The sequence below is a fragment of the Thalassophryne amazonica genome, chromosome 7, assembly GCF_902500255.1.
Source record: "Thalassophryne amazonica chromosome 7, fThaAma1.1, whole genome shotgun sequence".
Lineage (NCBI taxonomy): Eukaryota > Metazoa > Chordata > Actinopteri > Batrachoidiformes > Batrachoididae > Thalassophryne > Thalassophryne amazonica.
Genome location: NC_047109.1, coordinates 58,310,812 through 58,382,900, shown reverse-complemented (window position 1 = coordinate 58,382,900; position 72,089 = coordinate 58,310,812). Strand labels below are relative to the sequence as shown.

Below are 72,089 nucleotides of genomic sequence, written 5' to 3'. Positions count from 1 at the left end.
AACTTTGCACTATGATTTCTGTTCCAGTTTGTATGTCTTGTGTGCTGAGCTGCAGGTCTGCGCTCTGAGTGCTGTCATAGTTTGTTTTCTCTGACCGCGAGCTGCGTTCGTTTCTGCGTCCAGTCACGTTGAGTACCATTGCTTTGCCCCGACTTGCATTGAAACTACTTCCTTTCTGCGTCAGGCACAGGACGCAGAAAAAATTAAACATGTTTAATTTTTGGTGTCCGACTGGCTTCGTCCTTTCCGTCCCTCACGATGTTGTGGCGTTGAGCTCCATCGCCTCGGCACGAGGTTGCATCCACGTGGCGTCGTGATGACACCTCACGACGCAACTCAAAAAGGGCTTAATGATCTTGTCGATCCACACTGTGATTGTTTTGGTGTTTGGATTGATGCGTTGTTGGTCCACTGTGAATGTGTGTGTGTGTGTGTGTGTGTGTGTGTGTCAGGATCAGTGTGTTGTGCTGCACACACTCACAGTGGTCACAGAAAGTCCTTCTGCAGCACGGCACGATCACTGCCTCTCGCAGAAACTCACAGCAGAGGGGACAGCAGAGGAGCTGAGGTATTGGCTCCTCCTCCTTCTGTGAGGTGGAAGGGACCTGTGGAAGGAATGGAGGCCTCTCCCTTTGCTTCCATTGGTACGCCTCACTGCAGACACACACATAAACAATATGTTTTATCCCACACTCGTCATCAGAGCCACTTTCACAGCATCAGATGATGGTTTTACTGAAGGTGACTACGAGCGAACACGTGACATTTGATGTGACGACCTCGCCGATTTCTTTCTGAGTGTTTGTGCAGAATCAGAGCAGAACTACTGACTGCTGACAAACATCTGGGTCAAAGATTGTCTCTGGTCTCCAGAAAGCAGATAAAGGAGCAGATTAAAGCCCCTTTAAGACATTCTGCTGCTGCTGCTTTACAGTTTAAATCTGTCTGTCCTCAGTGTTAACAGATTAATTTAGCTCCAAAAATGAACAAATGCTCACGTGAAGGATTTAACTCTTGAAGGATTTAACTGTTTGGAATTGTTTCTGCATGAATAATTCCTTAATTAAAAAAACAGTCAGTGATTGTTTTTATGTTGTTTGACAAATTCTTTCAACTCCAGGAAGTTTTCCATCATATAGAAGAAGCAGTGATTGCACACACAAACACACACATCCTGACTCTTTTGTTGTCACTCACGCATGCATGGTGGGAATGGAGAATTCCCCCGTGGCGGTCATCATGGCTCCTTCCATGGTGGGATCGTCCACTTTCACCAAGAAGGAGTGAGGGATCTCTGAGCTCCACTTGATCCTCTTCAGAGGCTGGAAACTTTCATCCTGCTCCAAAAGAACATAAAGAGGGCCTGACTTCAATGCTCAGCATGAACATATGAAACATCAATGTGTTTACTGGATGAATCAATGCACAGCAGCACTTTGGAGGCACTTATTGGAATGATGACATGATGAAAATTATTGTGGGATATTGTTGGAACTTTGGAATTTTTGTCTGATAAACAACTTGCACATTTTAAGGATGAATTTGTGTGAAGGGCACCGACTCTGTTCTTACCTGTTTGGTGGGACAGTCCCTGATGTGGTGCCCGCCTCGCCCACAATGATAACAGATGTAGGAGTCTGGTAAGGACGATCGACCTGCTGGTAACTGTGGAGGTGAAGAAAAGAGCAAAGGTCAAAGATGACAAACTTTAGTCCACCAGTGTGGTGATGAGATAAAAACATGAATATACAGGATGTGTGAAAGTGAAAAAGCAGGGACAGAGTTCTGACACACAGCTGTGGATGAAGGACAAGATGTGAAATCTTGAGAGAAGTGACTCACTGTGTGGAACTGTAGCAGGAATACGACACGAGCACTTTGATTTTTTCATCCTCTGTCATGTCATCAGTGAATTTCTGAAAGAGAACACATGAATGTTCACTTCATTACAAACAAATATGCAACCTCTAATTCTAACAAATAAGCAGTGTTGCAGGAAAAAATGTGCAGTGGGACTGGGTTTGGTTCCTTACTGGTTCAAATGGTGCGAGTTGCTGGATTTTCTCAGCGTCTCTTCTCCACCTGAAACACACACACACACAAAAAATTATGACTGAGATGCTTCATGGTTATTTTACACTCTGAAATACACAATTCAAGAAATCTTTCCATGTTTTAAAGAGTTGATGATGAACATCAAGAAAAGCAACATAATCAAATGTAGAATATCCAAATGTTAATATCTGGCCCCGCCTCTTTTTGTGTGGACACGGTTATCATGGTGTCTGGAGTTAAACTTTGAAGAAAAAAGACCTGCCACTGACTGAGGCCATTCTAACAATAAATATGTATGTACGTAGCTTGGTCAAAAACAAACATGTTTAAAAAACTTTGCAATATTAAGAAATTCTTTAGGGATGATATTAATCAGTGGATCAGTTTGATGTAAAAAATGAACATTATTGTAATTATAACATAATGAGCTCCCCCAACTATCATCAACATAAAAGTTTATTCTGTGAAATGATTTTCCACAAACACTGACTTAACAGCAACTTTATTAGATACACAGGTATTTTATATCCTCACATATAGATAGATAGATAGATAGATAGATAGATAGATAGATAGATAGATAGATAGATAGATAGATAGATAGATAGATAGATAGATAGATAGATAGATAGATAGATAGATAGATAGATAGATAGATAGATAGATAGATAGATAGATAGATAGATAGATAGATAGATAGATAGATAGATAGATAGATAGATAGATAGAATTTTAAAAAATTGTAATCAATTACAAATGCGATTAACCATGTATGATTTTTTTTTGTAACTGTCACCCCTCAAATTGCAAGGTGCACACAGTGTGCAAATATTAGGATATCAGATTTTACATAAAAGAACAAAAAAAATTTACAATTATTGATTTTATTTATTTTTAAAACCAATTACGGAAATGTTTTAATGTACAAAAATAAACTGTGCAGTCTCTGAACTTTGTAAAAAATGGTGATTCAGGAACACACTGAGCATGACTTATTGTGGTACAACAAAGAGTAGTTTCAAAAATGTTTATCACTTTGTTTATTGCCATGGGGGTTTGATCAAGTGGTTTGTGCACTTGGTTTCAGTGCGAAAGGTTCCTGGTTCAAAGCCTGCCCCTGCCACATTTCTCCATGTAATGTGGAGTTGTGTCAGGAAGAGCATCTGGTGTTAAACTTGTGCCAATTTATGCAGATCCACCTCCAATTTGCAGTGGCGACCCCGAGTGAAAACAAGGGAGCAGCTGAAGGAATTTATTTGATTTAAAGTGCTATTGTCTCTGTGATGAAGCAACTTTCACTCTGCACATCAGTTTTGTTTTTTTGTTTGTTTTTGTTTGTTTGTTTGTTTTTTGGGTGGGGACTTTTGTCACAAAACCCAGATGTGAACCCAGATCAGGTTCCTAAACCGGTTTTAAAGGCAGATTGAAATCAAACCAGGATTTTTTTTTTCAAATACGTTAATGTATTGTAAAAAAAAAAAAAAATAGCTATATTAAAACTTTTAAACAGTTTGTCACAGAAGGTTAGCATGTTGTTTGACAATAAACTGCTTTAAAATCGTTTATTAGTTCAGCAATGCCACTATTTGGACCAAATTAAACCTTTTTTTGTGTGTGTGTGTTTCCTGAATTTTAAAGATTATAATTACTGATGATATCTTAAAGAAAAGTTATCTTAAAAAATGTACTTACCAGATCGGTTTTCAGTGTTAAAGCTGTCTATTTCTCAGAGAAAAACAATTTCAGACTGACTTCCGGATCAACTTCACCTCAACTAACGGCTCCTGCAGCTCAGCTCGTTAGTCCAAACACAAGCGTCGCTGTTGCTATGATACCATATGACCACTGAAAAAAGTGAAACACGGTGCACTTCATTCAAAGGACTTATTTACATTGGTCTAATGGAAAATTGTGGTTTCCAGTTTAAATCTGCTGGAATCACTTTACAAAATCCTAAATATACATTGTGAAAAACTAAAAAAATTAGCTGTAACAAATTACATCTATTTTAGTTGATCCAAAGTAGCATTTTTTTCAGTGTTGGAGCGCCGCTCGATTTTTTCATAGGGTTGGGGGGGATTAGAGTGCCTTAATTGAGAGAGTGGCGTCAACTCACAACATGGCGCCATTTTGGTTCCAACTGCGCTGAACTACTGAATGAACCCTTAATGTTTTCAACATTTTTTAAATCATTTAACCACATACAGCAACACATCCAGGTACAGGTGCTATAAAATAAATATAAAAATAGTTAAGCCATCAAATTAACATAAATTTTCAATTTATGATGAGTTATTTAATTAATTTAAAGCCTGATTTATGTATCTGCATTTCTGTAACCGTGTTATGCAATGACGTGTGTGACAGTTTTAAAGTTCTCCGTCTCTGGATTATGCATTATTGTGGACTAATTTAACCCTCAACAAGCTTTTCTTTCTACAATGTTCACCTCCAAAACAAAGGTGAGCTGCACATTTTAATCATTACCGACTTTGTGCTGTAAATGTGATGCAGACTTTTCTGATCATTTTCTCAGCGTGTGTGCTGCAAAAACTGTTATGATGGCAGACGAAGAATTAAAAGCAGAAAAGTGTCAAATCACAGCCTTTTGTGTTTGATTTAACAGGTGCACGTCAGGCTGCGGGTCCGAGTCTGAAAAAACTAAATAGTGGACTTTTAATTACAGAAATGATTCCTCTCCCCCTTTCCACAAATCTGTGAGTGTCAGAGCTGAACTTTAATTTGTATCTCTGCAAGTCCAGACTGCTCGGAGTATTTAATGGAAATACATTGCGGACGGGACATTTTATCCGATGTGAGCGAAAAATCTTCTGTACAAAATCCGTTATATACAGTGTTTATTACATGGAAAACAATACAAAAACTTTGGGACTTTTTTTTTTGTCCGTTGACTGCAAATATCTGGTTTATACGACGACGATTTGGTTGAGTTTTACTGTACATGGGCCTGAACAATAAATTTACCTACCTCGCAAAATTTTTTTGATGATGTCAGCTTCCATCCCACACAGCTGACTTTATTTTCCCAAATTTTTCTTCTGTTTGGATCTATCTATCTATCTATCTATCTATCTATCTATCTATCTATCTATCTATCTATCTATCTATATATATATATATATATATATATATATATATAAACAAACCTAAAGTCAGATACATTCATGTTTACGAATGTAATTTAATTGGTAAAGACTGAACACTTTATAACCATACTTTGCAAAATAAAGTCAGAAAGTCCTCAGATATATCCACTATAATCTGAACTCTCCATTTCTGACAGGACACTAAATTACTGCTCAAAATTTTAAATTACTTGGATGTAAGAAAACTGCTGAAATAACTTCATCAGTGATTTTTCATGACTAATCAGAATGCAGAATGTTCATGTCTGTGAATCACTTTGAGAAATAAAATTTTTGGCAATGAAATAAAATCAACAGAGGGCAATGTGTGTGAACAGTGTGTATCACATGAATATATATATATATATATATATATATATATATATATATATATATATATATATATATATATATATATATATATATATATATATATATATATATATATGCACTATTGCTTTTTTACCTTGCATATCCTTCACACGCACACGCACGCACACACACACAGACACACACACACACAATAAACTCGTCACAGTCTGCACAAACCCTCTGCAACCCACATTTTTACCTTTATGGTCACTATAATAACAGTGTAATAGAGGCCAGCAGGTGTCGCTGTGCATATGTAGTTAGTAAACCTCACTCCCAACAGCTCAAAAGGATTCTCTCTGGTCACAAGACCAGAGCCCTGGTTTTAGCCTTCTGGTTAGAGAGTCCGACTCCCATGCCGGCGATCATGAGTTTGCCTCCCGAGAGGAGCGAATGGGCGGAATCATAACAACACAACGCAGAGTGCAGCCGCCACTTCATATGGAGTTTTACTGAACTTATTGTGATGTTGTGCTGCTTATCATCCAGTCTGTGAAGAAGACATTCAAATAAGAAGACATTCAAATAAGAATTTCATTGCACTGAGACATCAGTTCAGTGCTTGCACAGACTGGGTGTTGGGTTGGGTCAGTCCAGTCTCACGCCTTTTTTTATGCTCCCCCCATGAAATGTCACATTTTCTTAACAAAGTGCCGTGAGATTGATTTGACCATGCTGACTGATTCATTCATGATTTGTGTGTGTGTGTGTGTGTGTGTGTGTCCGTCACAAAATGAGTCACATTTTCGTGACGTGTTTTTTTTTTTTTTATTAGACTATATCTAATCATATGTAACCATAACCATAACATGAGTCTCTCCCTTCCCCTAACCCTAACCATAACTCCCCCAAGATCTCCCCCCTCCCCCCATAATACCCCTCATTTCATGCCCCTGTCACAAAACAAATTTGTGCCCCGGTCACGAAAAGCATTCCATTTTTGTGACAGTATCACGAACCATAGATTATTTTACTTTTCATAATGCTATCACAAGCTGCAGTGAGACTGGGTTGTGTTTTTCAGGGTTCTGTAAAAATAACATAAAAGTCATATTTTGTTGAACTAATTCATATACTCAGAACACAATATTTCAACTTTATATGACCTTTGATTTAAAATCAAACTTTTCACTTGTGTCTTTGTTAATTATGAAGAACCCAAGTCACTGGTTTCCACAAACCAACCAACCAACCCCATCTCACAGCAGTTTGTGATGGCATTACGAAAAGTAAATCAATCCTTGGATCGTGATACCGTCACGAAAGCGCATTTTCGTGACGGTAAGACAAATTCATTAAACCTTTCACATAAAGGGTTGGGTCGCACTCACTAACGTTATTTTGCGTGCTGTATGTGTTGGCCTCCAGCTATAACTGAAGAACTTTCATAAAAATGGCCCATTAACTATTTAGGAAGTATACAGCCACTTTTATACACAACAACTTGTTTCTGTATCATTCAAAATATTCCATTATGATTTGTGTAATTCGTGGAGCATTTTATTCCTGAGATTTAACCCTCATGTTTTGCCGTTTTCATTTCTTTTATTGGTCGGAGTGAACGGGTCCCTGATTAACGGCACCACGTGCAGCAACAAACCGAGTGTGAGTGGCACGTGTCCGGTTCACTGGTGGGACACTATTTGCACGTGTGAGTGAAGCAATAAACATCCACCAAAAACAGCGTGAAGCAGAAAAAAAGAAAGAACCACGGCGCGTGTCCCAGGTCCAGCTTGGAGAAGCAAAACCTCCCGGCTGTTCCACAAAACCTCTAACAACAGAAACCGTCTCTATCAACCCACACTGGAAATCATAACATTTATTATATGGAAGGAAACTTTTTAAGCGAAGGGCACTGTGTCTTTTTTAATAGAAAAGTTGTCTTAATTTGTACAGAAGCGTATTGAGATAAAAAAAAAAAAAAATAGACCGATGATCTCGTAATTTCGAGACGCTGCCATAATTTTTGATTTTTGATACATTTTAATTTTTGAAACAAGCAAATAAAAAATAAATATAATAATAATAATGTAAAATGCGCATCATGCTTGACAATTTTTTTAAACGTTATTACAGAAATAATCCCTTGGTCAATAATTCACATTAAAATACGAGCTATTTCATTCTGAACTTGACATAAACCTAATAAAATGAACCAGGAGACACATTAACGCGCAGAAATATAACGCGATTTTTTCCGTGATAATCAAGGTGTTGTAATTAAAGAAAGGGAGGGAGGGGGAGAGAGAGAGAGAGAGAGAGAGAGAGAGAGAGAGAGAGAGAGAGAGAGAGAGAGAGAGAGAGAGAGAGAGAGAGAGAGAGAGAACACAGAATTTTGTCGGGTGTTAAATTAACGCAGATCCTAATGGCGCAATCAGATTTTCAAATTCTCCTTTTCCCACAAAAATGAGGTTAAACAATAGATAAATAAACAGTAAACAACATAAAAATGCACATCATGCGTCAGTAATTCACTTTAATATACGAGCTATGTCATTCTGAAGTTGATATTAACCTAAAAAAAATTAAACAAAATGGGAGACACATTAACGTGCAAAACATAAAGTTTTTCTGTGATAATCAAGGTGTTGTAATTAAAGAAGAGAGAGATGAGAAAATTTTGTCGGATCTTAAATTAATGCTGATCCTAATGACGCCATCAGAATTTCAAAATCTCCTTTTCCCACAAAAATGAGGCAATAAATAATGAACAACAAGAAAAGCAATAATAATAATAATAATAATAATAATAATGTATTTCACAGCACAACAAATTATATTGCTGTTATTTAAGGTGTACAAAAAATTGTCAAATGTGAAACATTTTCCTCTTTATTTTTAATTATATTCCGTGTGTGTGTGTGTGTGTGTGTGTGTGTAAAGCAAATATGAAACTAAAAATCAGGCTCACCTCCACAAGGTCAAGTATCAGAAATATGTTTTTATCAGTTTGTTAGCACAGTCATCATGTCACGACTCCTTAGGGGCCGGTTACACAAACATTAGAGACAAAGGTTTTAGGCATCACAGAAATGTGAGAGTAAAAAACAAACACAATAAAATTTGAAATGTCATAGCATTTCTATTCAAACAACAAATTTCAATTTCCTTAAAGATTATAACAACACAAACCTCATATTCAAGGAAAAAACAAAAACTTTATGTCTTTGTAGGTGCACTGCTCAGCACATGTACAATAATCACTCAATGACTCACTGACTGTAAAAATCCTATTAAATACAAAATATTACTTTTGCTTATTGCAATATTATATGGCATATATTATTTTATGATAATGCACCTTCATATCATCTTCATAAAAATATCAGTTATTCAACAGCAATAACGGCTGAAGAAAAGGACAAAATACCTGCTGAAAATCTGCACATCAAAGGATACTGTGGTGAATTAAGACATTTATTTGCCTGTAAACTGACAGCTGGAATCATGTAGGCTCAGAATGAATCATGAAAACCACAACCCAGTCTCATGGATTGATGGTTTTCAGATAATCTGGTTTAAATTATATAATATACAATCAGAGAAAGACCAAACTAACTGCTTATATGAGCTCCAGCATTCTGAATTAGCTTGAGAAGGATCCTACATTTTAATTATAAATTCCAAAACAGCAAATTTTTCAGAACTGAAGCACTGAAAAATTACAGTGTCCATGTATAAATGGTCTTTTTTGTTGTTGCTGTTTTTACTGTTTGTATTCAAAAATGCGTGTTTTTAAACATGATTTTACTTGATGCAGTTTGTATCTAAATGGGTTTAAAAAAACACCATAAGAATTTTTATTTTTTTTTTCCCTTCTTTTTTTGGTTTGAAAAAAAAAAAGCATAGATCACCATAAAGGGAGACACCTAGAATAAATTAGTGTGCAAAATAGACAAAAGATAAAATCAAGATATTAATCAAGAGGAAATGATGGCTTACAGAGCCAGGCACGTTATTTAGGTGTTCTGCCTTGGATCCTGAGGTCCTGAATCTGGAATAGATGGACACTCGATCATTATTCTCAGTATGAAACTGTTGAATCAGGTTGCAGAATTAAGAGAAATGGACGGCAGCATGTGTGAAGGAGGAGTAATTGTTGAGTGTGGTGATACTCACCCCTGCAGTGGCTCTTCATCACGTCTCAGCTACATCACCTGACAGAGGTTTAAAGGAGTCTGTCAGCCAGAATAACATCAGCTCACTCTTAGATATTAGACAGAATTAGTGAGTCAACAGCATGAGCTTTTTACATAATTTACAGGGTTACATGCTCAAAACCAACACATCAGTGTCCATATCCTGACAAATGTTCTTTGATAAACCTGAGGAACACCTAAACTGTCACCGGCCCATCTTAGAACCATGTCACAGTTATTAAAAGTTAATTTTTCAAATGCAGCGATCAGGGCCATGGCCTCCACAAAGTCTGGCTGACTGAGGGGCTCTGGGACTGATTCTGCTTGGTCGCTCTTCTTTCTACGCTGGTTTCAAGATGATCTTGTCTCTGGGGACTTTGTGGAAGTTTGGGGACTCCCTGTGGCACTGGAAGCTGGACAGGATAAGGCACATTGTTCACACTGAGGGTACGTGCATGCAGTCTACGCTGGGTCTTTAGCCTCAGTAGCTGCAGAATGGACTGGGAGGACTTCACATGCAGCAGAGCGGTGGAGGAGTGGGCTTCAGCGCTCCACTGGATGACACCAGGATCCGGATCAGGACGGGCAAAGCGAGCAGCAAAAGTAGCATTCAGTGCTGCTCGCAGCCACAGACCTTTCCCGTCAGGTCCCAGGAACTGGGCAGCTCTCTGCAGGCAGGTGGAGAAGCCGTCTTGGAAGGGCGGTTTGTGGCCCCCACCTGCAGCCCTGGTTTGGTCTCTTCTGGCTGTGTCCTGCAGGAAGAGGACTGTGTGCTCCAGTATCTCAGCTTTCTCCACTCTGTGCTGAGTCCCGCCCTGCAGGAAAGCAGCACTTTAAAATCACGAACTTTCAGTAAATTCACCAGAGCAAAGCAGACTCTTCTTTGACTACATTTGGTCCCATTTCAACTTGATGTTATAATGTCACAGCCCCTTGATAACCACTCAGCTGGTTCTACACAAATGGTTGCTGGGGGCATTAGAATCTTAATTTACTGATGAGCCAAAACTGCTACATCAAGGACAAAATCACAACACATCTGATAATGTGAAAAGCTCTCATTTTTTTCTGGATGACTGTGAGGAATTGTGCAAGTTAGCATGAAAGAAAGGAGATACTCATACAACATTGTAGTAAGCGTTACTGTTCTCCATTATGTCCATTATGAGTGCTGTTGGCCCATATTTGGCTGTGTCACATATTTTTTACACTGTTATTAATTTAAACCCTTCTACATATATTTATGATCTGTAAATCCTACACAATGATTGAGTAGACCAATCAGGTGGTAAAGGTAGCGAATTTAGTCACCCCACTGCAAACTCACCCCAGGTGAAGTCACCCCACATTTTTCAGTGAAGTCACCCCACTCCAGCTATCCATGTTTTAAAATTAGGGACCTGCCAATGTGATATGGGCAGTGTCCTCTGCTTCACCCATCAATGGGCTTTTTACCTGACAGTTACATTCCCCTATAACATCATCTCATTTACAAAACTTGAGTAAGAGGAGTGTATTATGCCTCTGGTGTGTATAAATAATTTATCACATGAACATATCAGAATTCAAATATTGTGTTACTAGAGCGGGGTGACTTCACCTGGACTGGGGTGACTTCCCCTGCAGTGGGTTTGCAGTGGGGTGACCTCACTATTAACCATTGGTAAAAGCGGTACATTCCAGTACAGAAGACCAGTATAACCCAGGTGTAGCTGTAGCAATAGCAAGCCATCCCGGGTCCAAATTAAGTTAATATTCTAATGGAAAACTAATGATTGATTATTCAAAACATAAAATGGCCATTTTGGGAAAACAGTGTAGAACCAGCTTGAATGTTGTCAGAGCTTTATAAAGTTAAATAAGCTCAGTTCCAGAGTGAAATAAACTCTTTCTTAATGTAAAGGATTTCTTAGTGTTGAACAGGTTGCTTTAGCACCATGACAGAGTTTACTGAACCATGGTTGAAATTAAAGGGGGTACTGGGGAGCTCTGATGAGCCTAATTAAGAGGAACTAAAAAGGAACTAAAGGAATTAAAAACAAGAGTTTTGTGGAAAAAAAAATTATGTATCTTTCTTGCATACAATTCTAAATATTACATTATATGCCCCATATTGAGGCATGGAAAAAACTGACCATAATATTTTTTTAACGTTAGGCAAAAGTTTTATCTACTTATCGTCTAGTGTGTGGCACAAGTTAAGGGATACTGAAGTAGGTTAAAGGTATAGTGCCATTGTCTTTTTTAAGGTTTAAGTCATAAAAATAATTTTCTTTGGCACCATTATAATTTTATTCCTTCGCATCTGGGAACAATTTAGAATTTCAATCCCTGAGGGGGAGAAAGTCAAGGGATCGGATGCTATGGCTAACATTTGATAGATTTGGAAGTGATTTACAAAAAAATCTTATGGATGTTAACATAAGATGGGTTACAGGTAATTTCAAAACCTCACACATGCACACACGTGCCTTCACCTGTATCTGCATGACAGCCATGAAGGAAAAGCCAATTTTGACTATGGAATTTCCCCATATATAAATGTCATCTTTATTAAAATGAGCTGTAATTTTGCAACATATTACAAAAATAAACCTACATTATAATTCTTGGATTTCAGTAGAAACTAAATTGTCTCAGTTTTGTGAAATTTGAAAGGCCCCATAGCTTTAATGTCAGTAGTTAACTATCTTAATTAATCTTGATTTATTTATTTTACCTTCAGGTGGCTATATTAGTAAAGCCCCCCCACACACACACACACACACGAGTGATATACTTCATACTTTGTATCTAATTGTATTAAAGTGTATTTGGAATGGGATCAAATGTCAACACAGACAAATTTTACTCTGCATAATTTACTGTGCAAGTGTTTTACCAACAATATCATTTTTCACATTTATACCCAACATCTGTGACAGTTCATGTTTTGTGCCTCATAACAAAAATGCTTTTTTCTACAGCATGTCAAAAGTTATTTATTTATTTATTTTTTACCAGTATTTGAGCTTCCTGAATCAACATGTTCCTCAGACGTTCCAGACTGCGGTTCATTCTCTCCCTTCGGCGTTTCTCCACCTGAGACTTTATCAGCTACAACAGAAACACATTAATCTTATTTTTTACTTTGAGTTCTGCCTAAAACATTTTCATGTTAACATTAATGAGTTTGCAGCAGCTGTGATGTCCATTTTGCATGTTGCCTACAGGCCTGAGCTGTAAAAAAAAAAAAAAAGTCATTGTGCAAAAAAATGAAGGAAAATCGATCTGTACCTGGAGCTCCATGTTTTATTTTACCTTTCTGTCACTGGTTGCATCTTCTGTTTCCCTCAACATTTTCATGCTCAGTGTCGTCTGAACGTGTCCAGTGTGAGGTCACACAGATCAGCTGCTGCCTTCTGCCAAAATGAGGCTTTTCCTCAGACTTCATCTCTTATACCTTTTTGTCACTTTAGACTCCTCCTACTACTGCAAAATCCACCCCCAAACTCAACACACACACACACACACACACACACATTTTTTTTTTTTTTTTTTTTTATTACAGGCATGCCCCCAGCTGTTCACAGGAAACAAAATGTGTTGCAACCCACTGGTGGTCAGACATTCAGCAGCACTTTCCACTCTCTGCAGAACATTTCTTATTTGGTTCAGTTTTTAATCCTCTTATTGCACATTTTATTTTATTTTACTTGCACATTTCATTTGCACATTACTGTGAATTATTCAGTGTTTAGTGTATACTTATACACGCCATACAGAGAAAGTGCAGCTCTAAGCCAAGTCAGATTCCTTGTATTTTGTGGATACTTCATGAATAAAAGCTATTCTGATTCTGTAACAGTGTATTCTGTAAAGTGACACATTAAACTTATAAAAACACACCTTAACGTGACCCATTTTGTGTGGTTCATGTCCAGGTAAATTTGGTTGAGGTTTCATTGTAAACAACCACAAGGTACACAGTTCTCTGACTGTTGCTTCTCTGTTCAACTTCCCAGTTTGGATTGAGAACAGTGTGAGTACAAGTCCAAGATGCTCAGAACAGATCTGACAAAGAGGATCACAGATTAAGTTATTGGCAGGTGGACACATTTCCAAGGCCTGGAAGAAGCCCCAGACTTTCACCTTCATCTGAGAGGACGTTTCTTCAGATAGTCAGAAGCAAGCCAGGAACCACCGAGGTACAGACCTGAAGTGGAAGCTGCAACAACATCAAGTCAGTTTAAGGAAGACCACATATATATCTGTGTGAGGCCAACCCAAAAGAGTCTGACTTACTGCCAAGGACCCGAACACAGCTCTTGCTTTGTGAGTACAGAAACTGGATGGCCTTGAGAACTCTCCCATACTCCTGCAGCACCTCCCACAGAATCTCCCGGGGTACCCGATCATACGCCTTCTCCAAGTCCACAACACATGTAGACTGGATGGGCGAAGGTGTCTGTTTTGGTACAGGAGGTTCTTTCTTGCAGCCTCTCAGTCCTGCATGGTGATGTTAAAATGAGCTGTAATTTTGCAACATTTTGCAAACATAAACCTACATTATAATGCTTGGATTTCAGTAGAAACAAAATTTTCTCACTTTTGTGAAATTTGAAAGGTCCTGTAGCTTTAAAGGAGTAAACCCAAGTTACAACCCATGTTCCTGTGCATATGCCTGACACAGCTCATGACAGCATCCCAGAAATCCACACTGTCACTCGTGTTTTTTCTCAGATATGCACAATTTATTGGTCTATGCATTTTTAAGGGACCTAAAAATGGAAAGTGGTTGCAGCAATTTGATGCTTCTAAAGTATTTTTGGCTACAAACTTAAATTTTAAGCATATTTTAAAGAATCTGCTGGCTGAAACCTGCTCATGCTTTGGCTAAAATGAAGTAATTAGGGTTTTTTTTTTATAACTGAGAATGTTATTGTCTATTACTAATCATAGTCTGTTGTATATACTGTAAAATGTGTTGTTTGATCCACATTTGTGATTTACCTCTGTGTTTTCCCTATAGGTCGTTATTGTAAATAAGATTTTTATTTTTTTTCTTAATAACTTAAATAAAGATTAAATCAAATATGTGTTTGTGAAGCTGGAGCTACGCTGAGACAGAGTTGGGATATTATGTCCCCTTTAAGAACACCGAAGACAAGGCAGTCTAAACTGCTTTTAGAAGGGCTTCGTATACTTCCTGTAGTAAAACTTGTCTGTTACCCAAATGGTGGTGGGTTCAATGTTTGGGTGTGTTGGGCCAAATGCTGAACCTAAAGCTCCTAATCCAAGTGGTATGACTGATAAACTGAAAAAACTAACTCTTGCGGCTCCAACAAGTTTGCGTTTTGATATGTCGGCTGAACATCACCTTCTTGACTGTCCACAATGTGTCCATCTGCTTCATATTTTCCTTTCTGGCTGTTGTCTCCTTCACCCACAAATTGAGTTAAAAAAAAAAAAAAAAAAGTGTTTTCAGTCAACCATTTTAATCCTCCCTTGTAGCTCGGGGCTTCACATCACTCGATGAAATTGATGATCAGGTGAGAATTACGCATTTGTCGCTTCAACTCATACCCGGGGAGTCGGTGGGAACCGGCTCTCTGACTCGTTCACGTGGGAAAAAGAGAGTAAAGCTGCATTTGTGTGTTTTTTTTTTATTATTATTATCTGTTAGAAGTGGTACATCGTTAGAAGCAGAGTGTGGAGGACTGCAGCCTCTCAGATTCCCACAATGACGCGCGCAGTGGACACTAAAAGGCAAATTACGCACGAGGTTGGTGCGGGCACCTCCTCATTGTAAAACCCGATTCCTTTTGTGAGTTCTTCTGCCTCAAGACTTGATAAACTAACTACTTTAAATTCGCGATCAGGTGTTAAATAGTTGTAAAATCAGACTGCCTTGACGACATAATGCTTAAAAAAAATCTAACACAATCTGATGGATTGTGTTTGACCTTTTTCGTCACGTGCACATGTGAAAACGCATTTGTGTGGTTGTGATGGGATTCTTGTTTCGTGTTACAAGAAATACCTACAGGGCGCATTTTATTCTTAACACAAGGACAAGAAAAAAGCAAAACATAAAAAGCCCCTTTTATAACAACCGTTAAACAAATATTTAAAAGAGCACCCGTTCAAAAACCCGCAAACCAACATCAGAGCTGTGTTACATTAATTTTGCTTTAAATCACGATGTCCTTCAAAGAGTGACTCCAAATTTTCACACATCTGTTGTCAGTGTCCGCGTCTAAAAAGGCGCCTGTTGGCCTTTGGACCAGTTCAAAATAAATCAATAATAATAAGTTGCCACCTGTAGATCTTTCCTGTCACTCCACCCTTCCCACGCCGGCTTGCAGTATCAAAGAGGTTTTTTAATGTCTATGTGACGTGTTAAAAAGCGCACCGCGGCGCCAGCACGAGACGGTCATCCACACGGCGCGTGCAGGTCTATTGTGATGCACTGACGTGTTAATGCAAAATGTTCGGCTTTGTTGTCTGGTGACGAACACATGCGCACGCGTTAAGTGCGAAAAGTGTGCACAGTCCCCATTGAACGCGCGCAGACTGCCGGTTCTGAAAGGAGAGACAAGTGAAAATGTAAATAAGGTCCATTTTAAATCTTGATAGCGCCACCTTCAAATACACCATGGTGAAGTTTAAAATTCGATATTCACATATTCAGCGAAGGGCAAATCTAGGGACCGTAGAAAAAAGTACACTACTACAAAAATCAGCTAGTATTTTTCTTTAATATGTTTTGGTAACTTGTATTTTATTCTGTACCCAATAAATAAGCATGTGCTAGTATGTTTAAAATGGAAAAACAAAGTTGAAAAACCCCACCATTTGATTAAAAACAAATTACTATTGGAATGTAGAAACATTAAGTAATATCTAAGTTACAGCCCTAGTACAACATTAAGTTTAGTTATGTTAATGCAAGAGATGATGCATCAAGATTCCACATTTTTTAGTTGACACGTAATTGTTCGATGGTCCCTAAATCAGCGACTGCTTCTGTTCGAAATTGTTGTTTTCGTGCATCTTCGGATAATTTTTCCCTGTGCACTTCGAAACAAAAGCGAACGTAAGAGCTGTAAAACCTAAGTTTACTTCTTTCATGTCATGTACGAGGTGTCTGGGTTTCACTGACTGCATTAATGGCGATTTATTTAACTGTATCCTCACCGAATGTCTGAATATCGAATATCAAACTAATCTAATACATGAAAAGTGCAGCCGAGCAGAGACTGGTCATCCACCTTTAGTTCACATCCCTGAAAGAAGCACAAAATCATTGTACTTCTGTCTTGAAACACATTAACTATGTAACTATAACATACAAGGGTTGATGGAAAAGTTCTGAGCCCGATCCAGAAAGAGTAGGGTGTGGTTCTCCATCTTTTCCATTTTGAGAAATCAACATTTCTCCTAAGAATGTGTCAAACTTTTCACTCACCGGGCGCAATGTTGCAGACACAATACTGCAGTGAGGTGAAAGTGGGTTTGTCAGAAATGGACAAAGTTGGTGGGTGTGCTGTGATTCAGTATCTCAGGATATAGGGAATGTCTGACATTATGGGAGGAAGCCCCGTCTTATGCTACAGTTAAATGCTGGTCGATTCAAAAGGAGCAGAACAACCATCGAAGATGGAGCAAGATCAAGGTGCAGTTTATCACCTCATTTTCTAGGAGCGAGTTCATTCAGTTCTTATGGAAGAACTGGGAATGATGAAATTTTCAGCACGATGGGTCCCAAGGCTCCTAACGACCGATCAGAAATTCACAAGGTTGCAGATGTCCAGGGTGAATCTTCAGCTTTTTTATGCAGATACAGAAAATTTCATGCTACGATTCGTGACCATGGTTGAAACCTCAGTCCATCACTTGGAACCGGAGTCCAAACAACTGTCGAAACAATGGAAATATGTTGTTATGGCTGAAAGCCCAGATGAGAGATAAACTCCAAATATGGAGGCTGTACAGATGAGAAAAACAGGATTTATTGTTCAACAGAAAATGTGCAACAATCAGGATTAAAGTGCAAGAGGTCGGAAGAAATGCAGACAACGGTCTGAATGAGAAAAACCGTGTGCCACAGTCCGCAAAACCCAGGATCCTTCCGATCAGAGGAGTGGAGAAAGCCTCAGGAACCAGGACCAGGAAGTGGAGCGTGGATGATGGAGGTACCGGTGCCAGATGGCCACCTGCGGAGCTGTAGACGGTGTGGAGTCACTGAGAGACGCAGGACAGAGAGGTGACTGAACCTGCAGCTGCTGACAGTAACAGGCTGCTGCAAAAACAAGGTCAAAAGCCAAAATCAAAAACTGTCCAAAGGCAATGTGTAAGTTCCTCAGAGAAATCACAGAAATAGTTGCGTAGGAATGCAGAATGAACGATGCTATCAGGAAATAGCAAAAACTCTATACGGAGATAGAGGGGCCAGGTAGGAACGTTGAGTTTCGGGTGATGAAGCGGTGAAGAAACAGGGCTTTTATGCTGGTGAGCAGATGAGGAGCAGGTGTGTCCAATCAGCTCCACGGTGCACCACCTGGAGACAGAGGAAAGGAGAGAGAGGCAGGCAGGATCCAAGGAGACACACAACACATGTGGGTTCTCCCCAGCCCTCACGTTTTGTTTTGTTTTGTGTTTTTTTTCGTGCTCCCGTGATGAAATGAGTCAAATTTTCATGACGGAGCTTTTATTTAACTCACTATTCCTAACCCTACTCCCGCCCCCAACCCTAACCTTAACCATAACCTAATCTTACTCCTTCCCCCCACCCTAACCATAACCACTCCGACCCCCCCACCGCTTCACTTTTATTTTCGTGCAGCCATCACAGAATGAATGAGAATGAATTGGTGCTGCTGTGACGAAAATGAGGTGCTTTTCGTCACAATATCATGAACCAATAGATTAATGTATATTTTGTGCTGCTGAAGCACGACTTGCTGTGAGACCAGGTTGTTCTCCCCCACCAAAGAAAGCCAAAGCTGTCTTGTCTGCTGGAAAGGACATGGCCTTGGTCTTCTATGATGTTGAGGGCATCATAATAGTGGAATAGAAGGGACGGGCCATTAGAGGGGCCTATTATGCTTCCCTTTCACGATAACTGGGGGTGAAAATAAAGTAGAAGTGGCATGGAATGCTCTGATGAGGTGTTCTGTTTCACCAGGACAATGCTCCGGTCCACACATTTCTCACAATCCCCTGTGTGAACAAAATCCAATACAGTGGAAATGCAATGCCCCTATTGAACAACAAGCCTGTCAAAAAATTTGGTTGACAGAGCATCCAGGCATAAATTCCCCTCCTGTAGCTTGAGGGAATACCAGAGCAGGCAATGCACCTAAGGCAAAATGATCAACCTGGGCAACCCCATGGGCACAGATTTGGGTCACCATGTCCGGGTGTAATCATTATTCCGCCAGCCAGAAAAGATACTGTTTGTTTTTTTTTATTTGCCGGTGTTAGTATATGGCCATAGCAGGTTGTCAGTCCACTGATTATGGTCTGCTTCAAGTTTCTTCCTGGAATCAAAAACATTTAGGGTGTTTTTCATTACCACTGTTGCCAGTGGGCTTGTTCATGGAGTGGGTAAGGTCTGACCTTTACTTCAGAATGCCTGGAAATGACATGTTCTTATTTGGTGCTGTATAAACAAATTGAATTAAATTCATCCCACACCTATTTGCAATCCTAAATTATTTCAATACCAACCCTCATTAAAGTGTCCAAATTACAACCCCAATTCCAATGAAGTTGGGACGTTGTGTGAAATGTAAATAAAAACAGAATGCAATGATTTGCAAATCCTCTTCAACCTATATTCAGCTGAATACACCAGAAAGACAAAATATTTAATGTTCAAACTGATTTTTTGTTTTGTTTTGGTTTTGAGTAAATATTTGCACATTTTGAAATGGATGCCTGCAACACGTTTCAAAAAAGTTGGGACAAGGCAGCAAAACACTGGGAATGTTGGTGAATGCTCAAAGAACACCCAATTGGAAACAGGTGAGTGTCATGATTGGTTAAAAAGGAGCATCCTCAAAAGGCTCAGCTGTTCACAAGCAAAGATGCGGCAAGGATCAACACTTCATGAACAACTATGTGAAAAAATAGTCCAACAGTTGAAGAACAATGTTTCTCAACATTCAATTGCAAGCAATTTCGAGATTCCATCATCTACAGTCCATAATATATTCAGAAGATTCAGAGAATCTGGAGAACTCTCTACATGTATGCGGCAAGGCCGAAAACCAACATTGAATGCCCGTGACCTTCGATCCCTCAGGCGGCACTACATTAAAACCGACATCATTGTGTAAAGGATCTTACCGCATGGGTTCAGGAACACTTCAGAAAACCATTGTCAGTTAACACAGTTCATCGCTACATCTACAAGTGCAAGTTAAATCCTACCATGCAAAGCGAAAGCCATACATCAACAACACCCAGAAACGCCACCGCCTTCTCTGGGCCCGAGCTCATTTGAAATGGACAGACGCAAAGTGGAAAAGTGTGCTGTGGTCTGATGAGTCCATGTTTCAAATTGTTTTTGGAAATCATGGACGTCGTGTCCTCCGGACAAAAGGAGGAAAATACCATCTGAATTGCTACCAGCGCAAAGTTCAAAAGCCAGCATCTGTGATGGTATGGGGGGTGTGTTAGTGCCCATGACATGGGCAACTTACACATCTGTGATGGCACCATCAATGCTTAAAGGTACATCCAGGTTTTGGAGCAACACATGCTGCCATCCAAGCAACATCTTTTTCAGGGACGTCCCTGCTTATTTCAGCAAGACAATGCCAAGCCACATTCTGTACATGTTACAACAGCGTGGCTTCGTGGTAAAAGAGTGCGGGTACTAGACTGGCCTGCCTGCAGTCAAGACCTGTTGCCCATTGAAAATGTGTGGTGCATTATGAAGTCCAAAATAGGACAACGGAGACTGTTAAACAGCTGAAGTCGTACATCAAGCAAGAATGGGAAAGAATTCCACCTACAAAGCTTCAACAATTAGTGTCCTCATTTCCCAAATGCTTACTGAGTGTTGTTAGAAGAAAAGGTGATGTAACACAGTGGTAAACATACCACTGCCCCAGTTTTTTTTTTTTTTTGAAACGTGTTGCAGGCATCCATTTAAAAATGAGCAAATATTTGCACAAAAACAATAAAGTTTATCAGTTTGATCATTAAATATCTTGTCTTTGTCATGTATTCAATTGAATATAGGTTGAAGAGGATTTGCAAATCATTGTATTCTGTTTTTATTTACATTTTACACAACGTCCCAACTTCATTGGAATTGGGGTTGCATCTAACTGTTTTTCCAAGCTGACTGAGAACAATTTTGGACTTCTATTTAAAGTTTGTGTTGGACTGTTGATGTCAAAGCACCAGTGATGCACACCAAAATGTAAGTCCCTTTTCTGTTATTTATCAATTAATAAAATATTGAATGACAAGGATCTATTGTAGCCATTATATAAAACAAATAATGAATGTTTTTCCATTCTTTCAATGGAACAAATATTTAATTTAATGAAAAGCTGAAATGTACCATTCAACTCAGCTTTGCCTTGCTGAATGGAACATTCCATCTTTCACCTCATGAAATATTCGTACCATTGAACTCATAAACATTCATTATTTGTATAATGTAAGCAATTTATGATATGGCATGACCCACCACATACACTCTTAAACATTGCAGCTGTGTTTAGTTATGCCTACTTGCTACCTCTCTTGAACATAAAGAGTTGTAAAGTTGAGTTCAACATCCAAAACTTGTAAGAGCTCTTGGACATAACTAAATGCAGCTGCAATGTCTTGGAGTGTAGTCCATATTCTGACAATCACTTTCAAGAAGTTTGTTTTGATTTTCAAATGTAGATTTGATTTTAAGCAGTATGTGAGGACAGTGAGGCAGGTCTCTCTCCTTAAAGATACACACTGTCTACATCAGATGGTTTTCAGGTTCCAGTGTTATAGCCTAAACCTACCCATGTTACCTTTTCATATCGGGTATCGCATCATAGAGCAAGTGATAAGAGCAGTCCTGGACAAGTTTGAGACTCTTCCCTTCAGAATGGAGTTGACACTAGGAGAGCATAGGACTGGAATTTGCTGCTGATCTCTTCCGATACACCAGGCGTATCCTGAGCCTGAGAAGTAAAGAATTGGTGTTATTGGTATAGACCTGATCATTATGATCAGAAAAAGAACAATGTGCTCAGACATCTTTCTGTGATGGCAGAGAAGGTGGACAAGATGGATCCAGGTGTGAAAACCATCTATGATAGGTAAGCTCCTTCAGCCCCTCCACTGTTTTCACTCACAGCAGCAGGTCCAAGGTGGATCTGCATGTTGATTTAGTGTAGGTTTTACACCGGATGCCCTTCCTGCAACTCCACATTCCATGGCAAATGGGCAGGACTGCCCTTTAACCAGGAAACTTTCACACTGGAAACAAGGACACTTAACTACAATGAAGGAGCTCAAGAATTTTGAAGTTATTGAGTATTTTTGGAAATACAACTATTAGTAAGTAAGTCCCTTCGGCTGCTCCCTTGTTTGCACTTGGGGTCGCCACAGCAAATCCAAGGTGGATCTGCATGTTGAATTGGCACAGGTTTTACGCTGGATGCCCTTCCTGACGCAACTCCACATTACATGGAGAAATGTGGCATGAACCCGGAACCTTCTGAACTGGAACCAAGCACATTAACCACTTGGCCACCACCCCTGCTGGAAATACAACTATTAGTGTCTGTCAAATTCTATTCTTTTGGGGAAAAAACGTATTTAAAATGTGGGAGGCATAAACATTTGTAAAGTCAGGTCTGTTTTATAACTGGTATTATTTTAGTGCTATTTAGTAGAATTTACTTAGATGGAAATTCATGTTGCAGCATATAATGACTGGACATTAAGAAAGTAAATGTAATTTGTTTTCAATTTAAAATATTAACAGCAGCTGTGTTAACCACAAAAATAGATTGAGATGAAATGAATAAGAGAAAATAAAAAACAAGGGGGGAGGGGAGGTGATGGCCTAGTGGTTAAGGTGTTGGGCTTGAGTCCAGAAGATCATTGGTTCAAATCCCCACCTGACTGGAAAATCACTAAGGGCCCTTGGGCAAGGCCTTTAATCCCCTATTGCTCCAGGTGTGTAGTGAGCACCCTGTATGGCAGCACCCTGACATCGGGGTGAATGTGAGGCATAATTGTAAAGCGCTTTGAGGGTCTGATGCAGATGGAAAAGCGCTACATAAATGCAGTCCATTTGTGTGTTTTGTGAACACACTGTCGATTTTCTTGTTAAAATCCTCACTTTTTCTGTCTGAATGTGCAGACTGCAGACAGACACTGTGTTTTCCGCTGTGGGAGCAAATCGTGTCTCTGTGAACCCTTTCATCTCCACGCACGCGTGCAACAGCACGCGACCACTTCACACCTGATTTCCACGCCAGATAAAAGCCCTCAGACTCTTGAAGGTTTTTTGTTAAACACTTTCTCGCTCTCACTCGATTATTCCTGATGAAAACCTTGTCCTGCTGCGGGTGGATCATTTCCTCAGACAGTTTCACACTTTCGTTGTTAAACTATTTGCATTTACGCCTCCGTGCTGCTCACAATAAAACTGCGCGTGCCGTTTAGAATGCCGTCTCGTGCTGACGCGCCTTTATTCGAAAGCCCTTTGATGTTGCCGCCAACCGTGGGAAAAGCAGGAAGGACGTTTTTTGATTTGGAAAGCACTTATTTTAAAGTTTACTTCAAGGGCTACCAAGATTGCATGAATTCAAAATATATCACTTACAGAGAAGTACATTTTTAAAGTAGGGTCATCAAGGAGTTTGATTTGATTTAATTCGTTATGGCGTTATATAAAACAGATACAAGTGCAAGCACTTGTTTCCATTGTGATCCTGGAGAAAAGGGATACACAATCAAAACATGAGTACAAAATGGAATAAACAAAGACAAACAGAAACAACAATAAAGGTAAAAAAAAATGCAATTTTAAACTGTTTAAAAAATAATGCTGAACAAGAAAAGACTATTGAGAGCCATAACAATTAACCAGTGACTTCAAATGTGGTTTGTACCTGTCATTCTGTGTATGAGAAGGTATTCTGTGCCATACTGGTATATGAAGACAGAAGATAGAAGATGTAGAAGATATGACAAGGCAAATTACTTGAAAACAAATTAAAAACGTATCAAAAACATTGTAACTTTATAAGATAAAACATGTCTAAATTGCACTGGTGTTAGACACTTAAACTTATGTTTTTGATACAGCATCTGGAAAGTATTCACAGTCTTCACTTTTTCCACATTTATGTTGCAGGCCTATTCCAAAATGGATAAAATTCATTTTTTTCCCCCAAAAGTTCTACACACAATACCTCATAGTGACAATGGTGAAAAGTTTTGATTTTATTTCAGCAAATTTTAATAATATAATGATAATAAAAACAACTAAGAAATCACACATACATAAGCATTCATAGCCTTTGCCATGGAACTCAAATTAAGCTCAGTTGCATCCTAACTGATCATCCTTGAGATGTTTCTACAGCTTAACTGGAGTCCACCTGGGGTGCATTCAGTTGACTGGACACAGGGGCGTCGGACTGGGGGGGGGGGGGGGGGGTGGGTAAGGGTACTATGTACAGGGGCCCAGAGCATGGGAGGGGGCCCACAAAAAACTGGCATTAAATACATTTTTGTGTTGCATTTTATTAATGTCCATACAATTCATGTTATAAAAGAATATAATTAGAATGAATGTATAAATGTTGCGAAACATAATTCTGCTCTAACAATAATATTGAAAGATCTCTGAGGACCCTTCCACCCCTGCACAGTTGTACAATGGTTTAGTCCAGACGCACAGGCGCCCCCCCCCCCCCCCCCCCCCACACACACACACACACATCCCAAAAGGAATCTGACAGCATGAGGAGGGGTTTTTAGGCTGAAATAAGACATGTCTTTACTAAAAAAAAAAAAAAAAAAAAAAAAAACAAAGTCCAGATTTCAAAAAAGAAGAGACAAAAGAAAACTAAATTAGGGAAAACAGCTGCTAACCAAATTCTTTGAGAAGAAGTGAGCTCGAAAACTACCTTAACGTGCACGCAAAAAACTTGCTAATATCAGCACTGAGGACATATAAACACAGTTTAACAGGGAAAGACACGATAAACCCACGCCAGGTTTGGTGGCAAAATAACTAAACAAGCAGCTGCAGCTCTGCTCATCTCCCCCCACAGGGGACACAGTCCACGGGGGGCACGGAGCAGTGACGACACACAGGACAGGAGCAGGACAGGAGCAGGACAGGAGCAGGACAGGAGCAGGACAGCTTACTTCTGCTGCAAGAAAATCAAATGTCTTGACCCAGTCTCCCCTGACTTTCCACTGCTTGTTTGCGCATTTATGGCAAATTAATTACCCAAATGCTAAAAATAACTGCGTGCATTTAGCGCTGTCCCTTTCATTATATATGTGCAGATTTGGAAAAGTCTGTTTTATTACAATGACAGAAAAAACATGCATTCGGCTGCCTGTCTTCTGTGGGATATAATATGACCACAGTCCAGTTGCACACACACTCCTGCCTACAAAAACACATGCACACACACAAATAAGTTAAACTTTTTACAATAAAAAAATGTATGATCAGAATGTAATATTAACATTTTGAACACCATGGCCTTTAGTTTCAGACAAAGCAGGAGGTGCTGGTCCAGGTTCTAGTCCCTCATCTTGTCAAATCAAATTAAATGTATTAATTTATATAGCGCCAATGAGATCACCTCAAGGTGCTTCACACAGCATAATAAAAACAGAGAAAATCTAATTAAAATTTAAAAACACAATAAAAGACAAAACCATAAAAGAACACAAGCAACGAGGATGTTAGTGAAGGTGAGCTTATGGAGCCACTTTACAAGCAAATGATTTAACTAAAATGTAAGTAAATTTTAGTAACCTTTACAACATTTTTTTTTTTCCTGTTTTGTCTTATTGCTTTTTAGGATTACCTAATAAATGGTGTGTTCGCCAGCATTCCTCTGTGGAGAGAAGAGAACCTTCCAGAAGTAAAACCATCTCTGCAACAATCCATAAATCAGGCCTGTATGGTAGAGTGGCCAGACAGAAGCCACTCCTTAGTAAAACACACATGGCAGCCCACCTAGTGTTTGCCAAAATTGTTAGAAGGAAAGGAGATTAACACAGTGGTAAACATACCGCTGTCCCAGATTTTTTGAAACATGTTGCAGGCATCCATTTCAAAATGGGCAAATATTTGCACAAAAACAATAAAGTTTATCAGTTTGAACATTAAATATCTTGTCTTTGTGGTGTATTCAATTGATATAGGTTGAAGAGGATTTGCAGATCATTGTATTGTTTTTATTTTATGTTTATATATATATATATATATATATATATATATATATATATATATATATATATATATATATATATATATATATATATATATATATATATATTTCACTTGACGATGTTAAACCAGAATTATTTTCTGCTATCCTGTCCAAAGTGAGTCACAGACTGTCATCCACTTTGATATGTGGAGATAAAGCACTGGTATCAATTTGTCTCAAGAGCCTGAATCAGACTTACATTTTCATCTACAGCTTGACATTGTGGCCTACCTTTGTGTGAAATTTCATTGAAATCAATAAACCACTTCAGGTGGAGTTGTACACATGAATTCAATATTACATATCAATTAAAGTCGACATCCAATTAGCTACCCATGAAGACGTCAGACTGCAGTTGTTCCTCCATGCATATCTTTGCATGTCGTGCTTACATTGTGTGATGTTTCACCGATGTCTGTCAATCAGTTTTAGAATTGTGCTTACAAACCTCATGGACCTATGCAGGAGGAAACAATAAATATCTGCTTTGTAGTGACTTTTTTAATATTTGCAAAGATAGTGACTGAAAAAAAATCAAATGCTTATTACGAGTCCATTTTGATACATGTAGCAGTTAAAATATAGAGAAAATTATTTTAAATAAATGATTTATCAATACACTTTCTCACATCAGGAAGTGGATATTGCAGACTGGCAACGACCTCCTGGAACTCCAGTGTATCTGTATGTAGTTAAAGTGCAAAAATTGTAGATTCAGTTATCTTGGTAGTGACATTCATGTCTCTGGGTCCTCTGTTTTTGAAACTGAGAGATGCCTCTGAAGAGCTCATGAGGTCACTTGACAGAGGTGCTTAGAGATGTCAATACCTCTGCAAGAGAACAAAGCTTCAAGTCTTTGGGATCCTGGTGCTCACTGTGTGGTTGTGAGACTCAGATAACCAGTGACCCAAGACAATGACCGGATGTTGTAAGTACTTGATCTTTTCAGAACATGTTTGGGCACTGCTGGAATGACAAAGTCAAACAAAGCTGTTTTTGGGAATTGCATTGTTATGGAATGTTAGTTTTAACATTTCGGACATATATTTCTCCGAGTATGTTGATGATCCCAGCAACTTCATAGTGCAGCAGATAACAGAAGGAATCCCTCAAAAAAGACTGCAAATTAACTGAAACTAGACATATGCATCACATTTTCCCATTTTTTTTGGTGGCAATGTTATACGTATCGCCCGTTAAATAAACATTAAAATAAATAAATGGTGATGCAAGCACCAAATTTGGCACAAATAGTCACTCTTTTGAAAAAAATGGACACAGCCACTTGAATTTTCAATAGCCTGCCAGGTCGGAGTCACTTGAAGAATTACACAGGCGTCAAAATTTTAAAATGCTCCAATCATATTGAAAACTGTACCATATCATTTGTCTGAACATATAGATTCCAAAAAGGCATAGTTTGGACTATCTATGACTAAATGTTATGGGACGAAAACAGCAAGAATGGTGACAAAAGTCAGTTGCTTGTTTGTACAGGAGTCAAGTTGCTTCAATTTTGGTAAAAAGTGATGCAACTTATTATTTACTCTAAGGAGCATTTGTGCCAAATTTGATGCTTGCATCGCCATTTGAAGGATTGTTTCAGTTATCTGCTGCGCTATTAAGGATGGTTACTTTTGAGAATATGGACCAGTTGTCTGCCTGGATGTGTCCTGCCGCCCCCTGCTGGCAGCCTTAATTATTTTACTTTAAGAAAATCGTGTGCATATATATACACTCAACAAAAATATAAACGCAACACTTTTGGTTTTGCTCCCATTTTGTATGAGATGAACTCAAAAATCTAAAACTTTTTCCACATACACAATATCACCATTTCCTTCAAATATTGTTCACAAACCAATCTAAATCTGTGATAGTGAGCACTTCTCCTTTGCTGAGATAATCCATCCCACCTCACAGGTGTGCCATATCAAGATGCTGATTAGACACCATGATTAGTGCACAGGTGTGCCTTAGACTGCCCACAATAAAAGGCCACTCTGAAAGGTGCAGTTTTATCACACAGCACAATGCCACAGATGTCGCAAGATTTGAGGGAGCGTGCAGTTGGCATGCTGACAGCAGGAATGTCAACCAGAGCTGTTGCTCGTGTATTGAATGTTCATGTCTCTACCATAAGCCGTCTCCAAAGGCGTTTCAGAGAATTTGGCAGTACATCCAACCAGCCTCACAACCGCAGACCACGTGTAACCACACCAGCCCAGGACCTCCACATCCAGCATGTTCACCTCCAAGATCGTCTGAGACCAGCCACTCGGACAGCTGCTGAAACAATCGGTTTGCATAACCAAAGAATTTCTGCACAAACTGTCAGAAACCGTCACAGAGGCTCATCTGCATGCTCGTCGTCCTCATCAGGGTCTCGACCTGACTCCAGTTCGTCGTCATAACTGACTTGAGTGGGCAAATGCTCACATTCGCTGGCGTTTGGCACGTTGGAGAGGTGTTCTCTTCACGGATGATGCGAAGGAGATGTGTTGCACTGCATGAGGCAAATGGTGGTCACACCAGATACTGACTGGTATCCCCCCCAATAAAACAAAACTGCACCTTTCAGAGTGGCCTTTTATTGTGCGCAGTCTAAGGCACACCTGTGCACTAATCATGGTGTTTAATCAGCATCTTGGTATGGCACACCTGTGAGGTGGGATGGATTATCTCAGCAAAGGAGAAGTGCTCACTATCACAGATTTAGACTGGTTTGTGAACAATATTTGAGGGAAATGGTGATATTGTGTATGTGGAAAAAGTTTTAGATTTTTGAGTTCATCTCATACAAAATGGGAGCAAAACCAAAAGTGTTGCGTTTATATTTTTGTTGAGTATAATTGGTTTCTTTTCCCAGATATTTTGCTTGTAAATGAGGCTTTATTAAAAAATGTTAAACACTTTCACAGTCACTCTTTACAGCCTTTGCTGTGGTTGATCCTCCACGCTTCTAGTAACATAATAAAAAAAAAAAAAAACAATGATGTGACATTGCCTTAAAGTGTAAAAGAAGCCTGTAAAACCTGCCTATCATGTCCTGCAGTCATCATTCCAACTGCTTGGTTTCTTTAAGCTTCCACTGGTCATGCCATTTTGAAATACAACCCCTGGCAATAATTATGGAATCACCGGCCTCGGAGGATGTTCATTCAGTTGTTTAATTTTGTAGAAAAAAAGCAGATCACAGACATGACACAAAACTAAAGTCATTTCAAATGGCAACTTTCTGGCTTTAAGAAACACTATAAGAAATCAGGAAAAAAAAAAATATGGAATCACTCAATTCTGAGGAATAAATTATGGAATCACCCTGTAAATTTTCATCCCCAAAACTAACACCTGCATCAAATCAGATCTGCTCGTTAGTCTGCATCTAAAAAGGAGTGATCACACCTTGGAGAGCAGTTGCACCAAGTGGACTGACATGAATCATGGCTCCAACATGAGAGATGTCAATTGAAACAAAGGAAAGGATTATCAAACTCTTAAAAGAGGGTAAATCATCACCCAATGTTGCAAAAGATGTTGGTTATTCACAGTCAGCTGTGTCTAAACTCTGGACCAAATACAAACAACATGGGAAGGTTGTTAAAGGCAAACATACTGGTAGACCAAGGAAGACATCAAAGCGTCAAGACAGAAAACTTAAAGCAATATGTCTCAAAAATCAAAAATGCACAACAAAACAAATGAAGAACGAATGGGAGGAAACTGGAGTCAACGTCTGTGACTGAACTGTAAGAAACCGCCTAAAGGAAATGGGATTTACATACAGAAAAGCTAAAAGAAATCCATCAACACCTAAACAGAAAAAAAACAAGGTTACAATGGGCTAAGGAAAAGCAATCGTGGACTGTGGATGAAAGTCATGTTCAGTGATGAATCTCGAATCTGCATTGGGCAAGGTGATGATGCTGGAACTTTTGTTTGGTGCCGTTCCAATGAGATTTATAAAGATGACTGCCTGAAGAGAACATGTAAATTTCCAGTCATTGATGATATGGGGCTGCATGTCAGGTAAAGGCACTGGGGAGATGGCTGTCATTACATCATCAATAATTGCACAAGCTTACGTTGATATTTTGGACTTTTCTTATCCCATCAATTGAAAGGATGTTTGGGGATGATGAAATAATTTTTCAAGATGATAATGCATCTTGCCATAGAGCAAAAACTGTGAAAACATTCCTTGCAAAAAGACACATAGGGTCAATGTCATGGCCTGCAAATAGTCCGGATCTCAATCCAATTGAAAATCTTTGGTGGAAGTTGAAGAAAATGGTCCATGACAAGGCTCCAACCTGCAAAGCTGATCTGGCAACAGCAATCAGAGAAAGTTGGAGCCAGATTGATGAAGAGTACTGTTTGTCACTCATTAAGTCCATGCCTCAGAGACTGTAAGCTGTTATAAAAGCCAGAGGTGGTGCAACAAAATACTAGTGATGTGTTGGAGCATTCTTTTGTTTTTCATGATTCAATAATTTTTTCCTCAGAATTGAGTGATTCCATATTTTTTTCCCTCAGAATTGATTCCATATTTTTTTTTCCCTCTGCTTGGTCTAAAAAAGTAACCGTTACTGACTGCCACAATTTTTTTTTTCCTGATTTCTTAGTGTTTCTTAAAGCCAGAAAGTTGCCATTTGAAATGACTTTAGTTTTGTGTCATGTCTGTGATCTGCGTTTTTTTCTACAAAATTAAACAACTGAATGAACATCCTCCGAGGCCGGTGATTCCATAATTTTTGCCAGGGGTTGTATAATAATAATTCCACAGTCGCTCAGTTTTACATTTGGGAGAACATCCTGGAAACACATGGCTGACAAAGCTCCACAAAGGATCATTTAGGTGACATGAACCAATCATCCTGGATCAGGGTACAAGCACTGATGATTATACTGTCTTTAACCTTAATCGAAACAGTACCTGAACACTTTTACACGTTGCTATAGCAGAGTTGTTTTCTAAGTGAAAGGTGTTTGTAAGCACCAGCCGGCAGTATTTAATGTAAGGTGGTTGTGAGTACAGAATATTTATTGTAAAAGAGGTAGAGAGAATACAGGTGTTTCACTGTACAGAAAAAAGACAGCACTGTTGATATACTCATTCAAACTATTAATAATGACTCAGCCATACCTCACACATCTCAGAGGAACACAGCAACCCAGGGAGAAAAACAAACAAAAACACACAAAATCTTTGGATTTTCTCTTGCCCTGTCATTCAATATATATGCATTGTCTCTTTTTGAGCCATTAAAATGAAAACTGAAATAGTTGCAGTTCTAACAATAAAACAGAAATAATAATAATAATAATGAACATAATATAGTGTGCTAAAAACAATGATAATGCACCCCCCCTCCCCAACCACAAACACAAGTCAGTAACATGTCAGAAGTAGCTATATGAACCCTACGAGCCCAGTAATAAAACCACACTTGCATGCACACATCGCACACACACTCTTTCACACCACCATTTCATGCACTCAGTTAATCATACAAATATAACAATGACCAGAGCTGAGTGGCAAAAGAAAAATGTACATTTTAAAATCATCAAACCAAACAATGTACAAAAACAACTGCAGCCAAGTGGGAAGTGTAGTATCATTCTTTCTTCTGTCATCAATCTTTCCATCGCTGTCGTTCTGTGCGTATAAGGTGGGCTATCAGTCAGAGTTTTCTGATTGGTCACTGCGGGGCGAGGCACCAGACCGAGGTGAGTTTCGACCCTGCCAGTTCCCGTTGGCCTGACAAAAAGAACAAGGACATGTTTTAGACCGATTTTCATATTTCTGTCTAACTGTGGGAGACATCCACACAGTATGGATGTCTCCCACAGTGATCCACCGTAAACAATGTTTGGGTTTGTGAGTTTAGTTATCATACAGCAACTACAGGTACTTTCTGAAGCCATTTAAAGCATCCATGTTTCAGGCACTCGCATTATAGCTTTTACCATATGTGATGCAAGAAAAAATGTAAATAAAAGGCAGAAAGGAAACAGATGTCATTAACATTGAGACGGCCCGATATGGCTACACTTTAACCGCTACACACAGACAACAGCGTGAATATTGCAACATAAAACTCTTTGTATACTGTGCCTAAAACTCTTGTGAATATATTCTCTGGGTTTTTAGACATTATTACTGTGTTTGTTTTATGTAAACATTTATTTATTTTTGGAAATGTGCTCCGTTCTCAAAACAATACATGAAGCACTCTCTCTCCCCCCCTCTGTCTCACTGTCTCTTTAGAATGCTGAAACAATAAACAAAAGATGTTTAAGTACATTTGTGAGTACTGGCAATTTTTTTTTTGGGGGGGGGGGGGGGGGGGGGGGGCACTTGCAACTGACTCTGAACTTTAAGATCTGATGTTACGAGCCCCGAAAAGGCAGCAGTGTCTTCCGCTGTACGTCTGCAAAGGCCAGTGCCGTTTGACTTTCATTTACCGTTTTGAGAACGGAGCGCATCTCCGAGAATAAATAAAAGTACTTCATTAAGCCATATTTGGAGTCAGTTTCGCTTTAAATGCGCAGTAAGCCTATTTTAGATGATAAGCGTGGACGCTTTCTCTTTAAAGGCTTTATTTTACTCTTTTTGTGTTGTGTTGGAAAGCCGTAGGTTTTGGTGCTACACTGATTAGCTCTTACACGGCTTCTGCGCATGCTCTAGTCTTTTTCTGTTTTTTATTCCCCCCCTGAAGCCATTACAACGCCACACGCAGGCCTGGCATATGTACTACAATATTAAACGGGGCTTCGAGGCACAGAATTTGCCTCAAACATTTTTTTGTAATCACATTATTTGAGTTACTTGACTAAGCATTTCAGTCTTAGTAAACATGTGAGAAGCTCAGGTTGTTTCTCCGTTATTTTCAATGGGAATTGCTGTGAGCTGCGATTGCTTCCTGTTCATGTCGTTCTGGGGGAAAGTGAAGTTTGGTCTTTAACATCCTGCTTATTGTCCTTTAAAATGGTGTTTGTCCAGTTTGTTCCAGAGTAATATATATAAGATGTCTAAAATTCGGTTTGCCTTTATGAAGTTCCACGCAGGTTAAACGTAGCAGACATGGAATATTTGGAATATTTGTTTTAGCAAGTTTTCAGGGTCTCATACAGCAGTCTCTTAATAATGTGATGAAAAGCATAAAAAAAAATTAAATTTTGGTAGTATAATGTTCATTTGCAATTGTCGTCATGTGGATTCTCTTTGTTGTTTTGACTACAGCAACTCTCTGGCATGCAAGGGATTATGGGATATCTCAATTGGGCAAATAGTTACTTAGTTCTCTTTTAAAAAGTATTAAGTGGATTTCCAGAAGACGATAAAGCAACATCAAATCGTGGACAGGATAGACACAATAAGAAAAACAGATCACAGGAACTACTGGAAGATTTTAAACATAATCACCTGCACTCCCATTTGGTATGCTGACTGTTCACCATTGACTGGTGGAACTCCGAGAAACAGGTCAGCTGACCCAGACAAAGAAAACGAGCCAGATCCTGCACAAAGACAAGAGTGGAGCCTCATCATCAGCTAGTAGTATGATCAAAACCTTCACAGATGGAACTGGAGTTAGAAAACAACCAAAGCAAATTTAATGTGGTCAGATATTGTTTTATCTGCAAAGCTATTATAGACTGAAATGCTTATGATATTCACCAACACTATTAAAATATAAATATATCAAAAGTGTAAATCCTAAAGTCAGCGGGCTGTAGCACAATTATGGTGTGCTATCATTAAGAGACGTATTGAGAAGTCTTTGGAGTGCTCGCTTACACAGCTGAACATGTGACAGGTACAGGGAGCCCTGCATTGAGTCCAAACAGCCACCAAAATTAAATAAAGTTTATGAAAAATTATGAAGCTGACAGATCATTCAACAATTTAATGAAATTAAATGCAGTGAGAAAGCAAGAGAGTGGAGCAAGAAGGTGACCAGGAGAGCAAGCAGTTTGTACAGGTTCTTGTTATTAAAAAAGAAAAAGAATGAAGCCCCCTGAAAAACAGATACTTGTTCTAAATACATCACTTTCTATGAAGTTAACAGAACACCCATCTTTTTGTGTTGCTGAATGGTCCGTGACATGACCGTGACTCTCAAACTGAGACGAGCACAAAACAGACATGTTAAAACGTCAATGCCTGAAAGCATGTACACCTGTGCATCCCATACATCCCAGGTGATTTCATTGATGAACTCATCCCGTCTGCTGTTAATCACTGAAATCAGCTGGTGGAGTTGGTGGTTACAAAGAAACCTGCACCCTTTTTTTGGGGCCCTTTCTGCAGTCAGGTTGACACCTATGTTCACTTCACTAAAATGACAATATTTAGTTTCTACAATCCAAAAATTATAATGTAGGTTTATTTTAGAAAGGTCTTGTAAAATTACAGCTCATTTTAATGAAGAGAGAACATATTTATCTGGGGGAATTCCAGATAAATGTGTGTGCGTGTGTGTGCATGCATAAGCTTTTAAAAAGACCAGAAGTTACCTTTGACCTCGGGTGATGTGCACTTTCATTCAGATCCAGAGAGTTTATTGTCATATACAGCAAGAAGAAACAGGTTTCTCTGTGCAATGAAATTCTTACTTGGCTGTCCACGCTGGTGCCGAGTTGTAAATACAAGTAAATAGTAAAAAATAGAATGAAGAAAAAAAAAATACAATGGCAAAATTATCTGATGTTTACAAAGGGTCTGATACCTATAAACATTAACAAACTTGATTGACTTCAAGTACACGTAGAGCACAGCGCAGCCAGTGGACCAAACCGTGTGTTTTTTAAAAATAGACAAACACACTGCTTCACTTTAAGTGTGCAGTAAGTCTATTTCAGATAATCAGAATGGACCCTCTTTCTCTTAAAAGGCTTTATTTTACTCTGTGTCGCATTGGAAAGCTGTAGCTTTTGGTTCTACATTGACACAGCTTATGCACATGCTCTCTAGTCTTCTGTTTTGTTTGTTTTTTCTGGGGACGTTACAGCACCACAGACAGGCCTGGCATATGTACTACAACATTAAACGGACCTTTGAGGCACAGAATTTGCCTCGAACATTTTTTGTAATCAAATTATTCGAGTTACTTGACTAATCGTTTCAGCCCTAGAACAGACAGAACCTTTTTTAGTCTTGATGTTCTGCATTTCACACTTCTGTACCTCCCGACTACAGTAAGTGTGAACAGTCCATTTTGGGGGGTGGGTAGGCTCTTTGAGCAGGGAGGCAGCTCTCCTGCCGACTCTGTGGTGGAAGATGCTCTGCAGAGAGTGCAGTGGAGTCCTGGTGAAGCTCTCAGCAGTCTTAACCACTGTCTGCAGGTGACTGCGGTCCGGAGCAGTAGTGCTGCTGTACCACACTGTGATGCTGTTGGTTAAGATGCTCTCAACAAGGCAGCTGTAGAAGTTGCTGAAAATCTTGGGCAACATGCCAAACTTCCTCAGGAACTACAGCTGTTGTTGGTCCTTCTTAATCAGCTGTGAGGTGTTTAGTGTCCAGGCGAGGTCCTCACAGATGTGGACACCCAGCTATTTAAAGTTGCTCACCCTTTCCACTTCAAGCACCCGGATAAACAGTGGTTGATGAGGTCTCCTCTCCTTCCTCATGTCCACTATCATCTTCTTCGTCTTGTCTGTGTTGAGGGTGAGGCTGGTGGCCTCACCCCATGACAGCAGGCCGGCCGCCTCCCTCCTGTAGGTCACTTTGTCACTGACGGGGCTGAGGACACATCCCTGAGAGGTTCCAGTGTTGGTGATGATGCTGGCTGAAGTCCTATTACCAATCCTGACAGACTGGGGCCTGCCAGTCAAAATGTCCAAGAGTCAGTCACCGAGGGCAGGGTGTAGGCCAAGTGTGAGCAGTTTGTGGGTGAGTTTGTGAGGGATGACCATACTGACAGCTGGGCTGGAGTCAAGAAAGAGTATCCTGATATAGGAGTCTTTTTTCAGGTGAGAGAGGGAATAGTAGAGTGCAGCAGTGACAGTGTCTGAGATGGACCTATTGGACCGGTATGAATATTTCAGGGGGTCCAGGTTGTCTGGTATGCTGCACTGAATGTGGGCCAGCACCACTCTCTCAAAACACTTCACGATGATTGGAGTGAGTGCTACTGGCCTGTAAATCATTCAGACAAGTGTTTTCAGGTTACAAGAACAGGGTTTTTTAGTTTAGAAGTGTTATTTCTCACTAGCTTTTAAATAATATATGAGACATGTTAGATTAACACAGAAATACAGCCGTTTTGGAGCATTTTCTTCCATGTTAGATTAGCAGCCAGCCAGTGACGTCACAGTGCCTCTACTCAGATTGGCCATCACCATGTCCTTACCAGAATACCTTGAGCAAGGCTGGGGAAGCCTGCACATGTTCCATGATGTCACTGTAATCCAGTGTTTTTCAACCTTTTTTGAGTCGCGGCACCCTTTTTATATTTACAAAATCCTGCGGCACACCACCAACTAAAATAATATTATAATGCTATTACCTCTGGTTTTGCGCAAAACCCAATTATCGCAATAGAAAATCGATACAGAAAACATCGCATTTCAAAAATCCTCAAGCATTTTGCGTGCGCTCTGATCTCAAGTAGGGCTGTCACGATTAGAAATTTCTGGAGACGATTAATTGTCAGACAAATAATTGCGAATGACGAATATATTGTCTATTTTTTTTCTTTTTTTCCCCTTCTTTATATTCTACTATTGTAGTATAATTACACAACTCTGGAAGAACGTTTGGCTTCTGTGAGTGGAGAAACTGGGAATGGTGCAACATTTTTATATTTATCTTCATTTTACATACAGTCCCAACTTTTTCTGATTTGTGGTTGTTTCTGTTGCATTTCTGAAATTGTTTCTCCTCATCAGTCACGTTTTGTGCTTAAACACTACATTAAGCTCAAGACTGAACAAATAAATACCTTTGGAAAATAACAGCTGTTAAAGTTCAGAGTTCTCACCTGCTTTTTGTGATCTGTGCGTCTGAACATTTTTTTTTTGTGTGTATCTCAGTTCATTTATATATTCTCATTTTTTAAATATGTTTTTAAAGATATTTGACCGTTTATTTCATCTCATGATCTCATAAATTCAGCATACGACGCGCACATGGTGTGAACAGGACCGTAACGGCAGAATCACACCTTTAGAGAAAGTTCAGAGAGAAGTAAAAGCTTCACGTTTTCGTTTTGTTAACATGTTCACTCCATTTAAAATCCTCTCTCTGCTCCGCGCTCGCTGCGCACTGAACGTGTCGCGCCTGTATTCAGGAATCTCCCTCACCCACCCCCTCCCCTCCCTCACCCACCCCCACCCCCTCCCTCGCAGTCTGCAGCCTGTTAACTCCGCGCGCGTGCACACACAGGCACAGACACACACACCGACAGCTCCGCATTTTAGACGGCTTTTGAAGGAGACGGCACTGTTTTAATCGGCCGTCAGCCTCCTTGTATTGTCCCGCCTTAAGACGAGAGCGAGGCTGCAGCACAATGACGTCAGATTCTGAGTCGTTTTATGCTTTGTGGATAAAATAAATAATTCACGGTAATCGCGAATATGAAAAATACCCACGGCACCCCTGACGATCGATCACGGCACCCTAGGGTGCCGCGGCACCCCGGTTGAGAATCACTGCTGTAATCAACTGTGTTAGTCTCAACTGTTGCTACCGTAAGCAGTTCAAGGACGTTTGTTCTTTTGAAAATTTATCCTTCAAGGGAAATTTTTATGAATTTTTTCCTAAACAATGTGAAGTTTGATTGTAATGGTAATGTCATATTAGGGTCATTCCATATGAAATCACCAAAGGTCCCAGTTTTATGGTTTTAGAATTGCCTGGTTTTGATATATTTTGTAGCCAGTGTTGACAGAAGAAGAATGGTCTTGGCAGCAGCTCAATATCTTGTTTCATTTAGATTCTATGGAGGTTTAAAAAAGAGGGCGTGTCCATGTTAACCCTCTGTGTTCCGTTTGTGACCATGTTTACTTGGCCATAAATCAAAAACTAGAAAAGATATTAACTTGATATTTTCAGAATTTGTTTATTCTGTCTTAAAGTTTAGGTAAAATGTACAGTTGAAGAAATTTAACCCCCTGGGGGCCATGCAATTAATTACCAAAAAAAAAAAAGGAATTTGGACAAAATGTACCGAAAGTGTGCTGACTTTGATGTGCATTTAACCTTATTTGCCTTGTCATGCGAAAAATGCTCTTTGGCATGTTGGTAGTAATAATGTTAGGCTTCCTTAAGATGCAAAGAACACCACCACAATGTCCTTTAGATTTTGCCAAAAAATTAACCCTTTTTCCAGCTATTTTACCAATATGCTCCTTTGGCACCCCCTTTTGGGCATGTGGGCATCTTTTGATTTTGTTTTGTTGGTCTCAAATGAAAGGTCTTCATTGGAACTTCAAATTAAGCCTGGTACCTGGTATCTGTCATAATTGTGTTATAAACCAGTTCACCATTTGTTTTATTATACATCTGTGTAATTAATAAAATTATCTTTCATGGACGATTCATTCGCGCACGCACGTAAAAAAACAAAACACCGGCTGCTGCTGCACTTCCTCGCTTTTTCCCCCTCAAACTCTGTCATAATTGTGTTAAATAAAAGACAAAAGTTACATGAGTCCTGCTCACAGGCTGATTGCTAGAGACAGGACATGTCCATGTCAAGTATAAACTCCAGACAGACATCTCCACATCACTACATATCCACAACGTGTCCTTCCATAGGGATTACATGGCAACCTGTCACCGTCCGCTGCATATACCGGATCCAAAAGTCGGAAATCCGGCTCAGGCTGGAAAAATACCAGGCCTGTATAAGTAAATATGACTGACTGCTGTGAGCTTTCACTTCTTTGTTTGTATTAACTCTTGCTTCACCTCCCCGACTGTAGTAAGAAAGCTTTTCTCTTTCTCTTGTGCTCTTGTTCTCACTTCTCCACTCCACACCCACGCACAGCCCTGTCTCCTGAAGGTGCAATGCCAAACTTATCACATTTGGTAATTGCAGTGGTTTGGGATATATGATGTGTCTATTTATGATGCTACATCATGCAATACTGAGTTTAGGCATAGGTGTAAAATGCATGGTCCACCACTGCATTTAGATACCTGTAGAATTGGGAGTATGAGGGGAATCATCCCCCTGTCTTGCACCCAAAGCGGTCTTCATAGCATAAAGATTGGCCTCCTCCTGGAACTTGCCAATGTTTTTTTTGTAGCGGATTCTCTTGTTACCAAACCAATTGGACACCTGGGTTGAAAAAACAAAACAAAAATAGAGACAATGTAAGATACAGTGTGGAACTGTAAAGTTAAAACAAAGGGACATTTAACAGTAAATTTTAACACTGACCAAACATAAACCATTATCATATTCTTGGGGAATTTGCAGGTGAAAATGACACTGAACAAAACATACAAACAGGAAGAGGGTGCAGTCATATGGGCAGTAATCTTGGAAGTTCAGTTAGCAGAACAACAAAGAATTATACACTACAGAGATGTAAGCAAATAATAGTAGTAATAGTAATAATAATAAAAAATTCACTCGAGTTCCTTAAGTTTACCTGAGAGACAGTGATACCACACTGTTTGGCAAGTTCCTCTTTGGCTTCTTCACTGGGGTAAGGATTGGACAAGTGGGAGTAGAAATATTCATTCAGGATCTCTGTGGCCTGTTTGCTGAAGTTGCGTCTCTTGCGCCTGATGAGATACAAAAGATGCATCCATCAGCCAAAAGCAATAATTTTACTGCAGATTTTCAAATACAACATTCTATGAATTTGTAATGTCTGAAAGCAACCACTTCTTCTGAGAAAATGATGTGTGGAATCACATCATTTTCCCATGATTGTATTTGGGTCTAAGAGTTGACCATTTTAAATGTGTGAGACCTTGTTCAAGGACACTTCAACACAAAACCGCAATTTGGGAACAAACTGACTGACCATTCAGTAGCAACCCACTATAATGACTGAGCTAATGTCAACCCATGACAATATCTAAATAAAGAGAAGAAATATTAATACTCCAAGTGTTGCAGATGGGCACAACAATGCAATTGTGTTCATGTTTCAAACTTATTTCTAATGACAAGCTCTATTCTAATCCAATTTTTTCCACAAATCTGATTGGTTAAGCGTATGAGATTTCAGATCGTATAATATCGGGTGTAAGCTTGCAAAATATTTGACCGTTTCACATTCAATGTATTACTCCACACCCTGACCAGCAGCACACGTTGCTACGCAGATGTCAATAATGGCGCCATTAGCTGAGAGCGAGAGAAAGTCGCATACCGACAACGATGCCGAACTGGGTGAATTTAAGATACCATACGTAAGTATTGCTGTGGATTCTGATACAGAATTACCGTTTCACATTTGATGGAAAACTCTGCGCCCTGACCGCTGTTGCAGCGACGCTGGCTCGACAGTAAGCCTTGTCGGCCAAATTACCTACAGAAAAATAAACCGTGCAAATGATGGAATTGGATTAGAATGGGAATAACCCCCTTGTGTCTGATGATCTTCAGATCATGCTGGATTACGGTCACAAATATCTGTTTAACCGCTTACGGATCACCGGTAAAGCTCAATTTGCAACTGTATAACCAGCATGAACATCTGCAAATCATCAGGCACAACAGGGTTATTCTCTAATTGTAGCACATGGGCAGAAGCCTCAGACAAATTAAATTCTGGAATGTTGTTCTTTCCACCCCCATATGTAACAAATAAATGATAGAGGAAAAGAAAAAGCATTTCTTCCCTAATGAAGCTTTTATTATTATTATTTTTTGAGGGTTATGTGCTGTATTTACATGTTGCCACATATGAATGAAGCTACACCTAATTTCGACCTGAGTCTGGCTTCAAGCTGTGTGACGATAAGTGCTAATTCTGCCACCTGCAACATCCTAGGAAACATACAGTAACATCTTACACATTTGAAACAAAATAATGAAATAAATATTCTCAGACAATTATATACCTGGCATCAAGGAAGCGGGACCTCAGGATCATAACTGCTTCACAAGTGCTCTGTTTGAGCTGAGTCTGAATTGAACTGAACTTGCGGTGAATGATGGCCACCATGCGCTCAATCTCCCTCGGAGTGACAGGCCGTGTGCGAGACTGCTCCCTCAAGAGGTTCATGACATGGGTGGTGAACTCAGTGCATGCCTGGTCCGTGAGAGACAGAAGATCAGGAAGTGTTAGAAGACAGGTCAGCAGGGAGAGCACACACACTGGTACAACAAATCACTGCCACAACCTTCCAAAGAACCCAAATAAATTCCAGGTAAGTAAGTAAGTCACTTCAGCTGCTCCCTTGTTTTCACTTGGGGTCGCCACAGAAGTTCCAGGGTGGGTTCGCATGCTGATTTGGCACTAGTTTTATACTGGATGCCCTTCCTGGCCCAACTCCACATTACATGGAGAAATGTGGCAGGCGGGCAGGCTGAACCGGGAACCTTCCACACTGAAATCAAGTGCACTAACCACTTGGTCACCACCCCCTACCCCAATTAATTCCTGGTGTAAGAGGGGAAAAAAAAAGCAGGCCCAGAGGGGCCCAAATACCCTCACCACTAATATGAGTGGAGAGTATGTTACCCTGTTTATCAATGTATGCAAGATGCAAAAAAACCAAGATGGCTACCCAGATAGCAGCCAAGATGAAAATATTCCCAAAACTTCATATAAGCAACTATTTCAATATCCTGAATGTAGGTCATTTAAGGGTCAAGGTCAAAACAGAATGTCAGATATAATGCTACAGACCTTCCCCATCCTTTGGTACCCACAACATTTTTTGTATCCCTTGGAGCCACGGAGGAGACACTTTAACGCCACCCCTTTTCCTCAAAAGCCATATGAATGTCAAGGTGAAAACAAAATGTGAGGACCAATACGACAGACCACCGCCTACCCATATAACCACATCACACTTTTACCTGTAGCCATCTCAGAGGAGAGTCTCATTTGTAACATTTCATGACAGAATGACAGGCTCACAGTCTTTTTGAGATGGCTTCTGAGAAGGAACCTGACTTGTGGGAATCCAAAAATATCCTTTGGAAGTAAGGACTTAATAAAACGTAATGTGTAGTTGACGGAAAAATGTGTTCTGATTTCAAGCCAAAGCCCATGAAACTTATGTTCGCATCTGAAACACTAACACTACAATTTGGGTCACTTGGTTCAGACACCACTAACGCACATTATTATCACTTACTGAGGCATGGCTGGGCCCGTAGCATAGATTTACATTCACGCTACCTGGCTATACCTGACCGCAGTGCATAAACTGATGACGTCTGGCTGGGCCACTCAAGGACATTCACAGAGTTGTCCTGAAGCCACTCCTTTGATATCTTGGATAGGGTCATTGTCCTGCTGAAAGTTGACCCATCGCCCCAGTCTGACGTCAAGAACGTTCTGGAGCATATTTTCATTCAGGATGTCTCTGTACATTGCTGCATTCATCTTTCCCTCAATCCTGATTAGTCTCTCAGTTCCTGCCACTGAAAAACATCTCCACAGCAGGATGCTGCTACCACCAAGCTTCACCATAGGGATGGTGCCTGGTTTCCTCCAAACATGACGCCTGGATGGGCATCTGGTGTAACACTTGTGCCAAATGAACATGCATCCAAATTTGATCTTCTGTGGCAACACTGAGTGAAAAACAAAGGAGCAGCCGAAGAGACTTACTTATGACCCCTGGCATTCACGCCAGAGTGTTCAATCTTTGTCTCATCAGACCAAAGAACTTTGTTTCCCATGGTCTGAGAGACCTTCAGGTGTCTTTTGGCAAACACAAGGTGGGCTACCATGTGCCTTTTACTAAGAAGTGGCTTCTATCTGACCACTCTACTATACAAAAACTCCAAACAGACAGCAACAACACGACAGCAAGTGGCAGCTGTTGAGTTACAGTCGGAGAGAACAAGAGGCGGAGTCTCTGGGCTCAGCAAAGGTGAAGAAAAAAAATCCACCTCTGATACAGTTGTCATTGAGGCGTGTTTTAAGTGCTATCTCGGTTTGTGGAGAAAGAAAGAAACCAAAGCTACCTTTGGGTATAAATAAAGTTACCTTGAAATTATCTGCAGACCAAAACCGGTTTTTGTGCAAGGTTGTAAATGTTTATTTCTGTTCTAAAGTTGGACACTTTAACATGGAGTCCTATGGGAAAGTGCTCTGTTTTGGAGCCAGCCTCAACACTTCCAAGTCAGGGTCAAGATTCAAGATAAAGGTTTGCCACTTGGCTCATAAGATAAGAGAAATGTCTGCCTGTACTGTAACTGAGTTGTATTCAAAGTTTTATTTTCTGTTTGCATCATTTTCACCCTTCCCCGCACTTGGTTAATCCCACACTTCACAATTTTTGTCTGGGAATCCCTGACGTGTTGCTACAATAGCCTTAACATCACCCTTGGCTATACAAAAATTAGCATCACATTCCAGAACTTGAATTTTGAACAAAAGAATTGATCTGCTTTTTTTTTTTCTTTCTAAAATGCCAAAAGATTATGCTTCTGGTAAGCTGCTTTCATACAGGCATGCATGTACAAGCAACATCAGCACTCGTCTCCTGTTGGGACACGGTACCTGCTCATACTTCTCCAGTTCAGTGTGGTAGATACTGCGAATCTGGCTCAACTTGCTTTTGTAGTCGGAGTGTTCAAGCGAGCTGTCAGGTGACATCCCTCCCGAGCTGGTGGCAGCAGACACGGCAGCAGCAGCCCCGCCACCCTTCTCTGGTCCTGCCACACCCTCTGCCAATAACATGTTGTCCAGTCGCACCAGCTGAGGGTCCTGTGGCTCCTCCTCCTGGGCGTTCCTCATTGACAAGCCTATCATGAACACAAACATCAGTCACTCATGGTAAAATATCAACAGCAAAATTTAACACACATACCTTTTCAGAAATGTTTCTTATACAGTTTATGATGATCAAATTAGGTTTTCGTAGCATCAAAGAAATTACAAACCATATCACTCTCATATGCCCTTGCAATACATGACTCAATATATAATTATTATTTACTGCTTGCACAACACATATCAAGCACATCAGTACTGCTCATCATTTTACAGGCTGTCCATCTGTCTGTTCAGCTGCTGTTTTGTGTCCACCCCATCCATTGTCCTTGTACATAATAGCAGCTGTATGTTTGCTTACCCTTTTATAGATTTATTCCTAGCATTGCAAGCATAAGGTAAGCACAAGGAGAGCTGCTGATTCTTTCCACGTTTGGGTTTTCATATGACTTATGCAATAATACTCAGGGGTTCACATACCTGCCACAGTAGTATGCATGCATGTCTCATCTGAAACATTTTAGCTGAATTTATAAGGAACACACAAATTTATGGACCAAGCAGCCAAGATACATTTTAACAGACATAAAGTCAGGTACATAAGTAGTTGGACAATGACAAGTTCTGCCATTTTTTTCCACTGCACATCACCACATTGTAGTTTTAATGAAACAGTGAGGATGTGCTTGAAGTGTAGAGTTTCAGCTGATTGGCTTCACAAGAATCCAGAAGAATGTCAGACATAGGTGAAAATACACAGAGCATCCTAGGAAATTGTCAATGTTGGAAAATAAAGTGAGGCAACGCTAGATGTTTAATGGAAAACAAAGTGAAAATGTATAAAATGGCTGCAATTATTAAATGGCAAATGTGATCAAATTAAAGATCAAAGTCCTCACAACAAGCACTTCCTGTTTCATTAAAACTGTCACTGTTCAACTAGTTACAGATCTGACTGTAAAAAATAATTTACTGCAACAGTCTGCTGCATTCACACATGCACATACCAATATGGCTGTCAAAAAACAGTGATTCTAAGTCTTTCTCGCTGTTTCTGCAACTATGCTATGTGTCCAAATTTAAAGGCCTGATCACACGGCAATCGCTGAACGAAGGAAAAAAGTCACAAAACCACAAATAGTTGAGAAAAAGTGGATGAATGAGCTGGCACGTCTCAAATCACCGAAAAGCCTGCAAGTGCATAGCGCATAAAAGAAAGAAACAAAGCCGAAACTAACAAAAGAAAATTGGCGTGAACGGTGACCTTGACGCTGTGATCATTTCTGCAGCGAGTCTATGCTTTCTGCAGCCACCTACAGCTACAATGTCTCAACAACAGGTTTGCCTTCACTACAACGTGTGCGTGCACATGCACGTTGGAGCCAGAGACAGCATGCGAACGTGCGTAAATAGTTAAAGTAGTAGTTCTTGTCGCTATTGTTTCTGTACAAAAACGTTGCTTTTCATCCCACACATGGACGAGTCATGTTCAGCTCATCAGATCTTTAGTTACTGATCCGTTCAGATATCATCAATGTTCACGCAAGACGTCGGACTTGAGAGGTTGGACGAAGCTGGACAACAGTCAAACGGAATACTGACGGTATGGAAACTACACAAATGATGAGGAATCGTCAAGACAGAAAGCAAAAGGGATTATGGAAGAATTGAAGTTGTCGTCAAGATTCGTTCACATTTTTCAACAGTTTGAAAATTCTGACGAAGTGCCAGCTACAGGAACAAAGCTGGATGACAGTTAAACGATGTCTCCAAAAGTCAACATAAGTCCAGATTTCTTGTTTCATTTTGGCTTCAGTGTCCTTCGCTAGTGCCATGTGACTGGGGCTTAACACTGAAATTATGACCTAAATCACGGGTATCAAATTGATTCCAGAAAGTGCCAAGAGGGTGCAGGTTTTCTTTGTAACCACCAACTCCACCAGCTGATTTCATTAATGAACTCTTGCCATTTGCTCAAAGTGATGTTAATCAGTGAAATTACCAGTGATTTATTTTGATATTGAATAATGCTGTAGGATTGAACAGTATAATGACTGAAGCCTGGAGAAACCGTGTAAGATTGAAATAATTTCTCATGTCGCAAATAAACTCTAAAAGCATTTTGTAATAAAAAAAATTATACATTAGCAGTGGTACAGAGGAGGAAAAACACTAAAGACATGCCTGTGTGTAAACAACTCAGGCACACACGGTCTCGACCATTAAAAAATTGTGTTGATACCTATGGAAAAACACGGTTCTCTTAAATCACTTCTAGACACCAAAGCCACTTACAAACAAATCTGTTCATATGACTGGTTCTTCCATGAGAAGTAGTCCTATACAGGCCTGAAGCTCATCAGGTCAGAGTCTATTCCTACATACCCTAGCATGAAGCAGATGAGAATCTGCCAGTCACCCTGGATGGGATGCCAATCCCATCCAGGGTGATGAACATCACTTTGAGCAGATGGGAAGAGTTCATCAGTGAAATCACCTGGTGGAGTTGGTGGCTATAAAGCAAACCTGCACCCTCTTGGCCCTTTCTGGAATCAGTTTGACACCTATGCATTAGAGGTTACAGGCTGGTACCTCTTTACTGAATACAGAATGTGAACTGAATACACATTAAGTGTCTTGCCCAAGGACACAGAAAGCAGAGTGAAGCACAGAGCTGGAATAGAACCCTGGTCCACATACCAGCTGTTCCACATCCGATCCCACAGACCCACCTGCTCTACATGATCTTGAGTCCCATTTTTAACATCATATGGGTTGCAATAAAAAGCAAAACAACTATAACACAATAAAAGTGACCATATCGTTTCCCGTCAGTCAAAACTGAGCTTTAATTCATAAAAAGTAAAATGCCAAAGTGCAGAGAATCAGGGCTGCATCACTATTAAATCATAGCTGAATTAAATGGTATGAATTTGGTTTTGACGTAATGAGTGCCAACCTAAACCTTGTGGTGCTGGAGAAGAAAAGAAAGCATATGTACCCATGCTTCTAACACCTGTCAACATTAAAGTCCAGTTTGTAAGTGACAGCTCACGCCTACAACTTCTAATACATAAAACGTTACTTGTTAGTGCACCTCTACTTATAACACTCATTAGCTAAAAACCCAGTTTCTAAAACGACAGCTCACAAATATGTAAAACTTCTAATCCACTTATTTAATAACGTTACCTGTTTTTTCCTTGATCTCGCACAGGACGCTGAACAAGGCAGGTTTCATTCGGTGACAGTTGAGCGCATGTTTCCTGTACATAAAGATTGAAAATAACATGCGAAACGTAAATACAGAGGCAGCGCGAAGACTGGAGGATAAAAACAACAACAAAAAACAAAACCGATGTTCAACTACCTTTAGCATGGCTATATTAGCCGACCGTTAGCTTCTGGCTAGCTGGGGTTAAAGACAAACCTGTTTCCTGACAACTGGAGTATGAAACACAGTTTATGCACATCGACTATTACGCATGTGTTCAAATTTACTGCCTAAAGGGACCATAAAAACTACGGTCGTCACGACGTAAACATTAACTATCACTATTAGCGTTAGCCTAGCCAGCTAACAATGTCTACGGCTCGACGCTGCTAACAAAGCTGAATGCGTGTAAATCTCAGCAAAGAAATAAAAAGGTTGGTCAGCGTGACAACATGTGAAGCGCAATGTGTGAATTTTATAGCAAAACCAACTTTGTTCTTGTTAGCTGCTGTTAGCTATTTGGTTAGCGGACGTGTAAAAAAAAAAATCCAAACAAAAGATCGAACTTCAACAAACTTTGTCGCTGCGGGACGGAATCCACAAAACGGCAAGTGTCGGGGAAAAAAATAATAATAATAATTGTAAAAAAGCAAGAACGACCTGCGTGAAAAGCCGTAATTTAAATTTTTTTAAAAAGACATATCAAAGTCGTCACCAACTTTGCTTGTGCCTCGTCCAAACTTTGGTCGGTGATGGTCATTATTTGCTGCAGTATGTCACCAATGTCTCTGCGGGTTTCGTGTCCGTTTTCTGTGCCCTCGAGGCCTGGGTCTCCTCCGTCGGACCGATGCTGGGAGGGCTGGTGAACCGAGTTCAGGGCGTGGATCCCGGTGTGGCCACTCATGCCGAGTCCCCGGCCGTTAGAGGGCCCATTGCCCGTCAGAGGCTGTTGCTGCTGCAACATGATGAGCGGCGCACAGTGGCGACGACTGCTGCTCTGAAGCAGACACACACACACAGCCAGATCCCAGGCTTCACAGCGGCGGCACAGGGGCCCCTAGCGAGCCAGGAGGAGAACCAACAAAACACATTTTCAAAACACATTCAAAGGCGGTGGTTCCCAAACGTTTACTTGGCAAAATCACTGTGAAGCCAAAACTAATTCCCACATGCAGTGTTTTGTTATTTTGCATGTTTATTTTAAGTACTTTATATATATAGCTAAATTTATGAATTCACAAATTGATTTTAAAGGGACTGCGTTTTCATACCACTTTTCCATCTGCAGCAGATGCTCAAAGTCCTTTACAATGATGCCTCACTTTCACCGCACACAAGGCTATAAAAATACCTCAGTCATTCAATCATTAATTTTCTGTAGTTTACTAGACCTAATTAGATTAGAGATGAGATAGAACTTTATTCTTTCCTTGGGAAGACTCCCTCAGGGAAATTGAGGAAATTATAAAACAGTAATTTATAAACATGTTTTAGCAGGGAGCACAAGAAAGTCACAAAGATGTGACTTATGAGATTCCCTGGTGGATCGATAGAAGTCAATACATAGGCTTCTATGGGTCTGTGATTAGGCATGGACTTCCATGCACAAAGACTGCAGATATTATTACTTTGTTCAAGAAACCAGCATAAAATAAAGTTAAATATGTCCAGTGTTTGGAATGAATATTTTTTTAATTCAGTGTTGCCACTGTGATGTGATCTTGAACAGCAGTGTTAAATACAATCAGTTAACCCCAAGGTTTCAAACTCACAAACTACTGTCGCTGTCACCACCCACTAAATTTACTTTTGGCCTTGATAAATCATGTTGCATGTGCAAATATCACCAGTTTGCATGTTTCACAGTTTTGCACTATCAGGTAGACAAACGCCAAACTGCATATTCACAAAGTCAAACATGCTAACTTGACAAGACACATTATTTTGTGGATATGACACACGTAGTTCTCATTGCACACTGTTAAGTCAGCATGAATATACATGTGTAAGTGCAATGGCATTTGAGTATGTTTTTACACATGTAAACCTTCAGTGAATCAGGCCCGATGTACATTGCTTAGCTGCTACATTTCTCTCTTTTCATGCTGGGCATTTCTTTCTTGTGATTTATTTCTTTATTTTGTTATTGGTAGTATGGCCAAAGCCAGTGGTCACTCCACTGAGTATGGCCTGCTTGAGGTTACTTCCTGTCTTTAAAAAATGCCTTAGGAAGCTTTTCCTTACCAACTGTTACCAATGCACTCGCACAGGAGCTGCATAAGGTTAGAAATATCTCTTGTGAAGCACATTAAGGTAACATATGTTGTGATTTGAAGCTGTAAAAATAACGTTAATTCAATTAAAATGGGATAATAACTAAGTCAGGTCAGGTCTGGTCTACCCATCTCTGGAAGAAAGTGAACAGAATAACACCCAGAATACAGCTGACAGACACCTGAATTCACTGGGAAAATGTCAGAGGCTCTGTCTCCACTCTCTGCAGAATTTGCAGTGCTAGGATGTCTCCCTATCACAACCACTTAAATTGAAAGATAATGACTGCACCACCCACAACACTAACCTTGCCCTCAGCAACCTTGACCTTGAGCTATGGCTGCCATATGCGAACTGGTGTAAGATCTTATGCCAAGATACCAGTAAGGTTTGGTGCTGAGACGTTCAACTCATCTCACTCTCTCACATGCACCCACGCACAGACACCCATGCAAAAACACCTAAGCATGCATGCACACATACTGTATAAATATATGCCAGCAACAGATCTGGAAACATAACCACCCTTGCTTCACTTCTGGTAGTAATGAATTGATCAACAGGATGTCATTGTTCTTGTATGGGAAGTTTGACCTGAAACAGTGAAGCTATAAATGTAAAGACAGTCATGTCATACATTTATTTTGTTTAGTCTGTTATACTTTATGCCGTTTACTGTAAATTGATTTTGAAAACATTTCATTTATTTAATCATTTTTCAGCATCTTTGTTTTACGATCCATAGAAAACCCAACATTCTGACACAGTACTGTGTCGCGAAGGTACGTATGCAAAGAAAACTTAAAATGCATGTCTGTGAGAATATGCTGCATGTGTGTGTAAGACCTATGAATAAATCATATTTTACACAGCTTTTCATAAAATAATAATTTGTCCTCCCCCTCCAATAAATTAGTCACATTTTTAGTTGACGCTTCATGGTCATGGTAATAGTCAAAAAGTTGAATTTTAATGAAATAACATCACGAGTTACATCATCATCGTCATCAACCTGTATTTTGTGCAATTTATAACCCAAGAAATGGAAAAAAGATTATGCAGTTACAGATTCAGATTACTTTATTAATCCCAAAAGGGCAATTCATTTATACAATCAGCCCATCTGTAATTACAGAATAAATATGATAAACAAAGATAAGGAATAAATATCAACCATTTAACATCCACAATCAAACATCATCAAAAATTCAAATTTATTAATTTACAACCCCTGGCAAAAATTAAAAAATTGTGTTGATACCTATGGAAAAACAACCCCTGGCAAAAATTATGGAATCACCGGCCTCAGAGGATGTTCATTCAGTGGTTTAATTTTGTAGAAAAAAAAGCAGATCACAGACATGACACAAAACTAAAGTAATTTCAGATGGCAACTTTCTGGCTTTAAGAAACACTATAAGAAATCAGGAAAAAAAAATTGTGTCAGTCAGTAATGGTTACTTTTTTAGACCAAGCAGAGGGGGAAAAAAACATGGACTCACTCAATTAATTCTGAGGAATAAATTATGGAATCACCCTGTAAATTTTCATCCCCAAAACTAACACCTGCATCAAATCAGATCTGCTCGTTAGTCTGCATCTAAAAAGGAGTGATCACACCTTGGAGAGCTGTTGCACCAAGTGGACTAACATGAATCATGGCTGCACCAAGTGGACTGACATGAATCATGGCTCCAACACAAGAGATGTCAATTGAAACAAAGGAGAGGATTTTCAAACTCTTAAAAGAGGGTAAATCATCACGCAATGTTGCAAAAGATGTTGGTTGTTCACAGTCAGCTGTGTCTAAACTCTGGACCAAATACAAACAACATGGGAAGGTTGTTAAAGGCAAACATACTGCTAGACCAAGGAAGACATCAAAGCGTCAAGAGAGAAAACTTAAAGCAATATGTCTCAAAAATCGAAAATGCACAACAAAACAAATGAGGAATGAAAGGGAGGAAACTGGAGTCAATGTCTGTGACCGAACTGTAAGAAACCGCCTAAAGGAAATGGGATTTACATACAGAAAAGCTAACGAAAGCCATCATTAACACCTAACCAGAAAAAAACAAGGTTACAATGGGCTAAGGAAAAGCAATCGTGGACTGTGGATGACTGGATGAAAGTCATATTCAGTGATGAATCTCGAATCTGCATTGGGCAAGGTGATGATGCTGGAACTTTTGTTTGGTGCCATTCCAATGAGATTTATAAAGATGACTGCCTGAAGAGAACATGTAAATTTCCACAGTCATTGATGATATGGGGCTGCATGTCAGGTAAAGGCACTGGGGAGATGGCTGTCATTACATCATCAATAAATGCACAAGTTTACGTTGATATTTTGGACACTTTTCTTATCCCATCAATTGAAAGGATGTTTGGGGATGATGAAATCATTTTTCGAGATGATAATGCATCTTGCCATAGAGCAAAAACTGTGAGAACATTCCTTGCAAAAAGACACATAGGGTCAATGTCATGGCCTGCAAATAGTCCGGATCTTAATCCAATTAAAAATCTTTGGTGGAAGTTGAAGAAAATGGTCCATGACAAGGCTCCAACCTGCAAAGCTGATCTGGCAACAGCAATCAGAGAATGTTGGAGCCAGATTGATGAAGAGTACTGTTTGTCACTCAAGTCCATGCCTCAGAGACTGCAAGCTGTTATAAAAGCCAGAGGTGGTGCAACAAAATACTAATGATGTGTTGGAGTGTTCTTTTGTTTTTCATGATTCCATAATTTTTTCCTCAGAATTGAGTGATTCCATATTTGTTTCCCTCTGCTTGGTCTAAAAAAGTAACCGTTACTGACTGACACAATTTTGTTTCCTGATTTCTTATAGTGTTTCTTAAAGCCAGAAAGTTGCCATTTGAAATGACTTTAGTTTTGTGTCATGTCTGTGATCTGCTTTATTTCTACAAAATTAAACAACTGAATGAACATCCTGCAAGGCCGGTGATTCCATAATTTTTGCCAGGGGTTGTATATAGCGACGATTCACGATGTAATTGTCTCAAGGCGCTTCACACAACATAATAAAAACAGAAAAAACTGAATTAAAATTTTAAAAACAATAAAAAGACAAAACCATAAACAAATACAAGAATAAAAACACATAACACTAATGATAAAATAAGGAAAACAAATGAGTCTTTAAATGTGATTTAAAAGTCTCCACAGTATCTGACTGTCATATGTGTGCTGGGAGATCGATACACAGAGCTGGGGCACGGTAGGAAAAAGCTCTGTGACCGGCAGACTTTTTACTCACCCTGGGAACACATAAAAGTCCTGCACCCTGCGAACGCAGGGCCCGAGCTGGTACATAGGGGCTTACCAGGTCAACCACATAAGGAGGTGCAAGTCCATGAACAATCTTATAGACTAATAATAGTATCTTAAAATCCGATCTTGCAGCGACTGGAAGTGCAGGGACGCCAAAATGGGTGTAATGTGGTCAAATTTTCTGCTTTGTGTCAAAAGTCTGGCAGCAGCATTTTGAACCAGTTGAAGACCCCTAATCCTAGATTGCGGTAAACCAAAAAATAGAGCATTACAGTAGTCCAATCTAGAAGAGACAAATACGTGAATCAAAGTCTCAGCATCAGCCATAGACAGGATGGGACGAATCTTCGCTATATTTCACAAATGGAAGAAAGCAGTCTTCATAATGTTTCTAATGGGGGGCTCAAAATACAACATAGGATCAAAAATTACCCCAAGGTTACTCACTTTATCCATATGATGTATAACACACGAACCTAAGCTAAGTGTTAGCTGATCAAATTGATGCCGATACTTGGCTGGACCAAGAACCATAACTTCAGTCTTATCAGAATTTAAAAGTAAGAAGTTACTATACATCCAACTTCTCACTGATGCAAGGCAATCTTCCAAAGATTTTATGTGAATGAGATTACCAGCAGTTATCGGCATGTACAATTGGATGTCATCAGCATAGCAATGAAAGGGAATCCCAAAACGCAGTATATTCCCAAGGGGTGCTACATAAAGGGAAAAAAACAGGGGGCCTAAAACGGATCCTTGCGGAACCCCAAACTTCATGTGCCTAAGATCAGAGGAAGTGCCATTGCACAAAACACAGTAAGAACAACTGGACAGGTATGACGTCAACCATGCAAGGGCAGTTCCAGTAATCCCAAAATGATTCTCCAGCCTGTTGAGTAAAATATGATGATCCACAGTATCAAACGCAGCACTGAGGTCCAACAGCACCAAGACTGTAGTGGTATCCGAGTCCATTGCTCACAAAAGGTCATTCACAACTTTAGTAAGTGCTGTCTCTGTGGAGTGATATTTTCTAAAAGCAGACTGCAATGGCTCAAAAAGATTATTCTCAGTGAGGTGGTTCACGAGCTATCGCAAAACCACTTTTTCCAAGATTTTAGAACAAAATGATAGATTTGATATAATTTTTCAATACACTAGGGTTGAGATTGGATTTCTTAAGCAATGGTTTAATCACTGCAGACTTGAAACATTTAGGAACAGATCCAGAAGTTAATGAGCAATTTATAATTTCCAGCACAGACATTCAGACACTTCTTGTTTTTGCATATAGGCCAAAAAAAAAAAAAAAAAACAGCATATAAAAGAAACTGTTAAAAGACTCTCAATAAAAGTTTTGTGATTAAAAAAGTACATAAGATATTTCTACTGACACCGAATGAATTGAGCAAATAAAAGTCTTGCATGGGATGTGGGCTAAAATGAAGAGCTGAGCATCCTCCACACACTTACCTGCTTGATAGGCAAACTTCAATGGATCGAGTTTGTCTAAAGTTAATGACAAAATTTTGTCCTTCAAAATTTTTTTTCAAAGTCTTTCAATTTTTTTCAAAACTGGACAATTTGTCCAGTTTTGGGACCCCCCCCCCCCCAACCACCACACACACACACACACAGTATAAACCTACTGTGGTAAAAAGAGAGTCAGTTTGAGTTTGTTTAGGCTAAAAGTAATAAGTTACAGTTTGAAAGATGTCTGAAAACAGTATACACAATTTGTGACCTGAATGTAAAAAGAGGTTTTTTGCATACTGTAGCTCAATTAAGAGGTTTGTCCAAAGCAAACAACAGTTACAAAAATGTGCTGTTTGGGTTTTTTTTTTTTCTCAAATTTTGACCTATGGCCTCAAAGAAAGCAGTTGACGGACATGCTGTGTGTTTTGGGTTTGTAGCTGTCGATCTGTGGTGAAATTTGCATTTTTTAAAAATTGCATTATGAATTTTTGAGAGGGATGAGATCAACTCTGTCACCTTTTGTATGCACGGAAACACGTATTACACAGGAGAGCCTTAGTTTTTTTTATTTTTTTTTATTTATTTCCTGGGTCTAAATAATCATCTCACTGGGACGGTTTCTTTCGCTTGTCTGAGCCTACTTCTCATTTTAGCTGCAAGTCAACAGGATGTGAGCCTAAACCACAGCAGTGTCAGAAAAACACAGCAGCTTGTTTCAACATGTTGCAGCCACGTCTGACATAATCAAACGAGGAGTTAAACTGCAGCTGCTTGGAAGGTTTTATCTCAGAAATAACCTTGCTTGGAAACATGCTGAAACTATCCAGAAAGCACGGAGGATACTTCTGCTTTTGACATTAATACCTCACAATAGCATGACATGTTATATGTGGGCCAAATAAATAAGGGCTGACAGGGGTAAGAGGAACAGGAAGAGAAAAAAAAAAACGAGAAAAGGTAGTGATAGGCAGACGGAAAACCGGGGAGCTGTTTAAGGCGGGATGTGAAGTGGTAACCGTTTGTTTTTCAGGTTAATATATTAACAAGGCAAGTAGTGAGTTGAAAATGCTGCGTTCAGTCTGTGCTGACTTCAGAAAATGATGCTTTAAGGAGACAACTTACAAAGGATAAAAGGTAAGACTGGCTGAATTTAGCACATTTGCTGTCAAAAATGTATCAATATTAAAGAGAAACTGAGTGACAAGCAGTTGGCGTGTCTGATGATTTGAAATGCCATCGAATTTTTTATCTTAAACATCTGTAGTTAACATGCTTGGACCTGCCAAACTGGTTTCTCGAACATTTTTCTCAAAGCAAAACCTAGATCTCAGTCAGCGTCTGTTCCAAGTAACTAGGGTAGATATGTGCGTGTGAACCCAATATTTGTGTTTTTCCTGTGTTGTATTCCCAGTGCGGCCAACAAAGTCCTTGACCAGAATTAACTTAAGGGCTATTTTTGTGTATCCCCTGGTCAGGGTTTGACAGTGAGAGTAATGGATTACACAGCGGGCAAAGGCGAAATGGCTGAAGGGGGGATGCCGGAACCTCTCATCATCACCGAAGAGGAAGACATAACTGAGGCTGTCAGTGAACGATGGTCAGACAGCAATTTGGACGTCATCATGCAGAGTAATCTCAGACAATCGGATCCTATAAAAGAAGATGTGTGTGCAGGATCTGCTGATGGTGATACAAATCTAGTGAGTAAACTGTGTTTAGAAGAACAGAATCCGCAAAATCCGGCAGGAGCGTTTACTGAAGATGGAGCTGGGAAACAAGAAGAAACTGAGACTGTGACTGGAGGCCAACACACGGATGAACACAAGAGTGGGGAACAAGTACACAATGTGATGAGGATTGAGGAACAATCTGAAAAAATCAGCGTGACATGTGCAGAGAAGTTCACCCCAGCTCCCCTTCCGGCTGATGTTAAAGGGTTTAATTTCACAGAGGAGCGACGTGAAGGTGTACCAAATGATCAAGATGATCCAAAAAAGGTTTGTGCACTGCTCTTGTTTGATTCTGACCTTGCTTTTTGCTAGATGATTAGATGAGTTTTTGCAGTAGTTTGGTTAACTGTGTATGGGTCATACTCACTAATTTTGGGTCATAACTACCACTTTGGTTGGGGGGGGGGGGCAAATTTTTATTATATTTTTCTGAAAGCTATGTATATCTAGTGTTATTGTCACCATGATCACAGTCAATATCCTGTAGAGTTTTGGTTTTACAGCCTTTCAGAGTGACCCCCCTATCAACCCAAAAAAAGTTATGTTCATGAAAGAACAGTTTTACCTTTAAACAAAAAATAAATGCTGAGTACAACACACACAAAATATTAAATCCAATAAAGCTGCCAGTATTGAAGATGGTCCTAACTACGTATATACCAAATGCATCCTTTTTGTGTTTTTCTCCAGATGATGCCTTTTACAGTCTTAAAAATGCTTGTAATTTTTGTTTCAAGAAAATGCAAATCATCCAGTTAAGGAGATGACAAAAATATATATATTTTTTACCTTTTCAATATTTGAGGAAATAATTATTTCTATGCTGAAAATGTTTGAAAGAAAAAATATATTTTTCAATTCGGAACATACATAGTTTTTGAATACATGGCTAAACCTAATATAATGATCTGTGTCATTTAAAACACTTATTAAAATAATTAACTAAACAATAAGAATTTTGCATTTGCTTGAACATCAACCTTGATATTTGCACAATTATAATACTATCTTATATTGTATTTGGAAATTATATGTGTTCACAAAAAAAAAAAAGATTTTTTTGAAGTCTGAAATTTTAGTCAATAAGGGGTCGTTTGAATGGCTGTAAAATCAAAAAGCTGCATGATGTTGATTGCTATCATGCTAAAATGAACTCCAGAGATATACTGTATAGTAGGGTGACCATATTTTGACTACCGAAAAACCAGGACACTTGACCTGGCAATGAGATACTCTGAAGTCTACTCAAAGATGCCTTATAATTTCAATATATTTAAAATATGCTTCCTCTGTATGGGTAGAAAATTGTTATATTACAAAGTACTATCTATATCCGAAGACACAAATTCAGATAGGCTTCTCAGAGAAACCAGGACATGTCCTGGGAAAACAGGATGTTTGGTCACCAATCAGCTAATCACCCTGCATGAATAAAGAATGCGGTGGGAAAATTGGCAGGTACATTCTCTTACTGCATGCGTAGGAGTAGAGTGAATTTTTTTGGCGTGCCAGCCAACAGTCAGCGCCACTTGCTTAGAAACCTCTCCTCCCTCCCTTGTTTATTCCACCTACCCATCTTTCTCAGGCTCATCGATTAACCCCTGACTTCCCAGAGGCACTATATGAACTGCTGTGCACGCTTCAGGAGGGCAGACGCTTTAATGACCAGCGCTGCTCCTTCAGGATGGAGAGTGGAGTCAGGAGAAGGAGGTGCCACTCAGAGCCCAACACCAACAAGCCGACCAATAGAGGTGACACACCTTTGAGAAGCTACACAATACCAAAACTGTTGCAAACCTGTGCATTTGTTCCTTATGACTCATGTTGCTCAAGTTAAGACAACATGAAACAACCCGCCCTCCAGACCCACAACTTAAGAATGCTTTCAGACTAGTTCAAGTGGTCTTTTGTCATGATTGTTTTGCTCTTTGTCCACAGTCATCTTCTCATCCATGACGTCACTGCAGACAGAGGAGTTCTTTGAGCTGGTTGCCACTGCTCAAGCTCGCCGACTGGATGACCAGAGGGCACAACTGGGCACGTCTGCCCCACCAAAACGAAAATCCAGAAGTTTCAGAGGCAGCTTAAAGCAACTGTCTATTGTGAAAAAGCCTGCTCCAGTTCCTGTTCCAACAGAGGATCTGTACAATATGATTCGCATCACACAAGTATGTAATTTCTCCAAGCTACTTTCAATATTTTAGCTATAACAATGGGCCTAGCAGTTTTGATTGTGAATAAAATGTCAACTAGTCACAGAGCACAGTATCTAGTATCCAGAGGAAGTGGTGGAGTAAACATTAGCGATACAGTCCTGTGACCAGAGGTTTGTATGATTGATTCCCGAAACCCAACAGGAAAATGAGGGTGACAGAAAAGAATAGCACTTGTTTTACTCTCAGTACAGCGAAACAGAGCAAGGTTTGTTACTCCAGGTGTGCCGCAGAGTGCCATGCGTGACAAACTACCCGAGGGCCTTTTTTCCACTTTTGACAATACGCGATATTGTCAATGTAGCAATTTCCTTCACTTTTGTCAGTTTCTCATAAAACAAGAGGAGTATTCATTAGAACATACGCATTTGCTAAATGGCAGCAAGCCCTTTCAACCATAGTAACCCAACCCCATATTCCAAACCTTCAACCATATGGTCTATGCATTATCACTTTCACAAAGGAGGTTATGGTTTCACCCATATTTGTTGGTTGGTTTGTGTATCACCAGGGTTACACAAACGATTATGGACATATTTTTATGTGATTTGTAATGCTGGGGGATGGGCCAGGCCAAGCAAAAACCCATAAAATTTTAATACAGGTCGAGAACCAAAATCCCCCCACCCACCACCACCACCATCAAAATTACGAAATAGAACATTTTCCAATATTTTCATCGTCTCACTAAATTAAGCATAGACCTCAATTTAAAACAAATGCAAACATATAGACAGAGGCTTGGAATATGAACTGGTGTTACTACAGCTGACATATTGCAGTTGAAAGGAATGTTACACCGAGGTAAATGTATGCCTCAGAAAAAGAAAAAGTAAACTAATTTGAAAACCAAAACAACTTCCATGAGCTGCCTCTGGATTAGAAACAAAATTTAGGTGTTGTTCCATAAATCACTGCCCCACCCCTCCACAAAATTTCCAAGATATTGGCCAATATAGTATTTTACTGATTAATTTTGCTGTGGCGACCCCAAGTGCAAACAAGGGAGCAGCCAAAGGGACTTACTAATGAGTAATACAGATGAGGACAAACCTATGAGCTGCAGTCATTTGTTGTAGTTTTTAACAAGTCTCAGATATGTTCTCTTGAGGAATCCTGCCCATTCTTCTTTGGTGAATCTCTCAACGTTTCTAGATTGGATGATCTTTTGGAATGGATCTTGTTCTTCAGTTCACCCACAGATTTTCAATGGGATTCAAGTCAGGGCTTTGTGCAGCCAGTCAGTAATGTTCAGTTTGGTCATCTGGGGGTTGTTGTTCACCAAGAGCGACTTATGTTTTGGATTGTTGTCATTTTGGAAGACAAATTGATGACCCAGACCTGTTTTGCTGTGGACTACTTGAGGTTTTCTGTCAGAATCTTCACATATCCTTCATGATTCTTTCCACCTCAAGGAGATTCCCATTTCCAAATGCAGTGAAGCATTCCCGCAGCATAAATCTCCTACCGCCATGTTTCATTGGTGTTTTTTGGGTTATATGCCTCTCCCTTCTTTCTCAAAACATAAGCAACATCTTTGTGGTCAAAGAGCTCCACTTTTGTCTCATCTGACCAAAGGACACACTTCAAGTGTGCCTAATCTTTCTCCAGGTTGTCCTTAGCATTCTTCAGTCTGGCTTTTTCTTGGCTTTCACCCTCGCAGTCCATTTGTGTGCAAGACTCTAATGATTGTCTTCTTTGAGACTACAATTTCCAATTGACTAAGTCATTCACTAGTGTCTTGGCAGTTGTTCTGGGGCCTTTAGGCACATCTTTCACTAGTTTTCTTTCCAGAGTCTTTGAAATCTTTCACTTCATACATCTGCCAGGCTTGTTCTGTACTAATGATGTTTTTTACTTCAGTTCTTGACACTTGGAAAAGCTGTGATAACTTTGTATATCTGTTTTCTCCTTTGTTAGCGTCAACAAGTCTAAACTGTTTTCTTTTGATGATTTCTCAAGTGACAGGTCAAACTCTTACTGAAGTTTTTGTACTCTGTGTACACCGAAATGTAACCCTCAGTTTTAACTTGAGTTTACAGGCTTTGAGCATTACAAGGTTAAAGCTCATCGTTGCAGAACTGTGGTTTGTGCTATGGTTCAACAAACAGGTCAGTTCTTAAGGGAGCTAATAATTTTGACCCTGGTAGTTTTTGATTTTTGTGAAATAGTTTTGTTTCTGTGTGCAAAGTAAAATAATTTAATAATATGATGTTTAGAAATGCTATGTTGAAAATTCCTTGCTCTTTTTAAAAAAGCACTTAGAAAAATTTGGAAGAAAATGTTCAATTTCATAGGGGACTAATAATTTTGTCCTCATCCGTACCATTTAAAGACAGAAACCAACCAGCCAGGAGACACAGTACAAAAACTCCTTGGTGGTGAAAATGAAGAATGGGTTGTTTTTTCCACCTCAAGCATTTACTCTGCTTTCTTCCATCCACAGGCACAGGGCAGGATGGAGGACCAGCGCAGCAGGGCTCCTGGCCCCATGGATGATGAGGACTTCTTCTCCTTGCTCCTCAGAGTTCAAGGGGGGCGCATGGATGAACAGAGGACTGAATTCCCACAAATGCTGAAAACCTGAAAACAATAGGACTGATTTGCTTCTTCCTGTAGCTATAGCCTAAAAGTTTTTGTTTTAAATTGTTATCCATTCATATAGTAGTTATTGATAAAGTTGTTCATATTGCAACAAGATGCTAACGCTTGAACAACACATTTTTTATTGTTAGTTGAGGATCACGATGACATTGCAGTTTGCTGTGAGCTGGTTATTTCTTTAGTAAAAAGGAGCAGTAGATATGCTTTCTTATCTTTCCAACTTTACATTTCGGTAAAAGCCTTGGTGCGATGAGTGATTGAATGTTTTCACTGTGTATGTAGGAGGTAGTCTACTGATTTCTTTTGTTTGCCCTTATTTGTACAGCAGGTATAAAATTCACTGAGTGTGGCGGTAAGGAAATAATGGCGCTAAGAGCCCACGGTGCATGACTGTATAAGGATAATGCTCCCTACAATAAACAAAAATGTGTATCCATGCTTTTTGCACTTTTCACTTTGTATAATTTTCTCATTTTTAAATGGAAAAAAGTGAATCATCTGGTGTCTAAATAAGAGTGACTTGTTTAACATTTTACTCATTATGTATCAATCACAATAATGTGACGACCTAATCCTTTTTTTTAAACAGTCGTACTGCAATAAACGCCAGTGCTTGCGTGGAAAAATCATGACCATACTGTAGCCTATGATAAATATCTATTTCAAGAACAAGTAAGGCAAAGGTAAAGTTGTTAATTTTTAACAGAGTGAATGTACAGTCTGTTATCTTGAAGTTCCTGATTTTTAGTTTATATAGTTGAGTGTACTTAAAAAAATTATTTTAATCTGACCACTTGTATGCTTGTAAATTTAGTGAGCACTAGTTGATACAACTAGTGCGAGTTTCAACAAGACACTGAAACAGTATACAGTTGTATGCAAAAGTTTGGGCACCCCTGATAATTTTCATGATTTTTCTTTATAAATCATTGGTCTGGATCAGAAATTTCAGTTAAATATATCATATAGCAGACAAACACAATGATATTTGAGAAGTGAAGTTTCTATTATTTACAGAAAGTGTGCAATAATTATTTAGACAAAATTGGGCAGGTGCATAAATTTGGGCACCCTTGTCATTTTATTAATTTGAATACATTTAGCACGAATTATTGGAAAACAAAATTGGTTTGGTAAGCTCAATGACCCTTGACCTCCTTACACAGGTGAATCCAATCATGAGAAAGGGTATTTAAGGTGGCTATTTGCAAATGTTTCCCCTCTTTGCATCTCTTCTAATGAGACCCAAATATGCAAAGATGAAATTGCTGATCCAAACAACCAATTATTTATAAACGAAAATCATGGAAATAATCAGGAGTGCCCAAACTTTTACATACAACTGTATGTTAATACAACCCCAAATCAGAAAAAGTTAAACGGTATGGGAAATACAAATTACACCAGCAAACCACCCCAACCCCGCCCCCCACCCTCTGCAGTCATTCTTACATTTACTTTAACTGCTGTTTCCTTGTTGACAGCATGAACCCAAGATATTTCATGGTTTGTGTGGTCAACTTCGTTTTATTTGTTAATATAGTATGTCCGTTACTGCATTTCGCGACTACAACACATTCAAAAACAAAGTTGGGATTGGGGCAATTTAGGGCTTGTAATAAGGTAAAACAAAATTAAATAATGTTAATTTAAACAGGTGATTTCAACATACTGAGTCTTTGAGGAGCAAACATGAGCAGAGTAGTTCCAGTTTGCCAACAACAGCATGAGAAAATTGGAAAACTTTAAAAATGATGTTCCCAAAGAAGGATTGAAAGGGATTTGTCAACACCATCTCAAGCCATTTAGTGATGATGTCACGAAAAGTGATTTCATCTTTTAGTTTGTGATGCCGTTAAGACTTTTTTGTGACTGCATCACAAAATTTATTTGTGATGGCATCACAAAATTTGGGGTGACATTCAGGGGGGTGGTGCATGGGGGTTATGGTTAGGCTATGGCTAGAGTTAAAAATAATGAAATAAACTTGACTGGATCACAAAACGTGACAGTTGTTATGGTTTGAGTAGGGTTAAGTCAAGCTCGGACCCCAGCATCCAGGACACAAAGGGTTAAGTGCAAAAATACGAAAAGTAAAAGTGCTTTAATGACCCAAGGTGACAGTTAAATAACAACGGTGACCAAACAATCCCATGTGACAATAATCCAAAATACTTCAAAAGACTGGGTGAGCTGACAAACGAGGAGGTAATCAGACTGTGAAAAAAAAAACACACTGGAGTGCAAACACTTAAAGCTGGACAAACTGGTGGAGTCGGACAGAGTGCATGACAGAGAAACAACTAATGGACCAGCAAGTGAGAAAACAGATGGGTGTGACTTATACACACACCCACAGATGACGAGAGGTAGGCACGCTCACACATCCAAAACTATCAGGCTGGGTGGACAGAGAGGTCTGGACACAAATGCAGGACTCAACAAAGCAACTCTGGTTGTTAAGATTGTTTACTGTATGATTAAGCAGGGTTGGGTACACAAAAAGGCAGTCCAAAAACAGCAAACAAATCAGGTACATCAGGCGAAAAGGCGTGGTCGAAAAAACAAACAAAGAGGGAGGTCATCAAAAAACACAATGTGGCAAGCAGGACTTGGAAAACACAAGAACACAGGTGGAAGCGAAGGCATAAAGGACAACGATCTGGTGAAGAACTAGTGCAACCAGTGAAGCTTATATACACCCTGGTGATGAGCTACAGATTAGAAACAGGTGTGTGGAAAACTCCACAATAGGGTGTGGCCCAAACAATGTCCACCGCCCGCCACCAAGCACAAAGAGAGACAGACAAGAGCGATAGGGACAGACAAAGCCCAAGCAGGAAAAACCCAGCAAGAGAATTCACAAACTGGAAAACAATCGAACCTAAACTAAGCAGAACCAACAGAAAAAGATGACACAAAAAGTCCACATCATGACAAAAACACAGACGCAGACTGGGGTGGAGGGGAGGGCTGTGCCCACACATTCACACACACACACACACACACACACACACACACACACACACACACACACACACACACACACACACACACACACACACACACACACACACACACACACACACACACACACGCAACCGGGCAACAGAACACACGCTCACACATCAATACACCAAAACACAGATGCAGACCGGGGGGCGTGCTCACACACACTGGCACACAGACTCAGACAGCAGAATGACAAGTGCGCACACACACATACAGGACCAATAGAAACATATACCACAACGGACACTGGGGACAGACACGACAGGTGACAAGGGATCAAATGAAAGACACACAGACCAAACAATAATTCAAGCCCGGATCAAACCCCAACAGCGGGATCGCAAAAAAAAAAAAAAAAGCATGAGACTGGGTTGGGTTTGCAAATTTCTCCCTCTACAGCACATAATATCATTAAAAAACACAAGGAATCTCAAAGAATTTCAGTGAGGGTGAAGGCCAAGGGTGCAGGCCTTTCCTGAACACCCATGATGCCTCATCCATTAAGACAGGACTACATCAAGAACGGCCATTCATCAATAACAGATATAACCAAATGTACAAGGAATTACTTTGGGAAAGCTTTGTCAAGAATTATAATACAGTGTTACATTAACAAATGCCACTTACATTTAAAAGGAAGCCTGGTGTTAACTTTGCCCAGAATATCTAGTGCAACAGTAAATAAATGCCACTATATAGAAAAGGGCAATCATTTTAATGATACATCCTAACAGTTTTACTTTTTGTGCGAAGAAAGCAATTGTTGTAGATGATTTTACAATGTGTACAATTTAGTGATTAGCTCACTTTTTTTTTGATTGATTCATGATTTGATTGATTTTATTTAGCAAGCATACATGTAAACATACGTTCAAGACATATACATAAGCAGGGACGTTTCACAATGAAGTCTCAAAGACATAATTCTATCTTGTCCCTCAACAAATTAAAAATGCACAGTCATACTTCACTTCCACACAATGGAATAAAAACAATTATGTTATACTAAAATACTACAATTGCAATTCAAGAAAAAGACAAAAAATACATATAAGCAGGTAACTTTAAGGCTCCAGTCACTCCAGAGTAAAAAAGGTTAGCAGCCTCTTTGTGACGAGGAATGTTGATCGCCTGATGATTGCAGTGAATCGTGTTACTGCCAGTGACCAATTGCCAGGAGTTGCAGTGACCAGCTGGTCGTATGGAAGCAGCTCTTTCAAACTGCAATGCAATTACCCACATCGCCTGGTGGGACGGGCCCTTTCCCCAAACAACTGCAGTCCAAATCAGACTGAGTGTGCTAACCATCAGACAGTTTGGCGGAGGCTGCAAATAATTGCCGTTTCACTTAATAAATTGTCCACAGTTTGGAATCAATAGAATAGAAGAATAGAATAGAGCCTTTATTGTCATTGTACATACATACATACAATGAAATTTGTCCTCTGCATTTAACCCATTGTAATTACAGTTAGACACAATCCCACCACTAGGAGCAGTGAACAGCCAAAGTCCGGCGTCCGGGGACCAACTCCAGATGTAGACTCTGCCTTGGTCAGGGGCAGAGGAAGGAGCAGACCCTAAATAAGCATATTTTTGATTGTGGGATGAAACTGGACTGCCCAGAGGAAACCCACACAGACACGGGGAGAACATCTAAACTCCACATAGAAAGGGTGGGAAGCGATCCCATGACCTTCTTGCTGTGAGGCACCAGTGATAACCAGTAAGCCACCGTGCTGTCCTGGAGTCAGCTTGCAATCGTTGCAAGCAATACATATATGAGCAATGTGCAGATCAGCTCTGATGTCATCTGAACATGCTAGACATAAGCCACCCACCCGATCATCATTATAATTGTTAAGGTGCCTTGACACTTGCACAAATTTGATCCCTACACTGAGATGCCAATGCGTAAACTCGTCGTAAATTGTTGTAAACTGTCCGTGAACTGTGCGCGGATGCGTGCCAGTGCGCAAAGAAGATTTTGAAATGTTAAAAATTTCTGGCACGCATAAATTTCATGCCACTTGCGTGAACAAGCTGTGGACATTGTGCAACCTCGCAAACACTGAGTATCACTGTGTGTCATTGCTCAACTGTTGGTTGCTGGTTGCTGTTTGCTGGTTGCACGAGAATATAAGTCAAAATGCCTCTTGAAGAGGAAAAACCCATATGTAAGTAGCACTGAAGGATAAGTCGCAGCACCTCCTATCTGGTAAAAAACCCTGAAACTTATTTTCAGGAAAATACAGAAAACTTTCTCATATGAAGAATTTAGATGTTTCTCTGTCTTAGTTAAAAAGTGGATGTCATGTCTGAGATGATGGTCATTGGTCCAGTGAGATATGATTGGTTCACATTGTCACTGGATGTGTGCGCTATGTACTCGTATCACAGCGTTGGTGACTGTCATTACACACAAGCAACAGATTGCTTTGAATGCCTCTTTCCATTTGTGAAATAAAACAAATGTTCAGTTTATTCTGTTCACGGCTAGTGCAGAAATATTGGTTAATGCTTTTGTTTGGTCTAGAAATGATTATTGTAAATTCATTATTATTGTCTGGCTTAGTCGAGGCATAGTCGGGGGGAGGAGGGTTTCTGGTTTTGTGGGCTCAGGGTCTCAACACTGATTTTTGCAGATGATGTGGTCCTGTTGGCTTCATCGGCCGGTGACCTCCAAGACTCACTAGATTGGTTCGCAGCCCAGTGTGAAGCGGCTGGGATGAGGATCAGCACCTCTAAAGGCCATGGTTCTCAGCAGGAAACCGATGGATTGCCTACTCCGGGTAGGGAATATGGCTTTGCCCCTAGTGAAGGAGTTCAAGTACCTCGGGGTCTTGTTCATCAGTGAGGGGACGATGGAGCGTGAGATTGGCCTGAGAATTGGTGCAGCAGGGGCGGTATTGCATTTGCTCTACTGTAATGTTTTGACAAAAAGGGAGCTGACCCAAAGCTCTTGATCTACTGGTCAATCTTTGTTCCTACTCTCACCTATGGTCATGAGAGTTGGGTCATGACCGAAAGAACTAGATCGCGGGTACAAGCGGCCAAAATGGGCTTCCTCAGGAGGGTGGCTGGTGTCTCCCTTAAAGATAGGGTGAGACGTTTGGTCATCCGTGGGAGGCCTGGAGTAGAGTCGCTGCTCCTTTGCGTTGAAAGGAGCCAGCTGAGGTGGTTCGGGCATCTGGTAAGGATGCCTCCTGGGCGCCTCTCAAGGGAGGTGTTTCAGGCATGTCGATCTGGGAGGAGACCCTGGGGAAGACCCAGGACTAGGTGGAGAGATTATATCTCCACACTGGCCTGGGAACGCCTCGGGATCCCCCAGTCAGAGGTGGCCAATGTGGCATGGGAAAGGGAAGTCTGGCGTCCCCTGCTGGACCTGTTGCCCCCACGACCCGAACTTGGAAAAGCGGTTGAAGATGACTGAGTGAGAGTTGTCTGGCTTGCTACAAATTAGTATTAAAAGTCTTTAATTGCTTCAGAAAGCTGCTACTAGAATTTGGATCCAGAGAAGAAAACTTGATCATATTAAAACAATTGACTTCATTGGTGCTGTTCTTAACATGTAAAAAATTCTGAACAGTCAAGACCCCCTCATCTAGTTGATTTTGTAAATCCTTGTGTAACATCCATGCCCTGTGGTCTCAGAATGCAGAATTATGTTGTATTCCAAATGTAATAAAGAAATCAGTAGGCTATAGTGTTTTCTCTGTTTGTGTTGCTTTTGTGTGGAATAATCTGCTTGTGGAGATAAGATGGCCCCATTCCACTGAGTCCTTTAAATGCATAATATATTGCTCTAATATCTAATTAATTTTAATATATCATTGGCTTGCTTCTCACATTAATTAGTCAAATTGCCCACAGGGAAGGATTCATTCACCCCACCTCCCCTCTACTCTCAATTTTTCAAGCTGCTTTTACTAACTCTGATCCATACGTCATGGCCATCATCAATCATCTCCAAATCACCAACGTTAGTCACAAAATCAAGAGCATTTTTACAACTGAGGAAGTCGGTGGAATGAATGATGAAATATCTTGAAGTCCAATAAGAAATCCAGTTGGTACAGAGCAACTTTGTAGATATCTACCTGAATGACTGAGATCCTGCATTGACATACACAGACTCTCCACAGTCTGTTTCCTTGGAACTCTGATCTCTGTCATTGTTATGTATTCAATTATGATATCCCACAAATGTGCAAAGGTTATAAGTGGTTATTCAAACTGCAACTTTCCTGTTATAAGTTATTGCATTTGTGCCAAGCTTGTACCTTTTGTTCTATCTTGATAGAATGGCTATAGCAGATGGCCAACCCACTCAGTCAGGTCTGCTTGAGGTTTTTTCCTGCACAAATAAGGGCTGGAGCCTATCCCAGCAGTCATGGAGCGTGAGGCGAGGTACACCCTGGATAGGATGTCAGTCTGTCACAGAGCCACATATAGACAAACAAACACAGTCACACCCACACGCACACCTACGAACAATTTAAAGTTTCCAATCCACCTAACCTACATGTCTTTGGATGTGGGAGGAAGCCGGAGCACCCGGAGAGAATGCATGCAAACACGGGGAGGACACGCAAACTCTACACAGAAAGGCCGCAGGTGGGAATTGAACCCATGGCATTCTTGTTGTGAGGCAACAGTGCGAACCACTAAGGTACTGTGCTGCCATGCCACCAAAGCACAAGCACTTTGGCCATGGTGTGGGTAAGATATATATATATATATATATATATATATATATATATATATATATATATATATGATACTTTCAGATGACTTATTATTTAACACTTTATAGAAGATTGTACTCATTTCAAAGTGCATGAAACTACAACCACACCAGCTGCAAATTTTCATTATAAATGCCCTGAAGTAAGTTGTGGATAAGCCATGATGGCCATTGGTGCCGATGCTGATCCACCAAATCCTGTAGCGGATGAGAGTCTGTGACTCTGTCTGAATGGGGCACCACTCCAGGATAGGTTACTTGCCCAGTCAAAGCCATACATGGGTGGACTGGGAGAATGCAGATGAAGTGTCTTCCCCGAGTACACAGACACATTGCATAACCAGGAATCAATTCCAGATACTCATATTGGTAGTCCAACTCCAATCCCATTGATGCACCTGCTCTGACAACAGGTCCCACAGGTAAAAGCTTGGACACAAAGACAGAAAACAGCTTGGACATAAAGACAGAGCCCAATTAATGGTGAGACAGCTCTGGCTACATCAATAAACTGAATAACATAAGAGATGTTCATCACAAGAGTGAACTCTGTCTTTACGTAAAGCCTTTATGTAGCTTCCAAATTACTGAGGGCCCAACTCCAGGGCCACATTGTGTCTTTGGTAAGAAGAGAACGAACGATGCAGAGAAAACCTTTCTGAAGAAGGTCTGTTTGGTTTGCACAAGGGAGGTGAGAAGTGATGTGAAGATGCTGTGTCACTTCCTGAAACACAGTGAGAAGTGATATCTCACAATAACACTGATCACTATGATCTGAAAGAACTGTTATTACTGAGTTCCATAAATTCCTCAAATGTTGCCATGCAAAGATTGATTTTTACATCAGGACAAATATCATTTGAAATATTTAGGCCAACACACATCACCAAGGCCACTGTGTCTTCAGCTTTGCTCTGAATTATCACATGATGTGGAAAAAAAAGTATTTCAAAGGAAGAAGAGGAAGAAATGAAAATAACGTATGTGCAACAATAAAGAAACCACACAAGAAGTGAAGAAACTGTGAAAGTGACAAACAGGAACATCACAAAGCAACTGACAAGATTAAAATGTATGAGCAGGGCCTTTTAATGGGACTAGTAATTAACCATGTGGACACAACAAATACACACCCACAATAAAGCATGGGGGGATTTTTTTTTTTTTATTGTAGTGTGTGTGTGTGTGTGTGTGTGTGTGTGTGTGTGTGTGTGTGTGTGTGTGTGTGTGTGTGTGTGTGTGTGTGTGTGTGTGTGTGTGTGTGTGTGTGAAGTAGAAAGAGACCAACATAGCTCCCTTAAAAGTGTATGGCCTTTGGGTTTTTTAAGATTTAACTCATAAAAAGAATTTTCTGTGGCACTACAATAATTTATTAGTTAGCCTTTAAATAGGGGATTGCTAATATGATGTTGCCAATATGATCAAAATTCACATTGTCTGAAAAAACAACAACAATAAATAGTTCCCCTGAAGGTAAAAACAATTTAAACAAACAGATGGTCTTGAACTACATTGGGCAGCGACCCATACAGTCTATGATAGTGACCATGGCAACTCATAGATCACGTGGGGGCTTCCCTTGATTTGTGACAGTGATGCTGGCAAGCACATCCAATCAGAGAAGGGAGGCATGGTGACATTAGCTGGCTGCTTGCTTGAACAAAATGATCCAATATAGTGGAAAACACTCAGAAAAAGCCTATTTCTGTATAACTTTAATATGATTCTCATATATTTTGTAAAGGTTAGCAAGGAAATTGACACTGCTAAATCTAAAAATGCTGTTTTGAAACCAAATAACACCTCTGAAGTGACTTGTAAGACATCTTGTTAGCGATAGCAGGCGGTGGTAAAATCACAAGTCAGAATTTCAATACATCCACTTGGGAAATGATTCACAATATTAATACCAGCATTTTGGCATCAAAATTAATCCTATATCTTGAAAATAACCCCCACCCCTTGAATGTAACAAAGTATGGTCTATTTTCAATTATCTTGCTATTCGGCTATGTGTAAAGTTTGTTCATGCTCTTCAAAAACTTTAAAAACATAAACCATCGTCAAAGGTTTTGTCAAATTCTTTAGCCTGAGATCTTGTTTTTGGCTTGGCCATGACACTTGATTTACTACAACTTGCCATGCTGTGACTTGAAATTACATGTGTAATTACATGATCACTGTAATAATATCAGTACTTATGTAGCTTTTGTGACTTCTCTAAAACAAGTACTACCAAGTCAGGAGTATTATATATCATAAACTTGAATGCTATGTTCAATGCAGGGTTCATCAAAACTAATCATGAAGTCAAAACAATTACATTCTAATATTTCGAAAGATGTTAAAATTACAGTATATATTGCAGTTTTCTTTTTTGCATGGGCTGGTTTTTTTTTTTTTTTGTCATGGTAGACACCCACTTCCTATATGAAATATCTCCCAAATTACACAATGCACAATCTCTGAAGTGGATGTAAGCATATTTGAAAAAAAAAAAAATATATATTTTCTACCATTACCACCTCCTGCTATTAGCGAACAGTAAGCCCCATGTATGCGCATCATGCGATGGCAAAGGTAACTTCCCATTTCAAAACCTCATGCATGCGCACATGCACTTCCTCTTGCAGATAGCGTTTGACAAGAAAAACTATTATGGAATAACTATGGAATACTCCCAGGTAAATGTAGTTTTAGAACAGGTTTCAAAAATAAACTGTCATTATAATGCTTGGATTTCAGTAGAAACTAAATTTTGTCAGTTTTTCTGAAATTTGAACGACCATACAGCTTTATAACAATAGACCCTATCGCCAATCTGTAACCATATAAAGGAACAGAGTTTTATTGTTCCGACGTGGGCGTTTCGTGTAGTTCTGCGACCGCAGGACTACATTACTTTGGAGAGAAATTCCGAGATCCCAGCTGTCATGGAATGCAGCATTGGTGACGTCATCGACCACCAGGACAGGAAGTAGGGGGACGTCTCCACAAATTTTAGTTTTTCTTCTATATTTTTTATTTTCTGCACCCAGTGCCGGTGTGTTTAAGTATACAATTTTCGCTGCTATTTAATGTTTTTAAGCTGTAACGTACTTTACTTTTCACTGCTCGCGTGACCAAAAAGAGGACTTGTGGATTCTAAACTCGAAGCAGAAAAGGTAAGAAGTCTCCAGAAAAATGAAAATTGGCATTCATTCATTCATTCCATCATTCAATTCAATTCAGTTCAATTCAATTCATATTCTTCTTTTTTTTTATCTCAGACCCAAATGTCTTCAACGTACATTAAAACAACTTCCAGTGTTTTCCCCCCCAAAAAAACTATATTTTGTGTGCTTTATTTCTTATTTTCGTCAGTGACGGACAACGTCTGGTAAAAGTGGACTTTGAAAACATGCAATAACGACTTTCATGTGATAGTCTTTATTCTCAGTGAGAAATTGTGTCATATCTAACACGTTTATTTAACG

At 39.7% G+C, this 72,089-nt stretch overlaps 4 protein-coding genes across 7 annotated transcripts in view; 2 read left to right on the top strand and 2 right to left on the bottom strand.

Annotated features, from left to right (window-relative positions):
- Positions 1-9,954: 9,954 nt before the first annotated feature.
- her7 (hairy and enhancer of split related-7) lies at positions 9,955-13,111 on the bottom strand. The gene is made up of 3 exons (XM_034173542.1): positions 13,013-13,111; positions 12,713-12,808; positions 9,955-10,527 (listed from the first exon to the last, which is right to left on the bottom strand). Exons 1-3 carry the CDS (start codon positions 13,055-13,057, stop codon positions 9,979-9,981), a joined length of 690 nt encoding a protein of 229 aa, XP_034029433.1. The 5' UTR covers positions 13,058-13,111; the 3' UTR covers positions 9,955-9,978.
- An 18,082-nt stretch (positions 13,112-31,193) lies between these two features.
- On the bottom strand, positions 31,194-48,306 carry pbx2 (pre-B-cell leukemia homeobox 2). 2 transcript variants are annotated; one of them, XM_034174281.1, is made up of 8 exons: positions 47,980-48,306; positions 47,239-47,318; positions 43,834-44,078; positions 41,213-41,403; positions 39,787-39,922; positions 39,329-39,470; positions 33,608-33,702; positions 31,194-31,939 (listed from the first exon to the last, which is right to left on the bottom strand). In XM_034174281.1, the coding sequence occupies exons 1-8, from the start codon at positions 48,222-48,224 to the stop codon at positions 31,859-31,861; spliced, it is 1,215 nt and encodes a 404-aa protein (XP_034030172.1). In that variant the 5' UTR covers positions 48,225-48,306; the 3' UTR covers positions 31,194-31,858. The 2 variants fall into 2 exon arrangements, with proteins under 2 accessions (XP_034030172.1, XP_034030173.1); XM_034174282.1 differs by having other exon boundaries at positions 47,239-47,312; positions 47,980-48,303.
- Positions 48,307-55,083: 6,777 nt separating this feature from the next.
- LOC117513998 lies at positions 55,084-61,290 on the top strand. 3 transcript variants are annotated; one of them, XM_034174280.1, is made up of 5 exons: positions 55,084-55,438; positions 55,781-56,304; positions 57,623-57,788; positions 57,976-58,205; positions 60,697-61,290. In XM_034174280.1, exons 2-5 carry the CDS (start codon positions 55,801-55,803, stop codon positions 60,835-60,837), a joined length of 1,041 nt encoding a protein of 346 aa, XP_034030171.1. In that variant the 5' UTR covers positions 55,084-55,438; positions 55,781-55,800; the 3' UTR covers positions 60,838-61,290. The 3 variants fall into 3 exon arrangements, with proteins under 3 accessions (XP_034030171.1, XP_034030170.1, XP_034030169.1); XM_034174279.1 differs by having other exon boundaries at positions 55,085-55,441; positions 55,783-56,304; XM_034174278.1 differs by having other exon boundaries at positions 55,085-55,441; positions 55,779-56,304.
- Positions 61,291-71,565: 10,275 nt separating this feature from the next.
- LOC117513997 (deoxyribonuclease-2-alpha-like) overlaps positions 71,566-72,089 on the top strand; it is a 14,291-nt gene continuing 13,767 nt past the window's right edge. The window contains 1 exon segment of the mRNA XM_034174276.1: positions 71,566-71,777. The gene's annotated coding sequence lies outside the window, so the exon portion shown is untranslated.

Bases quoted from the DNA above. Each gene is read 5' to 3' on its own strand.
- her7 (XM_034173542.1), bottom strand. From the start codon at position 13,057: ATGAAAATGTTGAGGGAAACAGAAGATGCAACCAGTGACAGAAAG. The intron at 12,809-13,012 runs GTAAAATAAAAC...TTTCTGTTGTAG, and splicing joins ATGCAACCAGTGACAGAAAG to CTGATAAAGTCTCAGGTGGA. The intron at 10,528-12,712 runs GTAAAAAATAAA...GCTTTCCTGCAG, and splicing joins TTCAGGAAGCTCAAATACTG to GGCGGGACTCAGCACAGAGT.
- pbx2 (XM_034174281.1), bottom strand. From the start codon at position 48,224: ATGTTGCAGCAGCAACAGCCTCTGACGGGCAATGGGCCCTCTAACGGC. The intron at 44,079-47,238 runs GTAACGTTATTA...TGTTCATGATAG, and splicing joins CGAGATCAAGGAAAAAACAG to GCTTGTCAATGAGGAACGCC. The intron at 39,923-41,212 runs GTATATAATTGT...GTATCTCATCAG, and splicing joins TCCCGCTTCCTTGATGCCAG to GCGCAAGAGACGCAACTTCA.
- LOC117513998 (XM_034174280.1), top strand. From the start codon at position 55,801: ATGGATTACACAGCGGGCAAAGGCGAAATGGCTGAAGGGGGGATGCCG. The intron at 56,305-57,622 runs GTTTGTGCACTG...CATCTTTCTCAG, and splicing joins ATCAAGATGATCCAAAAAAG to GCTCATCGATTAACCCCTGA. The intron at 58,206-60,696 runs GTATGTAATTTC...TTCCATCCACAG, and splicing joins ATATGATTCGCATCACACAA to GCACAGGGCAGGATGGAGGA.